Source organism: Cryptomeria japonica, chromosome 6, assembly GCF_030272615.1.
Source record: "Cryptomeria japonica chromosome 6, Sugi_1.0, whole genome shotgun sequence".
Taxonomy (NCBI): Eukaryota; Viridiplantae; Streptophyta; class Pinopsida; order Cupressales; family Cupressaceae; genus Cryptomeria; species Cryptomeria japonica.
Genome location: NC_081410.1, coordinates 525579548 through 525651636, shown reverse-complemented (window position 1 = coordinate 525651636; position 72089 = coordinate 525579548). Strand labels below are relative to the sequence as shown.

General features: G+C 35.8%; 1 protein-coding gene across 1 annotated transcript; it reads right to left on the bottom strand.

The window, feature by feature from the left end:
• Positions 1 to 33282: 33282 nt before the first annotated feature.
• Positions 33283 to 41106, bottom strand: LOC131067969 (small ribosomal subunit protein eS12). The gene is made up of 4 exons (XM_058003150.2): positions 40909 to 41106; positions 34010 to 34292; positions 33866 to 33931; positions 33283 to 33733 (listed from the first exon to the last, which is right to left on the bottom strand). Exons 1-4 carry the CDS (start codon positions 40917 to 40919, stop codon positions 33674 to 33676), a joined length of 420 nt encoding a protein of 139 aa, XP_057859133.1. The 5' UTR covers positions 40920 to 41106; the 3' UTR covers positions 33283 to 33673.
• Between the last annotated feature and the right edge of the window lie 30983 nt (positions 41107 to 72089).

The following is a 72089-nucleotide window of genomic DNA, read 5'->3' as shown; positions in this document are numbered from 1 at the left end:
TGTGATTCGGTGCAGCGGGATATATCTTGTCTTCCAGCTTCAGTTCATTGCGATGACTACTTGATAGACATTGTAGGTTTGTTTGTGGAGTCCTACATTGCATATTTGGGAGACATCATTGATGATATTCATCTTCTCTTTGATGAAGATGATCCTTCTTTGATTGTTGTGAGGGAACACTCTAACCCTCTTGTTCATTCTCTACATGATCATTCTTTCGAGGTTGACATGATTGTGGATTCTTATGTACAGCAGTTGGAGGAGGTCTCTTTATCTTTAGAGGAGACATGTGAGTCTTTGGGACATGTTCTACATTCATCTCCACTAGATCTTGGAGTACCTTTTTCAGCAATGTGGAGCAGTTCACCACCTTTGGAGGGGGTAACTTTCAACATCGACATGGGGACACTTGAGCAGTTTTCAGAGACTTCATTCATCATGAGTTTTTTTCCTACATCTTCCCTTCATGATTGGGGAGACTTCATGGATACACCTTTGGTTTTGTTTCTTCCCAAGGGGAGGAACGTTGTTCAACATTCATGGAGCAGTTTCTTCATTCAGTTTTGAGCTTCTACCGTTGGTGCAGATTCTACATTGAGGGGGGCTACTTGGTCTCTCTTCTTCTCTCATATGGGGGGACTTTTTCCTCACATGGGGTTTAGTCCTTCACATACTTCTTTGAGAGTTCTTTGTATAGTTTCCATCTCTCTTTTGAGGGAGGGTTTTTTCCAATTGGGTTTTTCTCTCTTTCTCCACTTTATGGGAGATTACATTTGCATTTGTACATGGGTACCTAACATGGCCTTGTAGTTGGGACCCATCTTGCATTGCTTAGTTTCCTTGTAGACTTAAGTGCATTCCCCTAAGTTTCACTTAAGGGGGGGTGTTGGTGTAATTATTTATTCATCTTGGATATAATTACACTTTACTTAAGTTTACTTAGGTACATGCATTACATTGTAGTTTGCATAGAGACACTTAGGGAGATGTGCATACATTGGGCGTGTGTATGTAGGAGAATTTTCACCTTTTATGGTGTGATATTGTTGTTACATTCCACCTTCAGTGGGTGATCCACCTCATGTGGAATATTTTATTATTTCTCCTACCTACCCTTGCATCTCATTGATCCACATGTCATCATTGTGTGCTCTCTTGTCTCTCAGCCTTGCCTTTATAAGAAGGCTCATCTACATTGTATGTAGTAATTAATGATGATCCAATTGATCTCTTTTGCATCTTGATAGGAATATAGTTTATTCTTGTCATATTTTATCTCCCTTGTCATTGTGCTATCAATTGGTCTCTTTGATCTTGGTTGCTTGAAGCATAATCTCATAAAAATAATTACATGTGAATTATTTGGTAAAATGCCTCTAGATTTTGTATTCCTTGAAAGATTTAAATCCACAAGGTATTGAAATATGGATGTCCAATGATAAGAGTGTGATACAAAGAGTAGATATAGGACATCAAAGAAGAATCATATATTAAATACAAATGCAAGAGAATGTGAGGACTAAATGACCATAGGCAATTTATTTGAGAAAATACCTAACCATTTGTAGAGGATATAGGGAGATTTTGTGAGTCAAAATGCATGATGTAAATCATGTTTCCACTTTCAAGTCAAAAGGAAATTTCCTTACGTTAATTTTTTTACTTACAAGGTGAAAATGCACTAGGAAGATATTTTTAACATGAGTAAGAGTTTAGCAAGAAATAAAAGTGAAATTGCGAAAATCACTTCCAAGTTAGAAATGGTGGTGAAAGAGAAGAAGAGACTTAAAGATGCTATGGCATATTATTTAATGCCTAATTCAAATGTTAATCAAGGGGCCAAATTTTTGCCAAGTGTCATTGTTGGATTCAATCCAATGTTTCTCTTTTCAAATAATGTTTTCTTTTTAAATTTCATTTTGGAGGTCAAAAAATAAGGGATGTAAAGAGCCATTTATATGTCTTAGGAGGAGAATAGTTGTAGTGTTTGTGCAAATATTTTGTAATTGCATTGTTGTTTTTAATTGAGATCGAATGAATACATGTTGATTTGTGTAAGTGTCTCCACTCTACAATATAAAAAAAAAATTGAATAATATAATCAAGGGTTTTGGTATTTTTCTTTTTTTTGATCGATAAAAGGCCGAAGCCAAAAATTGATTTCTTTTATAAAATTATTACATCTTCATTCAGTGTGGGCACCGGTAGGAAAGAGGGTTTTGGTATTTTTCATTACTCATTTGCAATATTGAATTATTTTCTATGTTGGTGTCTATTTAAATAATAATGTAATATCTTTCATTGAAATGATCATTAGAAAATGTTAAGTGTTAGGAAAAATATTGTATAAAACTATAACTTTGAAATCTCTAATAAGCATCAATCTATCTTTGTGCATCCTCTCAACCCAAAAATAATCTAATAATGGAAAATCTCAAGCTATTTATAACTTATTATTAATTATTTACTTCCTTTGTATGAAAGTCTCATAATTACAAGGAATGAATTATTCATGTGTGTAAAATTACAAATTCTTGTTAATATGTATAAAGTTCCATAGTTACTAGGAATTAGGTTTTAATTTTGTCATATATTTGCAATTAGTGTCATGAAGGGGGACCCACCTTCGTCTTGAAAATCCTAAAGTGCAAGGGGGAACACTATAACACTATGAAATCTATCTCTCTCTTTTTGGTCAATCTTTTAGTGTCTTTCAATATAAGGTCTAGAAAATCTTCATAAGTTATTAGAAATATAGGTTAGGGAACCAATCAGCTAAAAGATATAGGACTACCATGAGCTACATGGGGGATAGTGACCTGATGTAGTGGTGGACATAAGTAAGGTGTATCACGTAAATGAACATAGCTAATGGTAGAAAAATTAAAATCATCATAAATCTTACCACTAAAGTGATCATAATAGATAGATGACCCTAAGGAGAATGCATCGCTAGGAGGATCATTAAGAGGGTACCCATATAAACATTACAATGGTTAGGAAAAAGCGCATCAATATCCCTAGTCTCCTCATAAGATAAAACATAAAAATCACATAAATATAGGGATATGAAACTATTATGAGATGTAGGAAGAATATCACCACTTCATCAGTAGACACATAAATATGTCCACTAATTAAATAAATATTTAATACACTAATATTATTCTATTAATTAAATTCATATTTAATTAATTCATTTCAACCTATTCTTCTAATCTAATTAAATAAATTTCATAAATTTATCTAATTACTAACTATAGCCTAAATTTTAAATAAGTCAATAAATTTATTTAAATCCCCTTTCCACTCATTTAAAATAAATTAAACATTTATTTATAAACCCCTAACCAAATCCCTATTTTAAATAAATATGTATTTATTTAAAAGCCCCATCCACTTGCATTCTCCTACAAATGCAAGTTGCATCAACTATTTTAATTCAATAAATCAAAAAGCCTATTTATCCTTGCCCACTTGCCAAGCCCATTTGCTCATTAACCCCCTTCTAGATTCTTCTAAGCCCTTCTAAATTAGCCTAAACCCCCTTCTAATCACTTGCACAATCCTAATCCTAAAATTCCCCCACTTGCATTCTCCTACAAATCCACTTGCCCACTAATCCCTTATTCTAGAATATTCTAATCCATTCTAATTAGCCTAATTCCCTCCTAAACATTTGCACATTCCTTAAGAAGGGGTCACTTCTCAAAATCATGCAAAGTCTTCATAAAGCATTAAAGGCTTTATTTCTTCAACAAGTTAACGTCCAAAGTCTTCCAAAACATGTAAGAGTCTTACGTAACCATTTATGATTAACTCACCTTTGGCCCTTAGTTAGAGACTATATCTCTAACTTAACCACATGGGTCTCTTCAAGCATGCATTGCTTTGACCATGGTTATCCCTTTAAACCTTGCACAAGAGTTTATCCTTTGGATAAAAGCTTTATCCATTAACTTAACCCTAACCAAACCCCCTAGGGTAACCATCATGTCTTCTCGGGCATTTAATGAATCTTCCCTTTCCTCTCAAGCCCTCTCATGTTGTCATTTGTCACCATTGCATTGGTGGAATTTGCAAACATGGATTGAGGATCATGCCTCTCTCATGCAATCCTAGTCCTCCATAAGGCAATTCAATCTTGACCCTCCAATTCACTATTTTGCATATAAAAGGAACCTCATCCTCAAGCAAAAGAGGAGAGCACATTTAAGCATTGTTATTTTGTTGGCATACACACTTAATCTTTTTCATAGTAGTTCTATTCTAGCATTTGCATAGCAATAGGATTTCATATTCAACCGTTTCAATCCTCCATTTGGCATCCATGGCTACATGCTAAAGCTGAGAGCTACACTCACTCATTTGGATCTTGGAGAGGAGAAGAACAAGGAAGAGCAACATCACCAAGCATAGGAGGTATTAGAGTTATCTAGTTATTTTTCTTTGTTATTAATCTTTCTTGATATGCTTTGAATGGATTTATCTTCATGTGATGCTTGTGGTTGAAATTTTACTAACATGATTTCATTGTGATTGTCACTAATCCCCATTTTCATTGCATCATCATAAATTTGAAAAATGGTCATGTACAAAAACCTCCCTATATATACCACATGAATAGAGGTCTATATCATAAAATATAATGAAATAATTATAAAATGTAGCTACATTGGAAAAAGAGAATCCATAATTAATAAACATAGAAAAGCAAGTGTATATAAGGATGTATCTAAACCCTAACCAATGGAATTTTAGATTTGAAATGAAAGATGAAATAGCTAGAAATATCAAATATAAAACATCAAGGTAGAAGGCTTAAACTCTAAGGTAAAACTTTAGGAGTGTAGAAAATGTCTCACATTTAATTCATGACAAGTTCACCAAGATGAAGAAAAATGGCACGTTTAAAAATATCTAGTTTATCTAAAAATTAAACTAATGCAATCAAATGAACTCAACATAGATAATTAGATTTAATCTTATATATATAGTTGATTTTGAGCTAACATATAAATGAAATGACTAAAATACATATGTACCTTGATATTCAAGAAAAGAAGATTGATCTAATTTTGACAAAGCTCTAATATTTAGAATTTGAGATTAGATCAAGAAATAGATTATAAAGATTGTACACTATAGATCTGGCATTATGTCAAGATTGTGATCAAGATCAAAGGTGTACCTTGACCCTAAAAAATGCAACCATGAACCTTCTAGGTGGTTCTAAGATGTCTGTTATTTTGATTATAACTTTTGAACTATGGCTTAGAATTACTTAAAATTTGATTCACGATGACAAAATTTGAGTTAGGTTATTCTCACAATTTATGTAAGGTCAACACCATATTGCAAGCTTGATCCTAATATTTGTTTCCCTAAACCTTTGTGTGGTCCTAATCCAAAAATGACAACCTCGACCTTTGTCAAATTAGGATTTTGATACCTACAATAAATAATTGTTCATTGTGGTGCTAAGAAACACCGTGAAGATTTCTAAGCTAAGGTGTGGAAGTGTACAAACTTTCCCCTTGCATCTTGGTCAAGCCTATTGATTGAGTTAAAATTGAGATTGTAAAGTACATTGTGAAGTTGGATGTCAAGTGTTGATCTCATTAATGAAGGTTCTTATGAATTTATAAAATGTTAAAGACAAATATGTCAATACATCATCATCATTGCATACAATGTGATGTGATGTGTTCCTTGTCTAAAATCACCTACGCGCGCACGCACGCGCGCGCTAGACATAATTTAAGGTCTTTTATGACCCCTTTAAGAACATAAAATTGTATACACATTAGTTAATTCTAAAATAACCCCCTTAAAACATTATTGTGTCTAAATTAACTTATTCTAAAAAAACATCTCAAAATCATAAACTTGTGTCCAAAACATTATAATACACCTAGAAAAAAATGTTAAGAGTGTGCACTTTTTCACCTCTACAAAATATACATTGAGAGAAAGTTATTTCTTAAATGATGAACCAATGGAAACTTAAAAGTGGGCATTAAAGTAATAGAACTAATACTCTTATGATGTCTTTGACTTTATTTTAATAGAAATAAGTGGATTACATATATACCCTCTCTTTTTCTATAGTGGATTACAATAATATGAGAACATATATCTAAATGAAAAGTCATCCTTTAACAAAGCTACTATAAGAGAATGTGGCATATCAAAGTCACACAGTGGCTCAATTTGGTCAATCACGCTTTCAAAAAAAATTGAACCAAAATAAATGACGAATCAAAGAACCTACATCATCAACCATTCAACCACAACCCTTCAATCTTTGATATTTTCAAACTACACTACAAAAATATGATTGAACCACTGAGATTTTTTTTTTATGGTTTTTTTTTGGTTGGCCATAAATGATCCCTACCACTTTGAAGATGCATATAACACAATCCATTTGACCACTAAGGATTTTGTTGGCCATAAATGATCCCTACCACTTTGAAGATGCACATAACACTCTCCAATCCATTTGACCATATCTTGTTGTGAACAAGGCCAAACAATGTATCCCATTTTGCATGACTAGGGAAGCATTGGACGGCGCCGACTATAGCCAGCGGTCGGTCACCCTGGCCCCAACTACGTCGTATTTCAACAATGATCTGCCATTGTATTTTATTCGGACTCTCTCGTATGGGGCGTACTTACCACCGCCCATGCCGTCCTTCCATAGGACCCACCGCTCTCATTTCTTGGTGGAAAAAATATGAAACAAAAAAGGTGGACACTCTCATTATGTTACGCTCCATCAAACTTTAGGAAAGAGTGGCATGCTATTCAACCTTTTTTAATGACCATGCCTTAAATATTAAAGCTGATTCAAAAGAGAAACAAAAAGTAAATAACAAAATGATATATAAACTTTTAATATTGAAGAGTGACATGGTGAAAATTGTTTTTTTTCTACTTATTTTGATTAAAATATTATATATAATAATGAGTTTATAAGTGATATTATTGTGTGGATTGGGTTCAATGATATTATTTGATTTTAGTTTTATTATCTTATATTTAGTAGCAATCGCATCTTGGTATGCAATGGGTATGTCGAAGAGGTGTGGAAGCTCAATCAGAAGAAAAAAAAATTGGTCTATTTTTACATATGATAATTGTGCAGTACATGAGGTCAATTGGTAGGTAATTAGTTTTGGAACTAGGATCCAAACATGATCGAAACAAAACTTTGGAATCGAGAAGATAGTCAAGCTACATTAACAATAGGGTCACATTATGTTTGCAATAAGGAGAAGGGGAGGTAGAGGGGGAGATAGAGGGAGAGACGAGCATATAAAGAGGGATAGATAGAGGGGGGAAGAATGAGAGATAGATAGAGTGAAAATAGCGAGAGAGATAGGGTATAGAGATAGAGAGATAGAGATAGAGAAGGAGAAGGAGAAGGAGAGGGAGAGGGATATGGAGAGGAGAGGGAGAGATAAAGAGAGACAAATAGATACAGATGAAAGAAATAAATATATGTAGGGAGAAATAGAAAGATAAAGATAGAGATCGGAAGTGATATATGGAGGTAGAAAGGGGGAGATATATAGTGATAGAGAGATGGATAAATAATGAAATCGAGATAGAGGGGGAGAGAGAGGCAGGAGATGATGGAGAGAGAGAAAGATGTACCTATAGAGATGAATATCAAGGGAGAGATATAGACAAAAAGAGATAAGGAGATAGAGATGGAAATAGAGAGATATAGAGGAAGAGGGAGAGAGATGGATAGAGAGAGACAGGTGGTGAGATTATAAGGACATATAGAGAGAGGGAAAGCTAGAGAGAGATGGGGAGATAGAGAAGGAGAGGTAGAGAGGAAGAGATACAAAGAAATTAAAAAAATCTACATAGAATATACCTCTATGAATTCAATATTTCAAATTCAAATGTTTTTCATAAATGTCTTTAAAAATGCTAAAAACCTAGTCACATTTACAAATTCCAAAAATATTCTACTATAACACAAAAAAAAGTCATCCAATCCTATTGTAGATAAATAATTTCTACAATTTATTAAGTTACAAAATATACATCTTAAATCTATAAAAATCAAATTTATTTTTGCAAAAAAAAATATTATTTTTAATTGGTTTATCAAGCACTAGCTAATTAAGTTAGAAAATATAGAAGATATTGTAGAGAATATAACCTAAGACAAGTACTAATAACATTAAAATTATATTATGTGTAGAATGATTAAATTTTTTGATAGAGGAAAAGTTTAGGGGGCTGTGATTTTGTCGATGCTCTGCTGACAATTGACTTGCCACTATTTTTCTTGTTCTGTACCTGGGTCAGCCCCCTTGTTTTGGCTGCTTTTAATATCAAAAACATTAAAATTATATTATAGGTTTTGAAAATGTTCCCCCCTGTTTCTCCCGCTCATTCCCCGATGGCTTGGATATGGTCGTTGTAAATGTTGGTTGGGCAGGTCCCTCCTGGGCGTCGGTGGTTGTTGGGGGCCCTCGACCCAGTGTTGCTAGGGTTTCACAGGTTTCGTTTTCTAATTTTCACAGAGGGGATGGAAGAGGATTTATCCCTGTCTCTTGTGCTGCCTCTGTCAATGTGAATAAGGATTTCGATCGGGAAATAGAGAACAATGTGAAGGTTTTTTCAGAGCATAGTGCTATCTGTAGATTCAAGGGAATTTGGCCCAGCCTCCTAGAGCTGCATAAATGGATCTCTCATCACTGGAATCCTCTCATTTCTAGTATAGTTCACATATACCCTATGGCTATAGGTTTCTTTGTTGCTAAATTTGAGAACGCTAACGATAGAAGAAAAATTATGTGTGAAAGCTTTTTCTATAAGAAAGATATTATGTCGCTTTTGGCCAAACCTTGGCACTTTGATTTTAACCCCCTCTTTGAGAAGTTCAACAAAATTATGGTTTGGGTTCAGCTTCCTTACCTTCCTCTCCATTTGTGGGTTGATTCTCTCTTTGAGGAAATAGGTGATGCTATTGGGAGTTTCATTTTGGTGAATAATGAATCCTTTGAGCTTTATCGTACCACTTTTGTTCACATTTTGGTGGAGCTAGATGTGTCTAAGGGACTACCAGCTGAGATTGCCATTAATTCCTGTAGCGTCCTAAAATTGCGACACTTGCAATTTCGACTGCATTTGGGTCTTCACGATGGCGATGCAACACGGAACCTGAATGGAGACCCCGAAACTTGTTCATGACATCAAAAACTGCATTTTTTCAGCACCCTGGCCTAATCCTCCTTGCACCCCGTTGTCCCTGGAGGTGGGACCATGGCGCCCAGCGCCCTGGTCCTTCAGGACTAGGGCCCCCAGCACCCTGGTCCCCTAGGACCATGGCGCCCAGCGCCCTGGTCCCTGGCCCTATTTTGGGCCCGGTCTCTTTTGGGGCTTCGGGTCTTTAAGTTTGCAAATTGGAAAATAATGTTTCCTGGTCGGCCTAAGGTCGGGAAAATCAGTCTATCAGCCCTAATTGATAAGTATATAAACTACATTTCCTCTCTCAAAAAGGAAAGGAGGATATATGTGAGCAAGGCGCGAAAGCGATATTCAAACATTCAAGCATTCAAGCATTCCTTCAAGCAATTGAGCATTCTAAGTCTCCATTCAAGGCTAAGTGTTGCATTCAAGACAAGGATTCAACCATTGAAGAGGAGATCACTTACAACACATTACATACTACATACATTACACCTTCGCATGTAAGAATACAAACATTCTTACAACAAGGTATCAGTACTTGTTTACATTACAAACATTTACATTTACAGCATTCTCATTTCTTGGTTAATTTCAAAACCGGGGTTTGACCTAAAGGCAAACCCCTCATCCCTAACCTCCCAATCGTCCTCTCTTTTCTGTGTGTAGGTTGCAGGTACGCGGCTGTAATTGAAGATTTGGGATCCTTGTGCAGAGACGAACAGATCCCCCTTCGTTTCGCGGATTTTTCGGAGGACCGTGTGCACGTCGGGCGCCATCGTCCCGTCAACTTTCGCTCAAATTTGCAGAATAGCACCGTCTTGACATTTTACTGCTAATTCCAGGTCTGCAGCTTCATCCCGTATCCCTATCTCTGTTTATAAGTGAATCTTTCCTACTTTACATGCATTCCTAGTTCAATCATTCTATCTACATTTCTTTACAAAAGAGGGTATCCTTGATGTCTTAACCCTTGAAACTCATTTAGAATCCAATCTTGCATTGCATGGGATTGGATCTTGTGGGTTTCAACCCCTCTTTTGAATGTAAAGTCTCCCCTAAGTGAAAACCATCAACCCTAGTGACTCTCCCTTCTCTCTCCTTGGAGTTGGGGAGGGGAGAACAACTAGGGTTCGATTTTTCCGCTTTACAATTCCTCTTTTGGCAGCTAGGTCCAAACTTTGGATTACAAAGGTATTCCTTTCAGGTGTCGTAGATGCTTAAAAACCGGCCATGCGACTGGGAATTGTTGGCTTGAGAAGAAAAATATTGTGGCCTCATGGTGGTCGGGGGCATCATACCAACACTACACGGTAAATAAATCTTTGGACTCTTCTAAAGAGTCATTAAATGTTGGGGTTTCTACTATGGCTGGTTCGGCTTCCTTAATGGCAAATAAAGATTCTTCGGATGCCACTAAGGATGTTTATGTGATTAAAGATGTTGTGATACAGGATGTTGTTGTCTCTTCTGTTGAAAATGGTTTGTTGTCTCTTACACCGTGAGTTGCTTCACCGTGTGTTGACACAACTTTTGCCCCATTTGCTGGATGAGGTCCTATGTCCATGATGGTTGTTGCTCCCTCTATTGATGCTCTTTCTTTCAATCTGGATAGATCGATATTGGGCTCTTCGGATTGGTCTATTGCGGCAGCTAAAGTTGAAGAAGGATGGATTACTGTTAAGGGGAAGCTTTCAAGGACTTCCAAGCCTTCTTTTGATATGATTCTTCGTTCCCACAAGGCCAGTTGTAAATCTTGAGGGCCCTTGTAGTTGGTTGTTTGGGTTGGTTTTTCTAGCCCTATCTTTGGTTGGGTTGCCTATTGTCTTTTGGGGCAGACTCTTTTTTTTTTTTGTTGTGGATCTCTCCTCTTTGTTGAGCGGTCAAGTTCTATCACTTGTTTGATTTGTAAAGGGTTTCGGGTCCCTTCAAAACCTATTTTTCACATAATCAAAAACATTAAAATTATATTCATAATAATTATTACACGCACATTACAATAGATAAAATAAATATAATTATAAGATTATCTTAAAAATAAATTTATAGTATGAAATATAATTTATTATTAACTATAAATATAATATGTTGTATATTTAATATTATGTATATTTATTATAATCTTTTTGTAAAACTAACTACGTGTGGCTTTATTAAATTTAATGAACTACTTTTGGCGTTGCATGATGAAACATAATATTGCTTAATAAAAGATATTAAGAGTCAAATTTGGGACATTTCTTATCATAAGAAGAGGTAGGGAGGTAGTGCATGAGAAGATTTTTCTTATTTTTGTAATGTATTGTGTCATGCCAAGGAACAAAAAGTAGTGAATACAAAAATAACGGTGATGACAACAAAACAAGCGAAAAGTGATTTGGACAAATCTAACAGTGAAAAATCTCTTGATCATCTTGCATGCTTCTCCACTACTATGAATTGTCAATCTGGGAACTCGGCTCATCCATTTCAAATGAGATAACACCTTCAACATAATTAAAAATAATTTTGGTCTCTAAATCTCTTATTTGTCGTTTGGATTATATATGTCTCTATGAAATTGATCTAGATCATTTCTGTTATTATAGATTGAACCCTGTAACTTTTAATTTAAATTGTACAATTAAAAGTGGCAACTCTCTCCTCTTTGTCATTGTGAACTAGGTGCATGTTTTTGTGGATTAATGTGATATGTTGCAACATTTAAGAAATCATCATTTGGTTTGAAATGGTTGAAGGATCACTAAAGAGTATTTTCATAATAATTTAAAAGAGCGCTATAATAGTATTACTAAAGTATACTTCAAGATTCATCATCTTGGCATCCTTGTATGCTAGCGTATTGTCTTCAATAATTGTTCTAAATTTGGTAAATTGATTTGTCTTGGGGCTTAATTAAAGGAGAATAACCACTTGTCTAGCAAGTTCCTAAATGGTATCTATATACACTATCCTACCTTAGACACATGTACACCAAGGTAAGGCAAGCGATTTCTAGTCATTAGATTTCAATTCCACAAGTATGAATATCAACCAAAACATAACATAGTCAATTTACATATTCTAAGACAATCATTTGGACAAGGCCCTAATTTTCATCACACTAGGGAATCAATTCCTAGCATTTTTGACAACATATTCCATTGTCAAGGTTCAAGCTAAGTACCTCATTTCATTTATTTAAAATTTAGATTTAATTTCAATATTAATCTTAGTTATTGTAATAGATGGAAAATTAGGGTTTCACTAATTATGCTTCGTAAACTAAGAAATGACCTAACTTTCACACGGATCACATTAAAAGGAGGATGAACACAATATATCCAACCTCAATTCTATTAGGAAGAGGGTTGAATGTTTATTGCAGTTTTATCCCCTTTTGTTTGAGTTGAAAATGTAATTGAAAAGATGTAAATTGAATGCCAAATCTAAGGTAAGAAGGTACATGCATGAACTAGCGACTTGGATTGATTATGCTAATTGATAATGAAACAAAAACTTCACAACAAGTGCAGAAATGGATAGGGAATCTGACTGTGCCCCTATGACTGAAATCTATTGTTGATCTAGCAGGACTAGGGCACCCAACACCTTGGTTTTTTGAGCTACTATCACAAAATTTGGAATTTGAAGTTGTATGGGATCTGTCTGCAAAATATGATGAAAAATATTGAGGACAAGGGCACCCAGTACCTTGTTCCAAATAGAGGCGCCCCCTAGCACCCTAGTCCTAGAAAATCGAGTCCAAATTTTGGGAACAGGTCTGTGTCGGGCTCCTAATGTTGTCTATGGTCTTTTGTATTTGTCGGGTGCCTATAGTTGCACACAAGAGGAAAGAAAGGGAGTTGTGGATAGGGGTTTTCCTTAGGTAAAATTAACCCTAATTGAAATAGAAATTGAATTGAAAGTGTGTCTTTTGAGGGCAGAGGCAAGACTTTGAATTTAAATGATTGAATCTAAATTATTATACCTTCAATAGGTGATGTAATGCTCTTAGGACAAGTCCTCCATGTGTTGATGCAATAACATGATAAACCACATAAAATACATTATGAAATCATACATAAAACATAAGTTGAAGATGCATTGGTGTAGTTTGTTGCTCCATGAACCATATTTTCTCTTGAGGAAGAAGAATTGCTCTTGAATTGATGATAATGCTAGCATAAGATTAAATTATGAAAATGAAATGAGAAGGATGTCTTATATAGAGATTTCATAATTAAAATCACCATTAGGCCGACTTAGAATTGATATATTTTGACATGGACCGGGATTTGAATTAGAAAAGACCGCCAAATTATCCTCCTAAAATTCGGGGGAAAAAGTGTGGGACCAGGTAGTAGGAATTCACCCTAGTCTCAGCAATATTTTTTTGACTTTTGGGGAATGAAAGATAACAGGGATCTAATGTTGAATCTAGCTCGGTGGCTCAAACCATAATGCATAGGTATGCAAAATATACTTTGAGAGTTGAAATTGGGGTAGGATTAAGGATTAAATCAGGATGAAATGATAAAGGCATACCTAGATTTAAGGACCCAAATAATAGTGAGATGATGTAATAAAGTGGAATAAGACCCATAATATTAATTTAAACCAATAATGTATAGAGGAAAGGGAAATAGTAAAATAGGTACTAGGAGAGTGTGAAATTGGATGCACTAATAAAGGTGTACAATTTACAACGCTACAACTATTAAATCTAGGCTAATGTATTCAACTAATTTATTTATTCAATTAACCTAGATTATTTTGTGAAGTGATATACCCCGCCACATTTTTGGTGAACTTAATATTCTTATATGAGTTAGTGTTTTGACCTTAAAGTTTATCTTTCTCTTATTTAGGATTATCACATTCAATTTCTTGTTTGCATATTTTATCTTATACAATTTCAACTCCCCTTTTGGTTGTCCTTTATTGTTATAACCCATTTAGGGTTTAATGCTTCATCTTGTGATTTTTTCATCCTACCCTAGGCACCCTTATTTTTACTTGTAGGATTTCAATTGATGAGTTACTTTCAAATTTGGTTGCTTGTGGATTTTTTTAATTTTGTATCAAATTGTACATACTTTTTTTTATTATATAGCCATTAAAGTTTTATGATTTCTTTGCACGCCAAGGCATCATCCACATCTTCATTTTCCTTAAGGAGAAGACCTTGTATGAATCCTCAAATGGTCTAATCTAGTAATAAATGTATTTTGATAACATTCGCATAAGTATTCAATTTTCATCTGCAAAGTGGTTTTAGCTATCTAATATGGGAGACGGGAGCAAGACTTGATCCCTTATGATGTTGAAGTCCTACACTCAACAAGACTTGATCCTTGGTGGGCTCATTAAGAACCTTTCAACTTCACCAATATACCAAAGTCCCATTAATGGCATTCTCATGAGTGTTGGGAACATCCTTCATTTCCTAGAATGCCTACCTAACTTCTTTTGGAATGGGATCAAAGCATAAAATATGTAGCTTTTTCTTCTATAATAAGTTTGATAAGGTATAAATATTTTATATTTTTTTTCTAATGGAATTAGTTTTTATACCTTAGTCTACTATATTTTTTTTAATAATCAAATTTATTTATTTGTTAATTTTATTTAATCCCCCTTATTGTAGCTCTAGAAACTACCTTTAACAAATATTATTTTAAAACTTATTCAAACTTATTTACTTTTTAGATGTTCTAAGGTAATGGGTTATGACATCCTCCCCTTATATTGTGCATCATCTTAATGCACATATAGGTACATAATAGAACTTGAATAAAATTAGCATTCAACCTGTAGTGTCATAAATTGTGTCCCACTATAGTTTCACTCTCATTTTGGGCTCACTTTGGTGGTTGTGTCTCATGCCCATGATCCATGCCTGATTGTTCTAAGTTTATGGTACAATCCTTTACTCGGTGACCTTTGTTTCAACCTAAAATACTAGGACCAGGGTGCATATCACCCTTATCCTCCTAGACTAGAGCACCTAGCACCCCTGTCTACCATTTTGGCCTCAAATTTAAAATTCAAAAGGTCAACTTTTCAAACAGTGAAAAAGTGCTCCCTAATGTCATCCTTAAAATATTAAACTCAAAAAGGTGAAAGTGGTGTATAAATGCAACTCCCTCTCTTTTTTGAACATTAGCTTAAAATCATATTGAGTCCAGAATCACTCCAATTGAGCATTCAATCAAGCATCTGCAATGTGATTGAGAAAAAGAAGTATTCAAGCATTCAAGTTTAGCAGCCATGATCAAGTTATGTGTTCCTCCACAATGAAGGCATGCTTTATCATATATCAAGAAACATCAAGCTTTGTGTTAGGCTTCAAGGAAAGGGGTTTCACATCAAAGATATCATTTATCATTTCAAGCATTTTCATTAAGTTTTTCAGCCTCTATCATACCAAGGGAAAGCTCTCTTTCATCCAACATTGTTCCAATGAAAATAGAAACACCAACATAGGATTTGACTTAGGCAAGCCCCTATACAACACAACATTCTCCCCTCTTCTATATGTTTATGTTATAGATCAAGAACCTAAAGTATCAGTTTACAAAAAGACCCTCAGGATTAAGGTGCTTATCTCATTGGTATGATACTTTTAGATCTTGATTTTATTTACAATTTTTTCTCTATCTTATAATTAAAATCATATCCAATCATATCAAATCAAAAAGGGGAACAACTAATCATAGTGTCCAACTCTCCTTGAGGACTAAAGCTAGACCTAATTGATTGTTCCTTCAATGAAATGATCGTAATTGGAAACATTATCAATTTTGGGTGAAAGCATTGGTTACTAAATAATTTCTATTCAGCATTTTTTATATTGCTAAAACCAAATGTTTATTAATTAACACACTTAAAATTCCTTACATACAGGTCATATGAATATTAATTAAGTACATGTGATGAATTAGTGATTATTGTAAATGCACTCATGATATATTATGTACATTTTATACATGGGTTGTTAAATATAACTTAGGGAAATTTTTAAGGTATTTTAATGAGTATTTAATGACTAATAAGAGATTTCATTACATTTTATCCTTAGATGTAGCTACACCCTCTCTACAATATCATAATTGGCTTCTCTATGAAATTAGTTTAATCATGATCCAGGGTAAAGTTTAACTTAGTGATAACATCCTATATGTTGTGAATATACAACTTATATCGTTGATTATTCTAGTTGTAGGTTTCAGTTAGGGCTAATATGGATCTTGACTATTACTTTTGTGGAGAATTGAGTAATATGCATTATTATTATTTTATCACATAGGGAATGGTTGTTGTTTATATTAAGTTCTAGTGTCCCCTATTTGTTATTTTTATAGTGTCCCTACATATTTTTGGGTGGTTGAGAAAAGGACCCTAAAAAAATCTATTCAATTAATTGGAAATCTCGCAGAACTATTTTTTATGTTTTCAAATATTTTGCTCTACATTTTTGGGCATCTGATGAATCATTTCCTACATTCCTACTCTTTGAGGGTAATACATTTTAAAACATCTAAAACCATTTTATAAATCATGATATGATCTATTAATCTCTATGTCTTTCTATCACTTTACCATGCCAAATTTTTGTTACACAACTTTTACAGTAAATCTACTAGTTTCATTATACATTTTTTATTTCCTTGTCAATACTCTACTTTAACTAGTCTAGATCATTCCTCTTATACACTAATCATTTTATGATCAAAGAGTTGTTATTTATCCTTCCATAGGGTCATTATTACCTTTCAACCTTATTCTATCATAAATGTTTTAAATTGTAATATTTTGTCAATGTTACTAATCTCCCATTGGGACTTTGGATTCTTTAAATTGTAACAAAAATGGGTGAATATTTTGTCAATGTTACTAATATTGGTATGGATTTCCTTATTTCTATATTGTTTGGATTATTAGGGTTTTTTATACTTATTATGTCCATCTATATATTTTTAAATATAGTTATGGATTTATGAGACCCTATCTCTAATATATAAATCTATACAACTATCATATCAACAAACTACACTAGAACCAAATTCTTATTACAACTATACTACATAATAACATCAACATTTTAAAAAAAAAACTATAATAGATCAATGAACTAATTGGCTATTACTCAAACCCGCACCACCTTGTAGATGTATAAAGTGTTAGTGCTCATAAACTTTGTTGTGTACACTTAGGTTAGACACTGGGATTTATTCTAGACTTTTATAGAAACCAAATTGTTCACCCATTTTTGTTAATGAATGATTATTTGGAAGCAAATGGCTAACAAAATCCTCATTGTTATGTATGTGTAATATTCTTCGTGTTGGGTGTCATTCAAATGTGGATATGAGGAATTAAACAAAATAATTTGTAAATTCTTGTGGTCCAAATGGGATGGTAGTGTTGGTTTATTTGCCTCTTCATGGGCTCATTGCATTCAGCCGAGAGCTAAAGGTGCCTTGGGTTTATAGATTTCAAAACCCAAGGAACATATCTTGCTACTAAATGGATTACTAGAGCTGCTAATGGAGATGAATCTTGGAAAATCTTAGTCCATCACCGAACTATGGAGGCTTCAGTTAGGAATAAGTGGCAAGATGTCAATTGGTTAGATAAATTACTTTTGTATCCATCCTTTAAAATTAGGGTCTCATTTCCTTTACAATCTATATGGCAACTTGGCAAAAAAATTGTAAGAATGGTTTTTCTTTACAATATGGTTTTAGTTTTGCTTCAACATCAATATGGTGGAACAAACTAATCACATATCATAATCAACCACTTTCTATTAGTTTTCCAAAACATTCTTTTTATTCATACAGAAAAGGAGTCCAAAATTTTAAAGATTAATGGGATTTTAATGCTTTTAATTGGGCCTCATGGGAGGTTATCAAAGAAAATTATGGGTTGAAAAATAAGTATAAGCAATTTGTGTCCTTGTTTAAATAAATAAAGTTCCCTTACATCAAACCGTATTCACACATTACAACATGAACCAACGTGAAAAAATCTCTAGTGCCTCTTGAACTGTCTATGAAGTTATGCACTCCAAGGATTGTAATTTTTTTAAGGATTGGTGATGACTATCCTTTACCCATGTCAATCACATTCCCTTGAAGAGTGTGTATACTTGTGTTCTTCCTAGTTGGTCCCCCACTCCTCGGATAAATTGTAAATGGAAATGCAGATTTAATTCCAAGTTTTGGAACAAGTTGAGTGCTCGAGTTTGGAAATCTAAAACCAATTTCAATACTCAAGTGATGACCTAGAAAATAATTCATTGCAAACTACCTATTGGAATGTATTATTGTTTAATGAACAAACTACTCATTGCCAAGGTATTGAAAGTATAAGACATATTTTGGGATTGTTCATATACTAGAAAATAATAGTTTATTGTGTTCAAGAATTTTTTTGCAATATTTAATCATGATTTGAATTGGAAAGAAGTCATTTTGGGTTTTGGAATGCATAACAACTTGATTGTTGATTGTATTAGATAAATAATTCTTAAGCATATTTGGCATAACAGATGTAATGTTGTGTTTTCTAGTAATTAGTGTCATGGAATTGATGTTCCAAGGCTTTACTCTAACATACTCCTTCAAGTGGATTTTCTTTTTTCGTAGTCCTATAAGTTTTGCAAGAAGAACGCTAAGTTTTCAGAGCAACTTCAACATATCAAGAAATAGGTTTTGTAGTTTTAGCATGAGCATAGGTCTATTCAATGTACTCTTTCTATACAATGCATGTGTACTCCTATCAATGTATATTACCTTTGCTACTAGCATCGATATTGTACTTGAAGAAGTTGAGAAATACAACTTCAGAGATCCCAAGAACACCTGCAACAAAAAATACCTGTCACAAGAGCAGAATGGAGGCAAAAAAGCAATAATGGTTCCGAAGAAAAAATATTATCATTCAGAGAGGGAATAAATAAAAAATTACAATACAATCCTTATAAAAGGAGATTAGCAACCCTAAAGAAACCCTAGAGGGATAATGTGTATTTAATAATTAGAATATTATTAAATACCTACAATATTATTAAATGCCTAAGTTTAGCTTAAGTGTAGAGGATAATAGAGTAATAATTAAATAAATAGTTATTATCTAATACATGATAACTCTAACACCCCCCCTTAAGATGAACTTAGGGAGTAGCTAAAAACAACTAAAGATTAAAAATGCATGTAAACAAAATGCATGAAAGTAACAATGGGTCTTGGCAACTAGGCCTGATGAGGTACCCAAGTACAAAAGAACTCTGTAAAGTGGAGAAATACAGAAAACCTCATGGGAAAAAACTCTACTCCAAAAAGAGATGAAGGCTAGTGAAGGACTGAAGAAGCCTCCAAACTAGAGAATGTTCCAAAAAATAGGAACAAAGGATGAACATGAAGAACACCACTGAAGCATGAAGCTGTAAACACTATCAAGAATAATTGTCGATCTGAAGAACCTCCAATGAAATAGAAGATGATCAGGTAGAGAAGACAGTAATCTGCATGAGTGCCCTCAAAAAACACTCCTCGAATCAGATGGCAAACAAAGACAAACACTGAACCCGAAGATACAGATGGCAAAAACACCAAAGTCTGAAGAGTTGATCAATTGAAGATGGAAGGTTGCCTCCAAAAATAGGAATGAAAGAGTGTCCATATGGTAAATGATCCATCTCACCAAAATGCATAGGTAACCAGCCACTTCATTCGCCTAGTACATAGGAACAAATATTGAATAAATAGCTCACTCCAATGAACCAAGGAAGCATTAGAACCAACAACCAACAGGAGAAACCCCCCCCATAATGCTAACAAGGGAGAGGTGATACGTACACTGAAACTGAATGCCAAGAAAAACTGCATGACGAAGAACCAGGAACATCGAGAGTGCAGCAGAAAGTACAAACACATATAAAGGCTAGTGTCATGGAAGGAACACTCACTTGACACACATCATGAGGCTAATATCGTGGAAGGAACACTCATGTGACAAAGGTAGATGGAAAACAAAGGAAAGCATAAAATCCCTCATGGCACTTTATAATGGAGTGAGAGTACAATAAGGCACAAGATGTGCAAGATCCCAAGCATGCAAAGCATAGTGGCACTTTATCTCAATGTGTTTGCAGAAAGGAAAATGCTTACAAAAAGATGTATACAATGCTCAAAGAAGACAAAAGGATAGAAATATATGAAGAACAACCAAAAACAAGTCATTCCACGCAAACAAGAAGCTTCACGATCTCATATGTCTAAGTAATTCACCAGAGTGTGAAAACACAAAAAATAGAATAAAATGTACCTGGAGTAAAATATAGAAAAAGTGCATAGATGGTTGTGAAGAGCTCTGAAACACCGTCCCAATGCCACTGAAATCCCGAAAAAACAGAGAAATTGGCGAAAAGATATGAGCTCGGGACTGAAAACAACACCTCTGACTTCAAATGGTTGTAGAATGTACCAAAAATAAAAATAGGTGATGAAACCTACAAATCTAGAAAGTAGAGGAAACCAGCTTTCCAATGATATCTTGTTTGCCAAAAAACAATATCATATGCCCAAGTTATGGCCAAAACAAAAAAAAAACCCTCTTTTAGGGCACAAAGAGGGTCACAAGGGCCATGCAAGTTGTCTATGATGCTGACATCAGCATGACATCATGCTGGCGTCAGTAAAATATTCCCTTCTTCCAGAAAAAAATTGGTTGCTAGAAAAAACCCTTGCCGAAAAAGAGCCCTGGCCGGAAAAAAAATTCAATGGGCTAGGGGCTTGGGTGGTAGCAGCTGGAAGGCGATGGTCAAGTGCGGCGATTGGACGGTGGCGGTGGCTGAAAGGCGATGACCGGGTGCAACGGCCAGTCTGGAGGCAGTCGAAAGGCGGCAAGTGGCACAGGGGCCAGAGGGCGACAACATGGAGGCTGGAGGGCAAGCCCTGTTGTGGGTCATACGGACTTGAAGAGGCCTTTGGCCCCCCCACATGTGCCTTTAAAAACAAAATTACAAGTTTTTCATTTCAGCTTGGGTATGCCATAAAACTGCCCCTAAATAAATTTTTGTTTTTCTCAAAATTTGTGCCCAAAAAAAGGCCAAAAACCAAAAAAAATCCCATAGCCAAAGTTGTCCAAACTGAACAAATTTTATATGAAAATGGGGGTTTTGGGGTGTTCTAAGCTCAACAGTGAGGTTTGTTTGAGCCCAAAATGCCCAAAAACAAAGAAGAGCCCCAGATGCACATAAAAACTCTGAAAAACTTGACCTAGCCTCCAAAAAATCTTTTGAAAAATCAGGAACAAGTAGCAACAGATGCCATCCCACGCAAACGAGAAGCTTCCACGATCTCATATGTCCAAGTAATTCACTAGAGTGTGAAAACACAAATAACTTGTCACAACAATGGAAGATTCACAAAACACAAAGATTGCTTTGAAAACCTAGAGCAAAACAATGCAATAATGATAATCAGATTGTTTAAGGATTACAAAGGGATCAATTCTTATATAAGGAGATCAAACCTAAAAAGGGAAAACCCTAAAAGCAATTAATAATTAATAATAAATTAATTATTAATATTCCTAAGTTTAGCTTCCTAAATTTAGCTTAAGTGAAATAGAGAAAAAGTGACTTAATTATTAAATCAATATGATTTAATTAATTAGGTAAACTAATACCTTTTACTCTAACACCCCCCCTTAAGATGAAGTTAGGGAGAAGCTAAAAAAACTAAGGACTAGATGCTAGAAAGCTAAAATGGGTCCCTACAACAAGGCCTGATGAGGTACCCAAGTACAATGAAATCTCTGTAAAGTGGAGAAAAAGGAGAAAACCCAGTGGGAACAAAACTCCTCTCCAAGAAGAGATGAAAGCTCAAGTGAAGGACTAAGAAGCCTCCAAACAAGAATGTTCCAAAAGATAGGAACAAAAGACAAGCATGAAGAATCACTGAAGCATGAAGAAGTTGCAAACTTTGTCGTAGAATGACTGCTAAGATGCTGAAATAAGAACCTCCTTTGAAACAAAAGATGGGAAGGATCAAGAAGACATGAATCTACATGAGTGCCTACAATGACACTACTTGAATCTGAGTCAGATGGAAAACACAGGCAAAACATCTAGAACCCGAAGATACAGATGGCACAAGTACCAACAGTCTGAAGAACTAATCAAATGAAAAATGGAAGGTCGCCTCCAGAAAATAAGAATGCAAGAGTGTCCATATGGTAAGTATTTCATCTCACCGAAATGCATGGGTAACCAGCCACTACATCCGCCTAGTACATAGGAACAAATAGTGAATACATAGCTCACTCCAACGCGAAACCAAGGAAGCATTAGCACCAACAGTAGAAACCCCCCCATAATGTTGACAATGGAGAGGTATGACAGGTACACTGAATCTGAAAGCCATAATGTAGTGCATGAAGAAGAACCAAGAACATCTGACCATGCAGACATGAAAGTACAAGCAAATACAAAGGGTGTGTAAACCAAGGCACACACGTATGAGAAAGGTATGAAGGCAAACAAAGGCAAACATCAAACCCCCATGGTACTTTATATCATCGTGCGAGTACAATAAGGCACAAAAATGATGTGCAAGATCCCATAATACATGTGCAATACAAAGGCACTTTATCTCAGTCCAATTACAAAATTATAAGTGCTTACAATGAAACATCATAATATCAAAAAAAGGCATAATACTGGAAAGACATGAAGAATAGCCAAAAATAACTCATCCCACGCAAACGAGAAGTTTCCACGACATCATATGTCCAAGTAATTCACCAGAGTGTGAAAACACAAAAAAATGAATAAAATGTACCTAGAGTAAATCTGGAAAAAGTGCATGGATGACTGTGAAGAGCTCTAAAACACCATCCCAACACCACTGGAATTGCGAAAATCGGAGAAACTGGCAAAAAGTTATGAGCTTGGGACTGAAAAATAACACCTCTGACTTCAAATGGTTGTAGAATACACCAGTAAAAAAACTAGGTGATGAAGCCCACATATGTGGAAAGTAGACGAAACCATCTTTCCGATAAATCTCGTTTGCCAAAAAATGATATTGTATGCCCAAGTTGTGGCCAAAAAAAAAAAACCCTCGTTTAGGGCACAAAGAGGGTCACAGGGGTCATGCATGTTGTTCGTACTGCCGATTGTACCACTGATGTTAGCATGATTTCATACTGACGTCAACGCTAATGCAATGTACTTTTGTTGTAAAGGGTTGATTTATTTGTTTTTTAAGTAAAAATAAATCTTTTAACAACATGCACCAACTTGATTTTTTTTTTTAACAAAAATGATTAAAAACCCAGCAATCAAAATTTATTTTGTTTTACCAGCCAGATGATTTTATTTTTTAAATATTTCTGACGCAAGTGCAGGTACGGTCATATAGATTTTCGTGTCTTAAAAAATGTGCCAATAAAAAATCATGTCCCAGATGCCCCTGTCACCGAAAAAAGGCAAATTATATATCAAAATTCATGGAATCGGCCTTCTGAATGCAACCATGAGGTCCTTTTGGGCCCAAATTTCTCTAAAAAATAGGTGTCCCCTGGATCACAAAAAAAAATGCTGAGTCTTCAAACCCTCACAGATCTAGCCCCGTGAATCAAAAATTGACAAACAAAAGGTCAATCTTGACTATTCCCCACATGCCGGATTCAATGGTGAGGTTCAAATCAACCCAAATTGCAGAGAAGACCTGCTCTGGTAGAATCTCCCAATCAGAATAATAGGAAAGCCTCAGGTCTGGAGCTTTGATACCATGAAGAAGTTGAGAAATACAACTTCAGAGATTCCAAGATCACCTGCAAGCAAAAATACCTATCACAAGAGAAGAATGGAGGCAAAAAAGCAATAATGGCTCTGAAGGAAAATATTATCATTCAGAGAGGGAATAAATAAAAAAGTACAATACAATCCTTATAAAAGGAGATTAGCAACCCTAAAGGTGTGCAACCCTAAAGAAACCCTAAAGGGATAATGTTTATTTAATAATTAGAATAATTATTAAATACCTACAATATTATTAAATGCCTAAGTTTAGCTTAAGTGTAGAGGATAATAGACTAATAATTAAATAAGTAATATTTAGCTAATAAATGATAACTCTAACAGTACTTATGTTAGCAGATTTGTATTTGCTCTTATAATCATATTTGTGACTAATAAGTGTTTTATTCATTCTTTTTTGTAACCTGTTGGTTGCCTTACATTATGTAATTATTTTTTGCTCGGTTTAAATATAAAAGAAATCAATGATTATTTAGAAAATATACAATGGAGTCTTTGTGTATTTCTCTTGAGAAAAGGTCATGCTCCACATAGGCCATCATGTACTCATTGACTATTTTAAGTGCTTTGTTATGCATATAAATGGTCATATTATGCATATATTGTTGGCCAATATCTTCATTTGAATCCTATAGTTTCATATCTAACCTTAGCCATTACACCTAATATTTTATTTTGTCTTCTTCCATCTTAGTTTTTTCTTGATTTATATTTCTCTTTAATCGATACCTTGCTTGCATTATCTCTTGATGTTGTGAATCATCTAGGATCAATGACACCAAGAGATTGTCTTTGAGCTCCATGGCTTTAACCATTTCCTTCATATTTACTTTAAATGCTACCATAATCATAATCTTGGAATACAACAATCATATATCTACAAATTCCTTTAGCTATACAATAGCTTTGACAATTTGAGAAATAAACTAACAAGTAACTGAAGATGTTTCACAACCTGGTATTTGACATTGAACCCCTTCATAATGGGTCATGATCTTTGTAATTACTTGCCATTGATAAGCATAAACTAATGGCAACCTATAGATTTATTCAAACCTTAGCTTTCATATGAAATATTCTAATAAGATCACCAATAGAAGAAAACCTCCCATTTTCATCATTTATACCTTAAATCTTAAGAGCTTTGTGTGCAAGCCTTTCTTTATTATTATGATGTTGTTTTCAACAACCTTAAAGAAACACATACATAACAAAACAAAACAAAACAAACAAACGAACAAACAAACAAAAAACTTATGATGAACACTCCTTATTTATAATGTCATTTAGATGTTCCTAATCATTTATATATGAGCTTACTAATGAAGAGAATAGCTTTGAGTGGTGCTACTATTAGATAATAGAATTGTTACTCTATTTGTCTATTAGTTATCAATTAAAGAATACTCTTTTGTTTACTACAATCTCCCTTTATTTCACCTATTTGTAACTAAATTTAAATATGGTTTGTAAACCTATCAATAGAGTAGATCATTATATATAATTATTTGTTCATTTATCTAAAAATTGAGACCCTCCAATTAAGAATTTGTCATGTCTTTATCTATCCATAAACCCTACCCCAACTAAACTTGGATTACATTTTTAGGTTCGACAAAAGTTTAGTTTTAATCTTTTACTCAGTTTTTTGCCATTTATTGTCTTAATATATATGGCTCCATCAATCAACCCTTGAAGAGGAGGTGTTCCCGTGTATTTTGGATTATATCTAAGTTTTTTATTTTTATATTACATCCATTGCACACTCATTCAAGAATTAAAAAATTAAAAAATTACGTTTTGTAATTTAACCCATCTGCTTTAAAAGGTAAAAAATGTAAAATATTAATTAAATTACCTTACATCAAAACTTAATTAATATATATTATATTGCATCTATGTTTTTATATTTATTATTTGCATATAACATTCATCCTTCATATTGTGCTTGACTAGGACCTACACTTATCTAAATCTTATATTTATGTTGTTATTGATCTATTATTATCATAATTCTTATTTTCTTATCTCTATTTTTTTTTTTATGAAAAATACTTTATTAATTTGTAATAACTAAAAGGAAAATAATACACTATTCAAAAAAAAGTGGAAGGTAAAGGGCACATTCTTAAGGTCTATGCAGGGCTAAGAGAAAAAGACAAAAACAAATCTAAACAAAACCAAATTCAAATATAATAAATATAAATATTTGCTAAACGAAAAAAACAACATACCCTAATTTTGAAACCCTTCTTAATCTACTATTTTAACTGTTAATTTATTACTAAAAATTTTGTTGAATCCCAAAAACAACTCATTAAAATAAAAAATTGTGGTCAATCTAATTAATCTATCCCCTAGTAGTCAAGGAAGAAGAATGTTGTCCCCATAATTGAATCCTAGAGGTGCCTTTCAAACAAACCAAATGAAAAAACACAAATGCTAGAAAATAAAAGGTGAGTATTCCACACCACATAAATTAAGCCCCACTAGGCAGATCAAATTTCAACATCCAATTACCTTTTATTAGAAAACTTTAGTATTTTATTTTATTCTTTTCATTTAATAGAATGCACTGTAAAGTTAATGTGGAAGAATCGACCTATCTTCCACCGGCCATGATGTTCTACATGTGGGACCCACCAGACGAATACGTATCTTTTCCACCGACACGTGGCTCTAAATTTTGAGACACCAAAATTGACCTCTCTTTCGTAAATACAATATTTTCATCGATCAAAAGGTGCCTCTATTTTTAAAAAGTGTAATTTAGATCAAATGATGAGTTTGAGAAATAAATTGTTTTTATTTTTAAAAGTAATTAGTCAATAGATTTCAATAGAGTTCTCTTATTTTATGAGAAAAAATTTCTCCCTTTTTTAGTTTCACAAAAATATTTTTAATATTATTTATTGATAAATCTATTATACTTTTTTATGTGGAGAGGTTAACATTTGTTTAATATAAGTAATAAATAGTATGATTAATTTTAAGTGATTATTTCATTAAACAAGTTAAAGTTAAATTTTTTAGTAAATTTGATGGAAGATATGTAAACTCACTTTTAAATTATGTGATTGAGAAAATATAACATTTAATAATGAGTGTGATGTATTTTAATGTATAAGTATAAATATTCTTAACTTTGATGGAAGATTGAAGGGTTGGATAATATATTACAATTAATTTTGAGAGTGGTATATCTGAATTTATATGTTGGATATAAGTCTTGAATGTACTTAAGGAAAGAGACGTTACTTAATTGTGACATTTTATTCATCTATGTAACATCTAATTGTAAAGTTGAGGAAAACACTATGTAAGTGTCATTGTTTAAATTAAAGAAAATAGAATGCTACAATTAATTTTCAATACATTACAATTAAAAATAAATATAAATTCATTAGAGAAAGTATTTCTTGAAAAAATATTTAACTATAATGAAAATTAAGATTAAAAAAAGGGAATGAGTTGTTAGAAGATTTGATGCGTTATTGAATTTAAACTATTGTGGCACAACAATTAATAGATCTTTGGTTAGTCTAATAAAATTTTAGCTTAGGTTTTAGAACTCTTTGAGGTATACAATTAACTATGTAATGCTTTATTCTATTTGAATTTTTAATTATAATAAACTTTTCTAGTTCTTATTTTTTCAATACTTGAAGATGTCAATAAGATCCCTTTTGGTCAATAGAAAGGTATATAATTAGTTTTTCATATCATTTATATATCAAATTATATGTGAATTCACATTAATAAATTAAAGTCAAAAAACATTTGGTTTATTAGTTAAGTTGAATGGTTTACAAAATTATTTCAAATATCAAGTTTGTTTTAATGTAAAGGCCTAAATCTCTAAAGGGATAAAACTAGGATCACGCTCTCCTATAGATAAGTACAAAAGGAGATCAACACAATCTGTTCCAAATTTTATTTACAAAATTATCAAAAAGAGAGAATGAACTATTAGAACATTTTACACCTTAGATTTAAGTTGTTAACTTGCCAAGTAAGCTGCTATAAAAATATGAGCTTCATTAAAAATCATTAGATATGAGTTTGAGAGGTGCAAAGCTAGGTGCATAACCATTAGGTTTTCTTATCATCCTTTCATGTTTTATATAATAGTTACTTCATGAATAATTGAAATTATGACAAATCGACTATAATGTTATTATCATTCTAATAAATTTGTGGTATGTAATTTTTGGACTGTGACACAATTTGGTTTATGCATTTGAAAGTTGTGTCTAATCATATTCTATTGTGTTTAGTTTAAAATAATACAATAACAAACACGTATATTAAAAAAACAAGACCCACCATTTTGGGATAGCTTAGGAATAATTATCAAGATATTTGATAAATTTAGAAATTTCACTTCTTTATGCTAAAGAGAGCTGAATTTCCCTTTGACAAAGAATTTATTATCATTGGATTTTGATGTCTTGCTAAGTGTGGATTGTCTCTCTTAATGACATGATAAGCATAGTTCATTCTTCCATGAGTATTCTATTCATTTGAAAGTTTCTTTCATGTTAATTTGTGTTACAAGCTTATTCGTGTGATGTAATTTTATATTTTGCATTTGAGATGTTTTGTTATATTAATTTTGTGCATATGTAGAGGGAACCGTTAGAGGTGGTTAAGTGCACTTAAAAGAAAGTTTTATGTGTCATCCTAAAACTATAAGTTGATGTATTGGAATGCAATATAGTTTTGTCAAGTTTTTGTATCTATAGATAAAGTGTCATTTATTTGATCTGGACCTCCAAAAGGTTGACAATAACCTAGATGAGCTTAGAAGCTCTTTAAATGATTTAAAACAAACAAAAATCCACACAAACTACTTCACAAAATAATCCAATATTAAATTTAAATTAATCCAAACAAAATTAACACTTTAATCTAATGCAAGCATCACACAATAATAAATATTAACTTATTCACATTGTTTTTATTAGTAGGAAAACAAGGTTTAAAGGGCTGAAAACCCTTTACAACAAGAGACATCCAACACACAATTGGAGAACGAAAAAAAGTAGCCAAAAAAGATAGGCTACCATGAAACAACAACCAATTTGTCTCACACCAAGCATAGCCAACAACACATATAAATTTGAACCCAAATTGCTAACAAAACAAATGAGGATTGCCAACTATGCTACCCTAGACCCTTCCTAACACCCTGAGCACCCAAATCCTAGGTGTGGGAGGCACAACATGTTTGGGATTACCATGTTTTCTTCTATGGGCAATCTTCCACTGAATATCATCCTCCAAATACTCAAATTGAGGGGAGAGGGGAGGGCTATCCTTTGTTGCCTTCATAAGGTGATAAGACGTGAACTGTCAGCTTTATTGAAGCATCCAAAGACATATGATCCCCAAGTTTGACCCTTGGCATTGAAGAGTCTGAAGGTGGAATGACCAAAGGGCCCATGGAAGATAACCCATCAAGAATCATAGAAGATATTGTGGACCCTAGGGCCAAGTCATCCTCCAACACCTCAAAATCTAAAAAATCTCCAACCATCAAATGCTCACTATGGACATTTTTCCACCAAGCCGACTCACCTTTCTTGTGGCAAGAGCTAAGCAAATTGAAGCCAAGTGTCGTACAACAAAGCATCTCCTACAATGAAAGAGGAGACCCTCATATTTGAGTGTTTTGAGTCCACGTCCTATCCCCAATAAGGACAATATCCCCAAGCAAATTCTTAGAGGTGTCAATGTCCACAAGAATGTGGGCATAAGTAGTATGGCCATAGTTTATCAGTGTAGCATCTACCTTTAAAAAACAACAAAGACCATCGCCCATATATTCAAACCAAGACACTTCCCAAAATTGGAGAGGAAAATCAAAATCTATAACCCAAATAATAAAAATACTTGAGGATTTTGTAAGTGGATTGAAGGCAAGAAACCAAGCTTTAAGAAAGAGGCAATGTTTTCGCCACATCCAAACCCCACCATCTAGCACATGCATCCTATCATTACCCAATTGGAAGGACGCCACAAAAAAACCTCTACCATAAAGATATAATTCAATCATGTCTTCTCCCTTAGTGAGGAGCCTCCAAGTCTCTAAAGCCCATTTGTTTATATCAAGAAAGGAAGGCCAAAAAGAATTAAATGTGTAGTTGAGAATCACATTTAAAATGTTCTTCATTATCTAACACCTCCTACCCACAGACGACGACTAAGGAAGGAGAGCAAGACAAGTGTTTACCCCACTGGAAGGGGCAATTAGAAATGTTCTTCATTATCTAACACCTCCTACCCACATATGACAACTAAGGAAGGAGAGCAAGACAAGTGTTTACCCCACTGGAAGGGGCAAGTAGAAGCTAATAGAAGGCAAAAATCACCATTAGGGAAACCACATTGTGTAGCTTTAATATAAGAAACCTTCGCAACACCAATGCCAATGACAAATGAATTTGCCACACAAACCTAAGGAACAAAGAGGTCACTAACACCAATCGATGAATCAATTATGACACCAAAGGAAGCGAAAGCTACAACAAGAATAGCATGCAAGTTGTTGCCATAAAGAGAAATAGGCATAAGCAAAGACATGTCTTTTGAAACCCCCAAAAACACAAACAAAAGGGGTCCCTAGATGCAATGTGAAAGAGCCATTTGAACAGGAAAGGGTTCACGAGGAAGACAGAAGCAACGTCTTCCTATAATTGAGTCCTAAGAAGATATTCTCACTATATCACAATCCTCCAACACCTAGTGCTTAGACACTCCAATCTATGGATAATACTCAAGGAGGAGTGATCTAGGTTACAAATGAAATCTGCATAGAGACTAAAGAAACAATTCAAGCTCATGAATATTGCTTCAATAGCTTACAAAGAGTTGCAAAGCTTGTTTTTTCCTTTAATTCTTGCTAAGACTTCAACCATGCGGCTCAAGGACTTCAACTATGTAAAAGAGGCACATGAGCCAAAAATAGGTCACTACAAGATGGATCACTACAAGTGCATGATAATCAAAGATTAAATCTTACACTTTCCTTGTTAATTTTTAAAAAACTAATTCATATAATATTTCTAACTCTAACTCATATCAAATTTAGGTTATTCGTTCATCTTTGTTTATTGCATTTACTTTACTTAAAAATTAAATATATTTTCTTTTCAATACCATCATACTAAAATCTTGGTTTCTAATAACATTCCTCTAAAATGATATCAATAAGTTCCATTCATATCCTTTTCCACTTCTTGTGTTGAAATCCCTTTTTAACATCAAAGCTTATCAGTCGAAGTTAAAATCATTGGATGCATGTTATTCAGAGCTAAAATCTTGCATTTTGCTTGTCAATTTAAGGGGGAAAAAAAACGAATTTATATAATATTATCAAACTCAGCTCAATATCAAATTTAAGTTAGCTGCTCATTTTTGTCTATTCCATTTACTTATCCTAATTTTAATTTAACTTTTTTATACCAAATCTACTTGAATACTTTCAAACATTTAAGTAAACTGCACCTATTGAAACCTCTTTTTAACAACAATGTTTATTTAATAATTTATATTTTCTCATAACTATTCTCCACATTGTGATTAAAACCTATCTTTATATAGGAGAAAGGACCCAAAAGTTGAGCACCCTCCAATGCTTGTGATAGAAGTTGTTGATTTAATACCCCAATACTTGCTGATTTATGTCCAACCTTTGTATAACATTGCACCAATAGTTGTATGAAATATACCATTTGTTGTGAAAAGTAACCAATCACGTGATGCCACATCAGCTGCACAAGTATTGGGGCCTTTTTGCACACCTATTGGTCTCACTTTTTTGAGGGGCTGTTTTGGACACCTTGGCAAAAAACATGCTGATGTGGCATCATGTTTGATGGTGTGGCCCTGAAACCTTAGTTATAAGCAAGGGACTTGCCAAGTAAGCTGCTGTAAAAAAATCAGAGTGATTTGAAATTTCCACGTAAGATTTTGAGAAGCATGAAGTTAGGGTACACAACTACTGGGTCCTTTCCCCTAGTATCACAAACTTTCGAAAAATATCATTCAACTTAACTACGTAACTTTTATAAATAACCTTCCTCTAAAATGATGTCATAGTTACGCCTTCGTATCTTTTCCACCTATCATCATGTTCAAATCCCTTTCAAAAAAACAAAGCACTTAATAATTCATATTTTCTCAAAGCTATTCTCCACATTATGATTAAAACTTATCTTTATAAAATATCACTAACTTTAGAAAATGTATCATTCGACTTAAACTACATAACTTTATTAAAAATGGCTAAGCTTCACCAATCGAAAAATTAGTGAGAAGCGTTTAACGAGCTATGCTTATAAAAATAAAATCCTTTCAGTTTTGACATTGACAGAGCTCGTATGAGTTGCCCTAAAATATTTCCTCTGAGTTGCTCTGATCACCTTATTCTTTGAATATTTCCCAAGAATAAAATAAATTTAGATGCAGTTAGCAGACTAAGAAAGTTGAGTATTGCTGAAGCTTGTATGGAAATCAAACCTTCCCGATATATTGAATCCTATAGTATTACGACGACCTACATACTTTTCATACCATCCATTGTGAATTTATTTTTGCTAAATACCATATCAATAACAATTAATGCTATATTTAGCCTGCGACGGTAGGAGAGTTGGCTTGGCAGTGGATTTGGTTTCAAGTGACTCTACGAACCTGGCGTTTATACAATGTAATGTAGGGACCTTTACCCACATCCCAAAGGATTAGTCTTGCGTCGCGCACATACCCTCAACACCAAAAATAAACAATTAATGCCATATTTGTAAAATGAACATGCATAAACACTAAATTTTATGGGCAAGTCTAGATGCTCGGATATTGAAATAATTGTGTTGCAGTACCAAACTTACAGAATCCTGCAACTACCAGAACCGACAAGCAGCACGGCCCTATGTAATAGCTATAGCCCAATGTTCATTTAGTCAGATCAAATACTTCATATGCGTTTCATCCATCAATTAACAACTATAGCCCAATGTTCATTTAGCTCAGATCAATTAGATTCATACATAACCAACCAAATTGTTCACAATGTCGCCCTGTTTGAATGACCCATCATCTGGAAAAAACAGTCTTACGTTATATTAAATTTTGTATCACGCAACAGCAATTCTGTGTCACGTAGAATATCTGTTCAATAGATTAAACTTCCAACATTTATAAGATTAATAAAAGCAAATCACAACCAGCCTAAGACAAGATTGATAGCCAACAGCAGTTTTTTCTTAATTGTAAATAAAATAACATTTCAGCATTTGAATTCCATTTGTGCCAAAGTCTGAAACCTGATAGGCACAGAATACCATTTGAATTGTAAAACCACAATTCATTGGCTGTTCAACAATATCAAGGAAAAGGATCTAGCTTACAATTTTTTTACCTGATACTACATTTGATTAAATCCGAATTTCACCATTAACTCATGCTTTAAAACAAATCTAAACATTTTAAAAAGGACAGGGATAGAAATAAAGTTAAGATGTCCATCCCAGATCCCTACAATTGAATCCGCATATATCAGCCAAATAAGAGGCAAGCAAAACTCCAAAATCATTTAGTTGAGATGAAGCAACTGAATCGTAACCTCACAGCTTAATGTCGTTTTACATATTCTTGAATAACATTCAAGCCTTCGGTCTCTTCACCATAATCCTGTTTGTTCATGATAAAAAATTGACAGGATCAGAGAATTAAGGGAGAACAAACATAAAGAAATCTTATTTCAAATGACAACTGTGTGTTTAGTTCAATTATATATTAATAATCAAAGTGACTCTATTTTACCTTAACAACAACACAAGAACATCCAACAACCTTCCGAGCTTTGCCCTCTGAGTCAATTTTGCAAAGCTGCACAAAACCCGAAACATGTTTGACAGGGATAGAGGTGGAGCACAATTAATAATTAAGAAACTGGGAAACACTTACCCCTGCCCATTCACCCAACTTTTTTGCACTTGGCACAGAAATCAAATTTACATTGTGTTCAGCACACAGGGCTTGAACTAATTTTGTAAAATCTGGCTGGTTGCAATCTTCTGCAAGCACACAAAGCTGAGCAGCATGCTTCTCAATTGCTTTAGCACCCTCATGAAGACCACGAGCAAGACCATCATGAGCCAATGATTTTTTTAACACAAGCTGCAAAGCAGTTAAGATATCCATGGGTTCTCCCAATGCTGGAGCAGCAGGTTGAGCTTCAACATCTCCTCTGAAAATTCCAGGAAAGTATTCAGTTATATACCATAATCCGTTTTAACTCTTAAATCTAAACAAAACTAGGAACCAATTTTGATTGAATAACATGTAGAGCAGTTACTAAACGATATTATCAATCAGATTTATGGCAGAAAAACCGATTTATGGCAGAAGTACCACTCCAAACCCAAGCATTAGATATCTTCGGTATGTTAATCCAAATTCCAACAATAAAATGGTTTACAATCAGATCCTAAGTCAATATCAACGACACTTGCTTTTGACTCTGCACCTTGAAGGGCTTATATAAGTATATAAATATTAAAACTTCGATTTGTTTGTAGTCAATAGAACTTTAAAATAGAAGTATAATCTTGCATCATTATATATGAGACAAGCTCACAATATATTACACACCCTAATGATAATGAAACATATTAGCAGAAGCTCATCATAAGTGAAGACATAAAATAGGTCTTATGATTCCATCTTTGTTATGTCACCACTTGTGCTCCATAAGAAGCAGGAACTGTACCAGTGTAAATAATCCACAGAACGTGGGCTGGCAGACATTATATGGGGTTACAATGAGAGGTTTGTCCATTTAACACGAGAGCAATTACCCACGTGTGATATGTCCAATGGTGAACAGTGGTGGATTTCTCATGTTACGTTTGTTTCCTTTTCACATTGTAGTCATCTATACAGTTATACATTTCTAGTTTGTGGTTGAATGAGATATGCCCAATATGTAGGAAGTTGTGAAAAGAATTACTCCATTCATAGCAGGGGCATCAAAGTGGGGTTTGAATTGTTCTATATGAGCTAAGAGGTTCATTCAGAGCCGCCATTGAGTGCTATAAGTTATAGAAAAAAGATCAATTACAAATAAAAGTGAAAAAAAAAGTCCTTTTCAAGTTAGAATTATTTGTTGATTGCAACATGGGAAAGATGAAGAATCTGCTAAGGTCCAATATTATCCCAGAAAAGTTCTTGAATCTTCAATAGACTGTGATTATAGGGGTCAAAGGATAGAACATTTCATGTCCAGTAGCCAAACTTTTAGGTAAAAGAGCTATTACCGTTCATATGTGAAATCAAATATCTACTTTTGGGAGTTGTCCTTAACATGATGACAAATAAGATTGTTCATTATGCTTAATCTAACCATCAACGAGCATCTTAATTGTTGCTGGAAAAGGTTATACCAAAAACCTCAATGCGTAAGGGAAAAACAAGGGCACATTTCTTGAGTTGTCTTTGACAATATCACCTTCCAAGACTGACTGTTTTGCTTCAACATGCCATTTGGTTGCAGCAATGCAGGAGCTATACAAGACAGATCAGTCTGAGACTCTGAAAGAAAATTTTCAAATAACAAGGGTGTAATTCCAAGAGCTACCCTTGTTGGTGTAAAAGGCAAGTTCATTTGCTTTTTGAAATTCTAAGGATCCATCAAACAAGGCCACCAGGTTTGTACACCCAATGCCCTGGGCATATACACTGATAATTTCTAATTGAGTTATGAACTGTGATTTCAATATTCATTTTTCGTTTTTCTAGGTTACCAGATCACATTCAGGTTTGCATACAAAGATTCAGCAAAACAAAATTGGGGGATGAGTTCATTCATACAAAAAAATAAAAAATATTAATAAATATATATCTTCACCATTTACAAAGATCTAATGTCTCTCAGTTACATATATACTAGCTAAAGTCTAAAAATTATAAATTAAATAAGTTAATTAAATTAATCATATAATATATTAATTTAAGGATTAGAAAAACTGTAATATTAAAAAGTAGACACCCTTTCAAAGGGCTGGTGAGGTTAGTCCCATTTCAAATCCCAGGCAGGGAATAAAGTAGACCCCCCTTGTCAAAAACTGGTTCAAATTCATTTTTAACAGAGAATCACAAGGTAACCTGGGCCTATTAGGAACTGGTTGTGTAATCAAGGACAACAAAGGGAGGGTGATTGGAGGGGCATCAAAAAAACTTATAGAGATAATAGCACAGGCTTTCCTCCTAGGCCTCCAAATATGCGATCATTACTGAATTGGAAATTCAACAACATTCTAAGAATTAGTTGGCCCGTCATGGAATCTCTAACTATGTTCACATTCAAGCATGTTTATAGGTAGATCAATGGCACTGCAGCCAATTTGGCCAACTTGGCAATAGACTTAAAGCTAGATTGCATAGTGGGCAATTCCATGCTCACAAGGCAAAAACTGGTACCAAACATAATTTATAACACTCCTCACACAATTACTGAGGCAACATAATTAAAAGGCGGGGGACAATTCCCTGCTCATGTCGCAAAAACTGGTGCCAAACATAATTTATAACAACCCTCACACAATTAGTGAGGCAACAAAAATAGAAGGGGGGGCTGTGATAAGCACAAGAAAGGCCAGTATAAGGAGACCTGCCAAGAATGATTTGTCAAGCATACAAACCATGATGGTAAAAAGTACAAGCATCTCCCATTTGCAAACATCAAATGCATTGTGTTCTTTCCTTTCTACATGAGGTTGGGGAGATTATAGAATCAATACTACAGTGTGTCTAGTAGGCAGAAAAGGCAGGTAGTGTTCCCAGGGGAGATTTCTAACCCAGACTCCAAAAGATTTTCAAGGCGAATACAGTGATAATGCTAAATGCCATTAGGTTCACTGTTAACAAGCTTTTTCTCACAATGGCTCATAGATATAGGGTTAATACCAACATCTCTTCCATGTTTGTTGAATTTTGAAACTGGAGAAACAAAAAAATTTATTAAGGAGTGCCTCAGAATCCTTCATTAGGCCACAATTGTGACAAGGGCTTCGGGCTATTCTTGATGATGATGTGATGAACTAGGCTTTCACCCTAGCATGTGAGTCTGGTCCATGGATACCATTTGTAGTTTCGACAGTTGGCCGAAATGAAACCCCATAAGCACCAAGCCAAATGGATCATTGAATTTCAAAAATCCACCACTAGGGCAGCCCTCTCACAGGGCATAGAATTGTTATTTGCATTCGAGGTTGGCAGCTTGGACAGCGGCATGGAGGAGGAGATTGAACCAAAAAAGCAAGCATGAGATAGCAAGATTCCTGATAATATGTAACGGGCAAACATATAAATCCAATTTAGTTAAGGAAAATATAGGAGATATACAGGCACCTTATGGGATCTTTGTAAACAGGACCTCCATGATGGAACAGGCAAAAAATGTTAAAAAATGTTATTACATTTTTTGAGTTAATCCAAAGATTATGGCAATATATATATATATTGAAACTTGAAGCTATTACAAACATAAAGTTCTTCAAATTACAAATATAATGTGAGTGGATGAACGAAAGGTGCAGGATAGGTGAATTAAATATAAAGTGAACTTCAACCTATTATAAATAGGTAGTTCTTCAATTTATAAATGTAAATATGAATAAGAGGAAATGAAGGTACACGAACAGTTAATTAAATATAGTGTGCAAAACAGGAACAAACAAAATTAAAAATTGGTCAAAAACCAGAAGAGTAGACAGGCATTGACAGCAGTAAAATGATGAGTAGTCTCAGGTTAAAAAAGCTGTCCGCAAATATCCAAATGCAGGTGTCTGAATATTGAACATCATGCTATAGCCCCTAACCAAACAGAGAAATGGCGGCATTTTTTAATTTCTTCAGGCCCCTGGTCGGATCTAAACAGTACACAGATCTGAATTCAAATCCAATGCATACCAGACCCAGATCCAGGCTGCACGGGGGCCAAACAGGTAACATAGTTCTTTTATAATCTTTACAAATTATGTGAACAATCAATATCATGATGTGCTTGAACAATGAATAAAATATTTTGTGTTTGAAGTTTGAATAATGAAACTGTAATTTTGATATGCTCATTTTATTAATCAGTTCAATTTTTCTTTTTTTAATTTTCTATCCTTAATTTTCTTAAAGTTCCACATAATTTGTTTTTAAAGCAGGTTGCAATTCCTTGCACTAAATAGACACGAATCCATATTTCAAAGGCATCACACCTTGTGCCTGCACTTGCTCCAGACACACCACCACATCAAGAAAACCTGGTTACTTCTTCGCTACCAAAATCATAGTTATGCCATTGTGAGATTTGCATTAAAAATCTCAGAGTAGAATTGAAAAATCAACTATGCATGTACACCTAGGATCTGTCCTTGACAAAATAAAGGGGGGATTTGTAATTTTCTTTAAGAGGCTACAGACTTTTCATTACAGCATAGCAGGAGCTACACACATACTTAAGTTAAAACCATCAGAATCAAAAGGTAAAAGAAAGCACATGCTTCTGCGAGGTAACCTGACCTTTTTATTACACCATTTACCAGCATCAATTCTGCAAGAGTTTTACTAAAAAGCTTTTATAAAGGAAAAAACTCAGCCTATACTTCTTGGACTTCTTCCTCATAGCATTGTTTGTCTTCCTTGAACAGGCCACATTATCAAATGGATTCTCAGCCCTAGGATAGCAAGAAGTATACTAAGCACAGTATAATAGCAATACATTCAGTGGTCATATATCCTGCTGTATAAATTAGTTAAAACATGCAGAATAAATATAGGAAACCACCAAATTAACAAGCGCTCAGCAAAAAAATATAAAACCTTTCCAGTATTGTTTTACTTCAAGAACATAGGCAGTATGGATTGTACTCACAACTCTTTAATTTTAAGCTTTCCAAATAAATAGTCAATAGAAACTCTTATATTTCACATCTACTGTTTCACAATGTGACTTAAATTGCTGTCCCATGGACAGGCTTCAGGAACTACTAACTTTATGTAGCCAAGGATCTCATGAGACCAAAACAAAATGCAACAGGATTAGTTAGAATCTTTTCCTGACAAATAGGAGCCCCTACTTTTAGTTTGTAATTTCAAGCAGGTGTCTTTGGAGAGGGGCTATAAATTTCCCCTACAGGCTTAGAAAATTTTCTGCCACTTGACGATCATCTGGAGTTTCAAGATTCCTAACAATTATTTTTTTTTATCCTTCTGTACTAATATACTCTGTTAAATTGAATGTACAAAATAAGAAAGTTCACAAGCTTCCATAAATTTTGCAGATTAAACTTTTAAGCTCAAGTTGCACTACAGAATTCATGGGACCAACTGTTTTAAAACATTCCTGAAAAATTTCAGCAGCACCCACTGAATTTTTTTTGAAAGCTCCCTTCCATGCGATTGCAGCCTTAATCTACTAGTAAAGAGCAATGCTTCCCTTCAAAGTTCAAACTACCAACAAGGCAATCAAGTACCTAAATACTCTCTACCTTTAGAGCTTAACATTACTCCTCCAAGTAACGTATGAATAGGCATTGCAAGAAATCTAGCAATTCCAGCTCAAAGCCTAATCAATGCTAAAGACTGTTGAATCAGGTGCGACATCCCATTAGGCACTCTAAACTTATGCACATGTCAATAACATAAACAAGCTCTTACCCAGCTCATCATTCTGCTTTAAAAGCAACAGTGAGAGCCCCAGTGCAATGTTATTAGGGAAATGTGGCCAATACCAGGCAGACATCAACCAGTTTAGTATTTCAGGAGCACATCTATATTCTTTAATCATCCCTGTAAAATACACTTTTGATAAATGTATGGTTCAGCTCAAAGAATCAACTGAAAATATGGGGCATGGGGAAACAAGTTTAAAATATAGTCCGCAATATGGGAGAAATTATATGGTAACGAAGTTTTAAAAGAGGCCGTGCAATAAGGGCATAGTTTTAAAGCAGGTACACAACAAGAGGATTTAACTTTAATATTAGGTACACAATATGAGGACATAATTTTAAAATCAGGTACACATCATATATCTATATCACATTTTAATAAAGTCAGGAGGAGATGTGGATACAGTTCAGTGACTATACTTGCTTAAAAATAGGCCTATCTGAGATTTTGTGTCCCTTTAAGAAAAAAATACTCTAATTTGAGAATTCAGAAGTCAAATAATGCGATCTTATTAGTATTGCAGCAACACTCTTTAAGTCACAATAAGCATTATAATCATTCAGTATTTAATCATCTGCCCACATATGACATCAACCACTCTGAACTACTATAACAGTATACGCTGGCTTATTATACACTCACTAGCTAATTAAGTTGCTCTCCTCCACAGGATGGCTGTATAAACGCGCACCCATTATATGCTTTAAGCCACAACTTAGGGCAATCATATAGATGCATCAAATCAAAATCCCTGCCACGTTATCTGGCTAATAGATCTATTTGAGCACTCTTTTAAGTTTTTCAGTCTATAGCATCCACATAAAAATTGAATTTTATGATTGACTAAATCATCCATTTTAATTTTTACGTAAAATCACAGTTTTGTGTAGGATTATTAGTTTTAGGGTTGATGAAAAACCCAAATCTTAGTTTCAGTTTAAGGATTCAATTTTTTTTTCAAAGGGTGGATCAGTTGCAGGATTTCTACTAAATCCGTTTATGAATGAGATATACAAAGACCCATAGCTCGCAATAAAATGCAGAAATTCTTACCATGTGCCCTTTAATTAAAGATTGACTTTTTACAATCATTTTACTGGAAAAACGAATTAAATAGGTTTAACAGAAAAGCAAGGTACCCGTCCGCCATGGCTACTCCTTCCCAGAAAACAGGTGCGAATAGGTGGGTTAATGCAGGCGAACTCACAGGACCAAAGAAATTGAGACAGTTAAAAAGATTGATGGAACGTATCGATGTAATATGTATGCTAGGGTTTATGTTTTAGGGTTAGGGCTTTGTGTGACGAGTATTGAGATTTGGTCACATGGTAAGGGATGCCCATGGGCTTTAATTGAACGAGGGGACTAAGTGGTGAACTTTTTTGGACATCTTGGCTCAATTGAATCGAGATTTTATGTTTGTTAAGGTTTTAATTTTCCTTCTTCAAAGAAACAAATGCATTTTTATTACATTAATCATAAGTCGGAATTTATATATCTATGTTATTTTTTTCTTTTTTGGTATTGTTAAAAAATGTAGATTATTCTTGTTGGTCATATTATTCTTGCAGTTTTTATCTATGTTATTTTTTAATTTAATTTTATGTTTGTTGTAGAGGAATGTCTAAATTATGGTTATATATTTACAAGTGTCATTTTTAAAGTTAAATTTAGCTCATGTCTTAATTCATATATATTTAACTTGACTACTATTTGTATTTATTTCTATACATTTGGCATTCACCTTTCTTTTGTTACATCTCATTCAATGCTCACTCTTATCTTCACTCCATGTCTCAAGATTATTGAAACACTACCTATGTTTATTTTTGTGTTGCTTGGGATCAATCCTACAACACATAGGAATGAACCTCAAAAGTTTTTTATTTTTCACTTCAAATTCTAACTTTCCCTCCCCTTTTCAATAGTCATTATAAGTTAACTTGATACAAATTTGTGCAATGTGTTATTATATTTTTGTATTTAAAGACATTTGATGTTTCATTCATTTATATTAGATTATCCAAAAATCACAAGATGAAACAAAGAAAAATCAATAGAACACACTTCAAATTCTAAAGGGACAAAAAAAAATTCACGTCATCTACAAATAAGCCACTTGCATGCTTGTGTATGTTGTCTTCAAACCTTTGCTCAAAGGTATAAAGTTGTTAAACCAAGGGTTTGATCTAGGAGAACTTGAACCTAGAGATGTGATAAACTCATCTAAGATATGTATAAACATTTAGTCTGTACAAGTGCATTGGATATCAAAAGTAGTGCAAACAAGTTTCACTAGTCTATGTTTTACCAAATAAAAAACACACATTAGTGTTCAAGTATATATCACTTGGGATTGACCTTCAAATTCTTTTATGCCTATTCAAATTTTGAGGCTATCATCAAATAGAAAACATATTTTTATGGTGGTGATGAATTGATTCTATACATCATCAATATTATCTCCACATCATTAATCCTATAGTTAAGTACATTACAAGGAGCAACATCTCCAAATAGTATCAAGAAGGATCGCCTATCAAAACATAGTGAGATGATTTACTTGTAATTACATATAATATGTATAGTATTCCAAGTTACTTAATAACCTATTAATCTCATACACCTATGACACTGTTGTTGCATTTTGCTTTGTCACGTTCATAAGTGCCAAGAGGGTGCACAATCAAATTAGGATCCACCTCTTTGAACCTAGGTTGGTATATAGTCTTCTCCTTGCTAGTATCATCATCTTGACTAGGTTTTGGAATCTTCTCCTCCATGAACTTCTTAAGGAGCTCCAGTTCTTGTTAGTTTAGATGGTTCCTTCCTTGTGGAAAAAAGTGAGCTAATTTTATCTCTATCCTATATACTATTGTGAGGCCCTCTTTTAGTCGTATCATGAATTGGTCCTTAGGGATTTTGAGAGTCATAAAAACCTGAAACATGATAGAAAGATAGGTGAGATCACAATGGAACTCAGTAAGATGTCTCCTTTTGTTTGGACTCTTGAAAGACTTCTTCTTCCAAATAAACTACAAATCTCATTCATGAAAACAAGCCAAAACTTATTAAATTAAATATTAAAAGCATCCACATAGTCAACTAGGAGTTCATGCCATGAAAAGTTGTTCTCAGTGCACTTCACAAGCAAGCCAAAAAAAAAGAGACTAGATAGCAAGTGCATATTTATAATCAAAGAAAAGGTGTTCAAATTTTTCAAGAACTGGACAGATGTCACAAATTCTAGTAGATGGGCCATAAGAATGTAAAACATGACCAACAACAATCTTTTTAAGAATAAACAGCCATTAAAAGCAAGCTTTTTTTGGTTCAACATAATTGTGCCAAATATATAAAAGCTTACTAGATAGCTAAGAATTAGAATAGTAAAGGTTCCAAGAAATATTGAGCCAATAGAAACCTCTCCCAAGCGAGTTGGCATCATGCAGAGTTTATTGACTAACATGTCATTAAATTTGGATCCATCTTTCCATCGAACTCTACTGAGAACCTTTGAGCCTCTTTAAACTTGTCGTGGAAACCATTCCCTCAATCCATTTTTAAGAGTCAAATATGTGTCTTATGTGCCATAGGTATATCAAAAGTGGTCCTCGTTTAGTCTCAAGACCTTAGTTTGTTATTAATCAAAATATCTTGAATCTTTTTAACCCCCAACGAGCTCCATACTGCTGCAGAACAACCTTGAGACAATGCCAAAGGTTTCCCATTAGAACCACATTCCACCAAATAGATCCATCTTGTACATAGAATGTAAGGGGACATGGAAAGTGTTGTCTCGTTCATAACCGGATGTCTAACCTTAGTCCATGCCTTCCAAAGAGTGGCAAACATGGTTGAGCCAAAAACCCTAACCTCAAATTGGCCAAATAGAATATCTTGTAAATGCATAGGGCCCCAATGCTTACCTTTCTTTGGTCTGGAGAGAGTTAAATTGTTTCGTATCAGTATTTTACAAGGTTCATCCCCACCTAGGGCCTTGAATATTCATTTTGTTGCAAGGGCAAGTCCTTGGATCCTAGGATCTATGAAACCAAGGCCTATCATTTGCATAGGAAAACAACACTACGCCCAATTCACACAATGCCTTTTCTTGTTACCCTTACCATATAACCATAGAAATACCATTGAAATCTTTAGAAATTTTTTAAACTAAATATTTGCAAATAGTCAAGCAAAAGAATGATAAATAGCATGAGAAGAAATGACTTTTTTAACTGCTTGCAATCTTTCTCCTAAAGAGAGAAAGTGTGTTTTCCATTTGATATGTTTTTTTTTCAATCTTCGGATATACCCATTCCCACATGCTTTTCAAAGAGGGGTATATGACAAAGGGTATACCGAAGTACCTTACAACCTTGCAAGGATAACGCACTGCCATCCCTTGTTACAAGCTAGTTAGGTGTCTTTTTAGTCCACCCAATTACTATTGATTTATGAGGAGAAATTTGTTACCCTGAGGTAAAACAAAAGATCTACAGTCTTTTAATCGTATTTTCAAAATTCCTATCTCTTAACCTAATAAACAAAGTAGCATCATCAACAAACTGGGCATTTAAAAGTTGATCCTGATTTAGAAGTCTGATGCCATTGACTAGAGGGGAGATGAGATGTGTTTTAAGGATATAATTGTAAAGCGGAAAAATCGAACCCTAGTTGTTCTCCCCTCCCCAACTCCAAGGAGAGAGAAGGGGGAGTCACTAGGGTTGATGGTTTTCACTTAGGGGAGACTTTACATTCAAAAGAGGGGTTGAAACCCACAAGATCCAATCCCACGCAATGCAAGATTGGATTCTATATGAGTTTCAAGGGTTAAGACATCAAGGATACCCTCTTTTGTAAAGAATGTAGATAGAAAGATTGAACTAGGAATGCATGTAAAGTAGGAAAGATTCGCTTATAAACAGAGATAGGGATATGGGATGAAGCTGCGGACCTGGAATTAGTAGTAAAATGTCGAGACGGTGCTGTTCTGCAAATTTGAGCGAAAGTTGATAGGACGATGGCGCCCGGCGTGCACACGGTCCTCCGAAAAATCCGCGAAACGAAGGGGGATTTGTTCGTCTCTGCACAAGGATTCCAGATCTTCAATTACAGCCGCGTACCTGCAACCTACACACAGAAAAGAGAGGACAATTGGGGGGTTAGGGATGAGGGGTTTGCCTTTAGGTCAAACCCCGGTTTTGGAATTAACCAAGAAATGAGAATGTTGTAAATGTAAATGTTTGTAATGTAAACAAGTACTTGATACCTTGTTGTAAGAATGTTTGTATTCTTACATGCGAAGGTGTAAATGTTGTTGTATGTTGTATGTTGTATGTGATCTCCTCTTCAATGGTTGAATCCTTGTCTTGAATGCAACACTTAGCCTTGAATGGAGACTTAGAATGCTCAATTGCTTGAAGGAATGCTTGAATGCTTGAATGTTTGAATGTTTGAATATTGCTTCCACGTCTTGTACACATCTATCCTTCCTCCTCAAAATGGGAGAGAAAATGCAGTTTTTATACTTGTCAATTAGGGTTGAAAGACTGATTTTCCCGACCTTAGGCCAACCAGGAAATATTATTTTCCAACTTGCAAACTTAAAGACCCGAAGCCCCAAAAGAGACCGGGCCCAAAATAGGGCCAGGGACCAGGGCGCTGGGCGCCAGGGACCAGGGCGCTGGGCGCCAGGGACCAGGGCGCTGGGCGCCATGGTCCCACCTCCAGGGACAGCAGGGTGCAAGGAGGATCAGGCCAGGGTGCTGAAAAATGCAGTTTTTGATGTCATGAACAAGTTTCGGGGTCTCCATTCAGGTTCCGTGTTGCATTGCCATCGTGAAGACCCAAATGCGGTCAAAATTGCAAGTGTCACAATTTTAGGACGCTACATTTAGCCCCCACTTTAGCGGGAGTATAAGCGTACGCTCATACTTCCGGTAAAGTACAAGGAAACAACATTGAAAGACTTTCACCACGTCAAGAAGGCAAGATATACCAAGCCCCCAGTGGACTAAGGATCTTACGACTTTGATTGACAAAGTAAAAGGGAAGATCACGAGGGAGAACCATGACTGTCAGTAGTAAGGTTCCCTGACTATGAGTCATGCAAGAAAGATATCAAAAAATTTCAAGGCAAAGCTAAATTTGTCAAGAAATTTTCAAGTATCTTGAAAAGATATGAACGGGATGTATGCCCCCCTACGTTAAAGCAATCGCACATGCCTCACCGGGGGTGATTGCTTTAAGGTAGTGATACATATAAGAAATGAGAAAGGAGCACGTTATCACAAGGATTTAGCCCCCAAGTGTGAGATAAGCCCAAGGATAATAGACACAAAACACAAAGCACGAGGTGACTTAGCTTTCCTTAGGGTCAATATGCTGTATGATAATTCATGTATATCATATGTATGTATGCATAATTGTTCTTCATTCCCCAATCAAGGAAGGTCACCTAGAAGAAGGGAACACATGTGTCTTTTGAGTCAACATGAGAGAGACCAAAAGAGATCTCAATGTTTTGCATCGTCCTCAAGTAGACAACATTAAGGACAACAAATAGAAGAATGGGAGTAACACATAGAAGAAGTAACAAAAGAGAGGAGGAGAGAGTCTGCTATGCAAATGAACTAGTCTAGCACGTCATCTACCCCCCGATCTTGTTGATCAATATTTCGGGAAGGCAGGAAACACGCTAGAGGAGGAACATCCAACATAGCAGATGGAGCTATCACAAGATCCAAACAAGGGCTATGTTCATATCCCAAGCCACGGTGTTCTTGTCTAGGAGCTAGGATAAGTGCTTTAGAAAATTCGTTAGATAAATGGTTATCAACATCAACATATTCATATTCACTATCAGAATGAGCAGGAGTATCATTTTCATCTATATCATCATCAAGATTTATAAAAATAGGATCTTTAACTCGCACAGGATCAAGACCATCATGCATCTTATGTTTAGGAGATTTCGGCTCAATCGTCGGCTGAGGAGAAAATGGAATAATACCGTCTGAAGGTGTTTTTGGGGATTGCAAAGTTTGAGAAGCAGCTGCCTGAGCTCTAAGATGATGCTTTCGTCGGCGTTCACGTGTAGAATGATTTCGTCTAGTCTTAGTAGGAAGTTGCGAAGATTGAGGAGGAGGAATGTTCTCATCCTTATCACTTGGGTGTTTAGGTTGTGGTCTCTTAGGTTGAATAATAGGAGAAGAGGAAGGTCTCTTCTCTCCATAAGAGGAAGGAGGAGGAACTGCTCCATATAAGGGAGGAATATTTGGTTTAGGAAGGAGACCAAGCCCCTCATGACGAGGAGGTATAGGTCTACTTTTAGGAAGTTTATTAGATATAGGCATAGTCACATTCATAGGGATGGGTTGGGAATCTTCTTGAGGAAAGACATTAGTTTTATCTTTCAAAGGAAGAACTTCCTTCTCAAGAACGATAGGAATGTCAAGTTTGGGTGTTCTAGGTTCACTTAGAGATAGGATCATATCTTTTTTCCACTTTTGATAAGATTTGAAAAGATGATCACTTCGCAGAGGAAGAGATTGGAATTGTTTAGGCCAAAAGTAATCAATAGGAATGCTAGAAGTTCTTTCAGCTAGTGTAAAGAGACTATGATTGACAGTAACAACTTCACCATTATGGGGAAATTTCAAACACTTGTGAATAGGAGAAGCAATAGCTTTCATGGAAGATAGCCAAGGATAGCCTAGCTTCACACGAAATTGTTCGGATGATGGAATAATAGCAAAGTCCACATCAAGGAATTTGTTATGGACCTCAATAGGTAATGTAATAGAACCAATTGCAGGAGAAGAAAATGCATCAAATAATTTCACAACCACATTTTTTTTGTCATAGATCACTTGATTCAATTGCAAAGTAAAAAGAAATTCTTCAGTAATGACATTAATCATACAAGAAGGATCAATAAGCACTCCACGGCAAGGTGTATTCTTGACTTTTGCAACTATATATAAAGGACCATCAGGTGCCCTGATAGTTTCACTGGAATCAAATGTGATGGAAGGTTCTTTAAGGATTTTCTGCTGCTCTACAAAGTTAATCACATTCGGAGTCATAGACATAAGATCATTAGGTGAGACAGAGGAATCAGTAGTATCAATCGCATTAGAGGTATGAGAAGGCAATGGATCAGTAAAAATCTGAAGATTTTGGTTAGGAGGAGCTACAGATGTATTGCCTTTATCATTCACACCAGAAACAGAGATAGTATTATTATCAATCAAATCTTGAATTTTACCCTTTAAAGAAAAACATTTTTCAGTATCATGCCCAGGATGATGATGAAATTGACAAAAAGATTTGTTATCAAAATAGGGTGAATTAATCTTTGCAGGATCTATTTGCCTTATAGGAGGAAGAGTAAGCACATTTTGTTCCAATAGCTTATTCATAATACTATGCAATGATTCATTCAAAGGAGTAAACTTTCTTTCTTTCTGGAAAAATTTAGAAATAGGAGGCACACCTGATGCCACATTCACATTGTTGTTGATGATGTTTTCATTGAATTTAACAAACTCTCTGTTCGGTTTAAACTTCCCAAATGGTTGTTGACTACTATCACCCTTGTCACTCGGAGCCATAGGATGTGATTGTTCCATTTGACTCACAGTCAGTTGATAATTGTGAAGAGTTGCGCACAACTGTTGGAAAGAAGGAAACTCAGAAAACAGGAGTTTTTCTCTAATGTCTTTTTGTAAATTAGAAATAAAGATTCTTTGAATATCATTGTCAGGCACTGGAAAAGAAATTTGAGCATACAAATGCTTATATCTACCAATGAAATCAGTTACTTTTTCTTTAACACCTTGTTTACAATGCATTAAATCAATCAAAGTAACTTTAGGACTTATATTGTTCTGAAATTGTTGAATGAAAGCATTTGCAAGTTGTTCGAAAGAAGTAATAGAATAAGAAGGCAACGAGCAATACCATTGTAGGGCTTTATCTCTTAATGTTCTAGTAAACAGTTTTGGAAGCAACCTTTGGTCATAAGCAAAATCAGTACATATTGTTTGAAAGGTCTTAACATGTGTTAGAGGATCACCCTTACCATTATAAAGCTCCAAATGCGGAATTTCAACATGTTTAGGGGGGATAGCTCGAACAATGTCAAGAGAAAGTGGGCTCGCCACATCAAATGTGGGCACACTAAACTTAGATTGATTCATAGAGGCAATTTGTTGCTGTAAATAAGAGACAGTTTGTGCAAGATTGTTAATGGTCGCTTCAGTCGAAGAGTTCATATTAGACATGTTAGATTGTGATGGAGGTGTTATGTTATTGAAAGAAGGTAGAGAGTAAGGTGGTGGGACACTATGATAGTTAGTCATAGGAGATGATTGGACAGGAGGAACACTACAAGGAGGAATGGAATGATTAAACGAATTGCCCCCTTGTGTCATGTTCATTTGTGGTGATATAATAGGGACACTCATTGAAGGAATGAATGAAGAAGTCGGATTGAATGAAGGAAGAGGGTTGATTGAAGAAGAAGGATTACCCCCATGACTAGTGATCATAGGAGGAATGTCTTGTGTTGAAGTAGTCATTATGTTTGATGTAAAAGTAGGTATACTAGCAATAGGAGTTGTCAAAGGAATAGAATGATTAACTTGAGTAGGAGGTTGTGTATAACCTAAGGTTTTGGCACAACTCTTCATAGGCATCACATTCGAATCCACAATGTGTGCAATACCACGCAAAATATCAATTCCATTCTTATCACTTTGAAGCATACATTTTAGACCCTCAATTAAAGGAAGAGCTTGACTATCAGGGTATTCTTGAGACATCCATTGTCGAAAATCATCCAATTGGTTATCCAATTTTGAAAGTTGTTCTACAGAAACCTCATGGAGAGCTTCTTCATCATTAAGAGGATTAGAGGAATTACCCATGTCCTTGTTAAAAAGGCCATTCAAATTAGGTTCCATCTCCTCGGTAATTACACCTTGGAAAGACTTAATTCTAAGGCTTCGTCTAACGGGAATAGTGTAAGTAGGACTTATTGTTGTAAAACTCATGCACTAAAGAAAGAGAGAAGATTTTGAATTTTAGAGGTAGCAAATTTCAATAAAATCAACCAATCTCCTAGATTTAAGCTGTTAAATGCAATCAGGACAATCTCCCGAAATTTCGGAAAAAATGTCCGGGACCGTGGCGAACGGAGTGCACACGGTCCTCGCAACTTTTTTCGAAATTTTCAGGGATGAAAGTTATGATGATTTTACAGCTAACCTGAAAAAATTGAGTGATTTTACGATATGTAGATAGGCCAAATTAAAGTTGCAATCTCGGAATTGAACCCTACCAAGATTGTCGAAAAATGCAAAATTTGAATTTTGAAAAAGAGAGGGAAACTGAAATTTTGAATTTTATGATTTTAGAGGGAATACTAAAAGCAATGCAGGTTTTGAATTTTAAAAGCTGACTCGATTTCATGCAAAATTCGAATTTGAAAGCAGAAATCAAAGTTGTTGCAATTAAACACCTAATTTCAAAAGTCACAAATTGCAAGAATTTGAATAAAGCACTGAAATTTTGAATGAATGCCAACACACTTTTCAGATTTAGGACTGTAAGAAACACAATTTTGATATGAATTTTAATTTCAACAATTTTTGAATGATTAGAAGCCTTAATCCAAGCAATCCCTAGACCAACTTTGATTTTAATTTTGAAGGTGTTAAAATTGATAAAATCAGCCAAAATTCTGGATTTTAGCAGAAAAATACAGTAAGATCTAGCTCCCGAAATTTTGAAAAAAATGTCGGGGACGATGGCGCTTGGGGTGCACATGGTCCTCGCAACTTTTTTCCAAATTTTCAGGGATGAAAGATATTGTGATTTTGTTGCGGAATCCAAAATTACAGCCGATTTGGAGGTGTTTTGATTAGTGAAATTATCAGTCAAAGGTTGAATCAAGAAGGTCTTAAAAATTAGGGTTTTGACATTTAACCACTTAATTTTCAGAATTAAAGCACAAATATGAATTGACAATTTGCAATAGAAGGGTAGATCTGAAACAAGCATTAACAATTAAACATTTCACAAGTTCAATTACTTAAAAGAAAATTTTAGGGTTTTTATGCAATCAACCTCTAAAATTTGCAAAAGATCAAACATGGAAATGTAATTAAGGAAACAAAATTTTCAGATCTAACCATGAATAATCAGAAAGGATGTTCACGTCGGGTTCACCAAAATGTAAAGCGGAAAAATCGAACCCTAGTTGTTCTCCCCTCCCCAACTCCAAGGAGAGAGAAGGGGGAGTCACTAGGGTTGATGGTTTTCACTTAGGGGAGACTTTACATTCAAAAGAGGGGTTGAAACCCACAAGATCCAATCCCACGCAATGCAAGATTGGATTCTATATGAGTTTCAAGGGTTAAGACATCAAGGATACCCTCTTTTGTAAAGAATGTAGATAGAAAGATTGAACTAGGAATGCATGTAAAGTAGGAAAGATTCGCTTATAAACAGAGATAGGGATATGGGATGAAGCTGCGGACCTGGAATTAGTAGTAAAATGTCGAGACGGTGCTGTTCTGCAAGTTTGAGCGAAAGTTGACAGGACGATGGCACCCGGCGTGCACACGGTCCTCTGAAAAATCTGCGAAACGAAGGGGGATCTGTTCGTCTCTGCACAAGGATTCCAGATCTTCAATTACAGCCGCGTACCTGCAACCTACACACAGAAAAGAGAGGACGATTGGGGGGTTAGGGATGAGGGGTTTGCCTTTAGGTCAAACCCCGGTTTTGGAATTAACCAAGAAATGAGAATGTTGTAAATGTAAATGTTTGTAATGTAAACAAATACTTGATACCTTGTTGTAAGAATGTTTGTATTCTTACATGCGAAGGTGTAAATGTTGTTGTATGTTGTATGTTGTATGTGATCTCCTCTTCAATGGTTGAATCCTTGTCTTGAATGCAACACTTAGCCTTGAATGGAGACTTAGAATGCTCAATTGCTTGAAGGAATGCTTGAATGCTTGAATGTTTGAATGTTTGAATATTGCTTCCGCGTCTTGTACACATCTATCCTTCCTCCTCAAAATGGGAGAGAAAATGCAGTTTTTATACTTGTCAATTAGGGTTGAAAGACTGATTTTCCCGACCTTAGGCCGACCAGGAAATATTATTTTCCAACTTGCAAACTTAAAGACCCGAAGCCCCAAAAGAGACCGGGCCCAAAATAGGGCCAGGGACCAGGGCGCTGGGCGCCATGGTCCTACCTCCAGGGACAACAGGGTGCAAGGAGGATCAGGCCAGGGTGCTAAAAAATGCAGTTTTTGATGTCATGAACAAGTTTCGGGGTCTCCATTCAGGTTCCGTGTTGCATCGCCATCGTGAAGACCCAAATGCGGTCAAAATTGCAAGTGTCACAATTTTAGGACGCTACAATAATGCAGGGCATTAGCAACAATAACAAATAAGGTAGGGCAATTGGGCATCCTTGTCTAATATAACTTTGGAGGATGATGGGCTTCGTAAGTTCTCCATTCACCTCAATCTAATCAGAGTAATCATTAAACATGATATTGATCCACTTGCAAAATTTAGGTGGAAAACCAAAGGCTTTTGATATATCAATCACAAAAGACCACGGTATCCTATCATAGGCCTTTTCAAAGTCTAGGAGGATCATTCCAACATTTTGATCATCATGTTTAGCCCAGTGCATCCCCTCCCAATTAGTGATCATTTTTTCCAATATTTACCTTCCTTTTATAAATCATGTTTATGTGATGGATAATATTCTGAACAAGATTCCTCCTAGTCTTCTAGGAAGAGTTTTAGCTAATATATTATGTGAAACATTTAGGAGAGTTTTGGGTCTCTAGTTCTCAATTAAAGTTTTATCTTCCTCTTTGGGAATTAGTTTAATGATTCCTCTATTCATATTAGGTCCCAAAGACTCAAGAATTGGTAGGAAACATTATAAACCTCCAAAAGCTCTGATCCTATCCAAATGATGTTGGCCTTTTAAAACTCAATAGTAAGTCCATCGACACTAGGTGGTTTTGTATTTACTAATGACTTGATGGTTTCTTCAATCTTTGCAACATTAATTTCTTTGTCAAATTTATAAACATCATACTTTTTTGGAATCATTTTAATGCAAATCTTCTAGCCTCTAAGGCATTGTCATTCATTTCAGAAGATAATAGCTTCTTAAAGAAGGAATGAAAGGCTTCTTTCATAAAAATTGGGATCCTTAGATACAACCCCATTATCTACAATCGACCTAATCTCTTCCATGCTTTGTTTGTGTCAGATCAAATTGAAGAAATACTCGAACACTTTATCTCCCTCATGTAGCCAATCAATCTAGGCTCTAAATTTTTAACCCCAAAATTTATAGTTTGAAGTTTGCTAAGAAGGGATTTAGTCCTAATAAGACAGGCTTCCAACTAGGAATTAGGATAATTGTCTTGGAGTTGGGATTAATATAATAGGATATTTTGATGCAAAAGGTTTCCAACTTATTCTTGTCTGAATATTTCTTTCTCCCAATCACTTAAAACAAATTCCTCCAAACAATTGCCAAATAATCCCATTTTTTAATAGGGCAAGATTCTTGTTCAAGGTTTTGGACAGAGAAGTAGAAACTCTAAGGCTACCTAGGCAGTCGCGGTCATCAAGTAGGGAGATATTCTGCTTAGAGGAATAGGGTCAAGTCATGCTTTGTCTTGGACACGAGGAAACGAGACTAAAGGAAGCTTTAATGGGGAAATGATCTAACATGGAGGAAGGGTAGACAACAACAAGATCCTCATCAAAGTTTCTCCTAAATAAGATATGTTCTCTATTCCCACAAATCATATCCAACCTATAGTATATTCTTTTGGTGAGGGATTGAATATTGCACCGAGTGAACTATGTAGACTTAAATGTATATTTGTCTTGCTCCAAAACGTCTACCAAATTCAAAGTTCTTTTCATTTTTTACCAAAAGAAGAGTTCATCTCCTTTCAAAATCATTTCTTTACCACCTTTCTTATCCTGTTTATTCTCAATCGTATTAAAGTCCCCCATGAAAACCCAAGGGACTTTAGGTAGATTCTTGAACATCTAATTCCTAAGACCACACCTCTCTCTATAGCCAATCAAAGCATATAATGAGCACAAACCCAAGGATTTTGAACCAATGTTTAGGATAACCCATGTTAATCTATTGCAAGGGGAGGTTCCTAACTTAGAGACAACCTTGACCCATTTAGGATGAAGAAAGATGGTAGTTTCACCTTTTCCTTTTTCATATACTAAAATGAGAGCTAAAGCATTTTTCCAAATGAAATTCATAACACGCTCAACTTTAAAACCTATAGCTTTTACCTCTTGTAGGGACAATGTTGATCTTTAAAGTTGACACTTCATGGAAACAGTCCTTATGGGAAATCCTATGAATAGGGGACAAAGTGCACTTCATAGAACAACCTCTAGGATTTTAGAAGCCATCTCTTCATTTGAAAGGGGGGTTTGGGAAAGGAGAGGAAAATGAACATCCACACCAATGAACTTTGAGGAAAGGGGAAATTCAATAAATGTGGAGCTTTTATAGAGGACTTGAGGTACTCTGTAAGTAATATTTAACTGGGGGGTACCTACTTTGTGAATTGAGCACAATACGCCACACACCCTTAATTATTGGGAAGAGAATGAAATGAACTAAGTGACTTGGACATAAGTCATAACTTTCAAATCCTCCCATGGGAAGCACCCTAGAGGCCAAAAAAAACGGTAACCCAACTACCCTGAATGAACAAATCCCTTTACATCTTGCGAAACAAATGCCAACCGAAGCCAATCTTCATAAAAATGAAAGAGTAAGTATGCATGGTCCATACTTCATGAACAAAGGAGCCAAGAATAAGACATCCATTAAGAAAAATAATCATACATTCATGAATAACATATAGTATCATTTATAGTGACAAAAAGGCGACAAAGGCACTATTTGTCAGTTTATAAATAATGTTAAGGCTCCAATTTAGATCACAATTCATACAAGAAAATAAAAGGGGGAAGCTTGTTATTTCTCTTCTAAAGTTGTTGCATTCATATGAATTATTGAAACCACTTTCTTTGAGTCAAAAGAGATCTACTAATAACATTCAAAATGCTTTAGATATCTTGTAATTGAGAATTTGAGAGGTTTTTTAATCTTCAAATCTCTAAAATTCTTAAGATCCTTTTACATCTACCCTTTATGGCTTTTATAATCTCTCTTGCAATAATATTGCTGCTCAGTGCGAAAACCTTGTGAGGGTGAGGCTAGGATGGCGCTACTAGCTACTTTTGTGTTAGTGAATTTTGAGCCATAGATTCATCCTTGATCTTCGATATGGAAAACAACTGTGCTTTGGTCATAATTACCGGGCTAGCTGCTTTTGTTATTCTCATGATTCTCTTGATTTCAAAACACCTCAAAAGATTTTTGATTCATGCATGCACATCTTTTACTTAGCTATTTCCATCGTTCATTCTCCATGACCATCGTAATCCTAACGACCAAGAATCATTACCCGCTGAGGTGGAGATATGGTCAACATACATGGACAGTCTATGGGTTCTTTGTGGACTTCTAGGCCCTTTTAGTGAAGCCTTCCCGCGGATGTGACATGTGGCAAACGGGTAGGGATTCTTAAAAGGGGACCCACAACATAGCTTGAATTATTCACAGATGTGACACGTGGTGAATGGGTGAGAACTCGGTTGAAATGAGTCTGAACTCCAAATAAATATAATCGTCTATTGAGTGTTAATGGGGCCCACTTTGCCTGAAAAGGGAAAGGATGTCGACTGCTTACAAATTTTTGCCAAGAGGTCGGAAGACCGATTGCTGTAGAGGGATCTACAAATAAGAAGTCAAGATAAGGTATATTATTGTAGTATACCCTTGCCACATATTTTCTATCTAGTGATTCTAGACCCCTCACATTCAACTATATATGTTCAGCTTCATTTACGGTCACGCAAGGGGGGCATTTTTTTACTCTTATATAGTTCATCAAATCACTTTGGGATCTTATATTCTTTACCTTTCTTGACCATTTTATTTTCAGTGCTAGAGTTTGAATTCCTAGATCTATCATTCAAATTTCTATAATGCCTCTCCCGTTTGATCTCCTGCATTGCATAATTCTTGTTGAGGATTTGGAATTGTGCCTATGTATTTACCATTTACAACTTGATGATGTGAATCTTTGTGATGATTTGACCTTTTTATGGATGCCTTGTTGTTGCATTTTGCTCTTGGATTCTTATTTTATGCTCTTCTTCTAAATGTGTTATGTTCTTGTTATGGCCCAGCAATGTGTTGGATTGATGGTGATTATGATTATGTTGTTGCATTGAGATGTGTGCTTACCTTCTTGTGCCTAGGTGTGAGAGCTTATGTATTGTGTTTGATTGTATGCATTAGGAGGATGTGATGTGATATTTCACATAATAATGATATTGGATCTATTGAGGTTATTATTTCAGTTAAATGTGGATTAATTGTGATGTTGACATTGAAATACATAACACGATAGATTAATGATTGTGATTGAAAATATCATGTTTTTGATTAATGAAAAAGCAGGTTTTGAAGGGGCCCCGAAACCCTTTACAAGCAAGACTTACACAACAAAGCCACGAGAAACAGAGAGGAACAAAACCAAAAAGAAAAAACCAACGGAAAATCGAAGAAAACCCACAAAAGCCCCAAAAAGCCAGCAGGCCTTCCAGGAATCAAATTTTTTCCAAGGCTTTAGCCAGGGTGTTGCTAATTTCTTGCAGCTCTTTGATGTTGTCTTTGAAGTTGGGTGGATCCTTAGCAGCAACAGCCACAACTTTCTTGATACTAGCCCTGGTTCTCTTCGCAATCCCGCCCACCGGGGTAGCATCACCACTTCCAGTCTGGATGGTCTCCTCCTCCAGGTCAAGATCCACAACCAGTTTAGGAGTATGGTCAAAGACCTTGGCGATGTCCTCCAGGTTTTTGGTGACAACAGAGAGGATACTTGGGATAACTCCCATCAGATTTTTCATCGCTTCTTTTCCCTCTTCCAACGATTTTACCTTGTTCTCCATTTCTTGCTTCCAATTAATATGCTCTCTATTTTCATCCTCCCTCTTTTTATCCGAATTTATCCATTTCTTTTCCAGGTTTTTCAGGGTTTCGTAGGTCCGTCTGTCGAAATCCATTCTGGCCTCTGAGAGCTTCTTGAGATTATCTAGGATAAGCCCCTCACCAACACTTTCCTTGTCCTTGCTATCCCTGTCCTTAGTCAGGTCCTTCTCAGAGTCTTTGTTTATTTCCTTCTCAGAATTAACTTTGGTTTCCTCATTATCCTTGGGAGTCGTTTCTTCCATCATATGGCTATTGTCCTTACCAGGGTGATCGCTTAGAATAGGGCTATCTTAACCAGGCTCAAAATCTCCACTTTCTTCCTCATTGCCCAGCTGTCTTCACCATTAGATTCGTCCGTCTCCATACCACTGCTTTCCTTAACAATGTCCTCTGTTTCCAACCCGGGGGCACTTTTCCTTTTCTTGTTGGATGACACCTTCTCCTTGCTAGTTTCTCCCTCTTCCATCTTTCTTTTACCCGAGGAAGCGGAAATCTGCTTATTTTCCTGCAGAGCGAGGGTTTTGCAATGCTCATAGATGAGCAGCATGAGCCCGCAATGGAGAATTGGGCTAGAAGGGTTAGTCCTGTGTTTGTTGAGGGACCTGGAAAGGGACCGAAAAAGGTAGTAGGGCAGAGACACCTTTTTGTCATGTCTGAAATGGTTTAAGAGCACGAAGTGGTAGGTGTGGGCCCTAGAGAAACACCCTTCAACCGTGATATACTCCATGATTGCGTTCAAGACCCAGCCCCACAACTTCTTGATGTTTGCAGCTTCATAGTAGCCCCCGGTAGCCTTGCCTATTTTAGCCCGCTCTTTCTCTTTCCGCGGGAACAAGTTAACCACATTGTTGGAGACCTTGAGGTCTCGAAAGAAGTTAAGCCCAGTGTGGGGCATTCCAGTCATAGTTGAAATAAGCCCAGCGTCCAGCTTAAATTTAACTCCATAAAGTTTAAAAGAGTCATTAGACCAGTTTTTGGAAATCTTGGAAACGGCTAAGTTAACCCTACCTTTGTCATAGTCCTCAAGCTTTTCCATGAAGCTGGTAAGAGAGCCCTTCTCCAGTTTCACCCAGACTTTTGGCATTACTTTCCAGGTCGATGTGTTGTCAGGTTCTTCACGTCTTAGGTCTCCTCCCATTTTCAGTTGCGGGCTATCTACTCTGTTTCTCTGCAAATTGAGACCTTCTTTCTCGATGCTGCTCAAGTTTTCGCACTGAGTAACCCACAAAGCGTGTGGCAATATATTGGAGATAGTGGGAGATTTGCCGCAATGCCAGGTGATGATGGCCTTTCCAGCAAGGCGTAAATGATGCTTTTTACTTTTCATGATTTAATTGTCCTTCTCTCCCCATATAAAGGTCCTTTATGAGGATCTCTTTAATATTTAAATTGAGGTCATCCTCGTGCCAAATCATTTGAGAGTCAAAGTTAACTCCAGTATTCGGTAAACAGTTAGCAACACTGTTTTGCTCTCTGAAGGCATGTTGTATAATAATTTATTTGAAACTGGCGATGATCTTTCTAGCTTTCATGATGATATTCTCGATAGACCAAGAAGGCTCTGATTCCCCCTTTAAGCACTTAATAATATTAAGTGAATCCCCCTCAAGCCATATTTTATCATAATTAAGATTTTTGGCTATAATTAAGGTATTCAAGGCAGCAGAGGCTTCAACAAAATAGCTAGTTTGATTCCCCAGAGGACCAGCCACCGCCTTAAGACAACTTCCAACAAAATTCCTGACAATGCCCCCATATCCAGCTTTACCCAGATTCCCTTTAGAAGCCCCATCAAAGTTAGCCTTAATCCATCCCTGCGGGGGAAAACACCAGACAAGACCTTCTCTGCCTTTCTCCTTGCTAGTAGTAGTAGTAGAAAGGTTCCACCTGTCTTTGAAATCATCTTTAGTAGCAAGTCCTTGATCAGTACAATAGAGGCATTCAAAAATACTCCTAAAGATTTTATCTGCAACCACTTCAGGAATAGCCCTTTTATCTCTGAAAATCCTATTGTTGCACTCTTTCCATATATTCCAAATAACAATAGGCAGAGTAAGTCTCCAGGTCTCCACAATTTTAGGATTAGAGTTAGGACAATGCCATTGAAGTCAAGTGTCACCAAGAGAGTTTGGGAAGACCCAGCTCAGGTTCCACCTGGAAAGGATGATTTTCTAGATATCCTGGCTAAAAGAGCATTGATTGAGAATATGGCAAGCAGTCTCTTCTTCCCTACAACAAAGAGAACACCTATTAGGAAAAATAATGTCTCTTTTATGAAGATTATCCAGGGTTAATATCTTATTTTGGATGAAAATCCAAAAGAAGATGTTGACTTTGGGAACTAATTTTTTATTCCAAACTTTAGCCCAGATGGGAATATCTTCCACCGAGACATTGTGAATAGCCACAACAGAGGAAACAGAGTATTTCCCATCCAGAGTTTCCCCCCATATCAGTATGTCATCTTTGTTGTCTCTAGGGATTTTAGCAGAGAGAGCAATCTGAAGGAACTTGAGATCCGGACACTGTTGGCTAAAGTCAATCCAGTCCCCATTTCTCTAGTAATCCCTTACCATTTCACCATACCTACGTTTGAAACTATCTTTCCAATCTTTGAGGATAGGAATTACCTCCAGAGGTTTATCCAGGATCCATCTATCTTCCAAAAATCTTATTTTCCTCCCATCCCCAAGGTTCCAGGTTCTGCCAGCAGCAGCCCAGCCTTTAGTAGATTGCACGACATTCCAAATGGCAGATCCATCAATAGAGAAAGAGTTGTCTAAGAATTCTTCCTCAGAAGGTTGCATATAGAGATATTTGTTTTTCCAAATAGAGTTCCATTCTTTTTCCTCCCCTTTGAATCTCCATATTTGCTTGGCTAATAAAGCTTTATTCATAGAACCAATGTTCCTTAAGCCCAACCCACCTGAGGCCTTAGGGGAACAAATGTTATTCCAGGCAATAAGGAGGATTCTGTTTTTAACTTCCACACCCGACCAAAGGAACTTTTTTTGGATTCTTTCAATAGCTTCTGCAAACTTTGAGGGGATTTTGAACAAGCTAAGAGCATACATAGGAAGATTTTAGAGAGTGGCTTTGAGCAGAGTGACTTTACCAGCTTGACTAAGGATAGCCCCTTTCTAGCCAGCGAGTTTCAAGTTAAGTCTATCTATTAACTTGTTCTAGAAGGAATCCTCAGGCTTGAGACATAGAGGAAGCCCCAAATAGGTGGAAGGAAACTCAGATATGTGCAGCCAAGAATCCTACCAATCCTTATTTGCCTTTGGGCTGGGGTGTTGATGAAAAACAGAGAGCTTTTATCCCAGTTGATTTTTTGACCTGAGGCAGATTCATAGGTATTCAAAATAATCTTCATATTTTTGGCTTCCAAGATGGTGGCTTCCTCCATGGTGATAGAGTCATCAACGAATTGTTCATGGGAGAAGATAGCATTGGACGAAGAAGGTTTCAGACCCTTAAGATTGCCTTCTTCCACATTTTTAAGGATGAATCTACCCAGGCATTCAACAAGAATGGTGAACATGATAGGGGAGATGGGGTCTCCCTGTCTAAGACCTCTGGAGCTTTTGAAGAAACTAGATGGGGAGCCATTAACAATAACAACAGAGGAGGAAGTTTCCATGAGTTGAGAACAAAGCTGGATAACTTTGTCAACAAAACCAAACGATTTCATGATCCTAAGGAGAAACTGCCAATTCATTCTATCAAAAGCTTTAGCCATGTCTAACTTAAGGAAGAATCCCTAGTTATTCGCCACTTTCAGGGAGTGGATATTTTGATGAACAGAGATAATAAAGTCCAAAATCTGTCTTCCGGGGACAAAGCCATTCTATTGGACAGAGATAATCCTTGGGAGAACATCCAGCAACCTGGAAATCAAAACCTTGGAAAGGATCTTGTAGACAGAGTTACACAAACTGATGGGTCTAAACTTGTTAAGAGAATCAGCTCCGGGGTTCTTTGGGATTAGGACAATGAAGGTGGCGTTTAGTTCCTTAAGAAGTCTTCTGGAGCCAAAGAATTCCTTAACACCATTGCATATGTTAGCCTCCATAATGTGCTAGAAGTTTTGGAAGAAAAACATGAGGAAGCCGTCCGGACTAGGGGATTTATCACCCTGAAAGGAGAACACCGCCTTTCTGATTTCTGGATTAGAAGGAATACGGGATAAGAGGTGATTGTCAGCTTCTGACAGGATAGAAGGGATAGCTTGTAAAAGGGTATTTTGCTTGTTGTTATCCAGGTTATCCACTTCACCCAACAAGGTACTAAAATGATTGAGAGCTTCCTTCCCGATGTCGCAATCCTCTGTTAGGACACCTTTATTGCAAGTTAGTCTGGATATTCTATTGGCTACCCTGTGCTTAAGAGTGGTTAAGTGAAAGAAGCAGGTGTTTTTATCTCCTTCCTTCAGGAACAAGGCTCTGGATCTTTGTCTCCAGAAAGTCTCTTCATTAGAAATGATGGAGTGGTATTTAGAGAAAAGATCATTTTCAGCCATCCTAAGATCTTCGGTCAACCCCACCTCTTGGATTCTATCCTGTACATATTTTAATTCAGCTTTGACTTGAGTTTTGTTCTTGAATATGTCCCCAAAAATCTCTTTGTTCCAGGTTTTAATTTTGGCTTTTATGATGTTGAGCTTTTTAGCAATTCTAAAAAGAACCTTGCCCTCCACTTCAGAGTTCCACCATTCAGCAATGCAGGCTTCCAGAGAAGGATGGGAGAGCCAAGCTTTTTCAAATCTGAAAGGGAAGTTTCTCTTTGCCGAAAAAGAGTTGGCAGAAAAGGAGATGGGGACATGGTCTGAACCAATTTTGATAACAGAACCAAGGGAGCAACTATACTTAGAAAGCCAGTCAGGAGAAATTAAAGATCTATCAAGCCTAACTTGAATCAGATCAGCTCTGGTTCTTCTATTGGTCCAGGTGTAATTGATGCCCTGGAGATCTACATTAATGAGAGCTTGGTCATTAATGAAATCCATAAGGTCTTGTTTTCCATCAAGATGTAAAGGGATACCTCCCATCTTTTCTTCATCTTTGAGTGGGGTATTGAAGTCTCCCATAATAATCCAGCTTTGATCAGCAAACTGGAGTCTGTCAGTGGCAAGGCTTTTCCAATATTTAGCTCTCTCGATTTTGGTATTAGGAGCGTAGACATTAGATAACACCCAAACAAAGTTGTCCTTAATATGAAGCGGAGATGATTTTCTTTCCTATTATGGTTTTTTTGTTCCAAAAAATCATAGTTCCTCCAGAAGCACCCTCCGAGTTAGATCCTATGACTCCGTTTTCCTTGAAAATTCTGATCCTTTCAACTTTTTCTTTAGACATCTTGGTTTCCTGAACAAGGACCACATCCAGTTTATGATCTCTGATGATGTTTCGTAACACATCCTGCTTATGGGGGCATTTAGCCCTCTGATATTCCAGGATATAATCTTCATGCGTTAACTGGGGATAGGGCTGACTCAATGGAACACTGTGTTCCATCAACACGGTTCTTCCAGCTTTCCTGTTCCCTTTGATGTTTTAGGGATGACCTTCCCTGCTTTTTATTTTGACTTCCAACATCTGCCTTTTTCTTAATCTTGCTTCTAGTTGAGATTCCTCCATTGAGTTCCTCCTTGTTCGATTTTCCTTCTCTCAACCTGGGTATCCAGAGAATCTCATCCAGCATATGCACACTTTGGGTAGGGGTTTTACAGAGGAGAGGCTTTGGGCTTCCATTAGTTAAAAGCAGTAAGGGCTCAGTATCAGAAGGGTCTTGGGCTTCATTAAAGTTTACCTCGACCGATTTAGAGAGTGAAGAGGCTGGATAGGATTCTTCCTTCTCCTGGCTAGCTGATCCATCCTCCTGGTCCAGAATGGTTTCTTCCTTCTCCTAACTAACAGATTCGTTCTCCTGAGCTTCTGGGTTTTTTTTATTGATCAACTCAGTTCCTGGCTCTGCTTCTTTAGAGCTCTCTGGTGGGTCATTGGAGCAAACACAATCCTATTTATCATTGCTGCTACTCCCAATCCTCTTAACTTCATTCATAAGTTTCGTTGCATCCTTTTTTTGGTTACACTCGGATGTTGATGAATCTGCTTTTTTGTTTGTCATTTGCTAGATCTTTTTGTTCTTAGTGTTACTACTAGTCTTGAATTCCTTGCCTTTCTTGAGCGGACATGATTTTGCCCAATGCCCCGATTTTTTGTAGTGGAAACAGGCAAACGGTAGAGATTCAAATTCAATAGCCTGGGACCATTTTCCTAGTTTAGATATGATATCTATGGATTGAGGCATATCTGTCATTTGGTTAACATTTACGTAGATGCGAGCAAAGACTAACCTTGATTTAGCCGCCATCATCAGGTCGATCGACAAGAGTTCTCCAAAGGATTTCACAATGCCCTTGAAAACTTCCTCGTTCCAGTATTCCAGCAGAAGACCTGGGAGGCATGTCCAGACTGGCGCAGAAACGAAGAAGGATTCATCCAGGACGAGATTCGGGGCCCATTTCTGGAGAGCCAGGGAAGACTTGCCAAACATCCAGGGGCCTTCGCAAAGAGCTTTGTTCATGTCTTCTTCAGAGTTGAAAGCGAAGGTAAAAAACCCTCTAGGCAACACTTCCACTTGTCCTTTTACAATCCAACTTCTCCTTATGAAATTCCTAACATCATCGATGTTAGGACTAAAGCCAAAGAATCGTCCCACTAATGTCATAGATAGGCCAGCTACAGTCATATAAACCACTTTGTCCGGAATGGAAATAGCGACCAGACCAGAGGCGGGACCTGAAATGTTTGTTACTTCCGGAAGCCCAGATTTAACCAACGACTTCACTCCAAAGAGTGAAGACCATTTTTTCCTTTTTCCTATGTCGTGTGGGTCCCCGGGGATCAAATATTTTTCTTCTCCTAGTTTTGCTTTTTCCTGGTCCTCTTTTGACCCTTGAGATGTCTGACCTCCTACATGCTTGCCAGATCCGATCCCAGAGGAACAACAGTTTCCCTGGAAATCTGCCTTCCCCAGGAATTCCGCCATTGCCCAATTTGAAAATATCATGTTTTAACATATTGATTTTAGTGGTAAATTGTAATGATAATCAAATTAATTCTCAAAATGGAGAAAGTGATATTTTATGTTATTTTATTATGTTTAAAGATTTTAATTTTTTGTCAATGCAATTGATGATATACATGTTTGATTATATAGTTTATCATGTTCAGTTTGACATGATTATATGATGATGTACTAACCACGTTATTATGTTGATCTTGATTGGGACATATCTATATATTTATTATACATACTTGGGTTATGATGAACATGCAAAGGTACTTGTAATATTGTTTGACTGATGCGAGTATAGGGCATTGACTCCACTTGACTCCATAAGTTTGAGCATGTTGATTTCCCTAATTGTGGTTAATAGGAGATAGCGCACTGGCCAAAATAACCTTGAGCCAAAACTTGTCAATTCTTGATAAGGATGATTTCCTTGTACTTTTATATTTGAGACCCGACTACTAAAGTTAGTAGTGTTTAGGAAACCCCAACCATCATGTGTTGTCAACCTGTAAAGATTGTTTGTTCATTTGGGCTTAATTGCAATTTTTTGTTGCATGTTAATATTTTAATGATGTTTTATTTATTTATTTGGTCGGTAATCAATTTTGACTGGAGCTTTGAACCAGTAGGGCCACAATGGGGGACCCCATCCCCATGATTTTTTCCTCCTCCTACCCTGGAGTCACTTACCTCTACTTTGTCTCCTCCCTTGCCTCCTCTCTTTTGTCACCTCATCTCCTCCTCCAATCTGTCTTTTATTCTCTATTGTCACCTCCTTCTCTCAGTCACCCCATCTCCTCCACTCTACTTTGCCTCCTCTTCTTCCATCTCTCCTCCTTTCCTTGTCATCTCTCCTTCTTCACCCTGCCTCATTCCACTCTATTCTACCTCCACTCCTGCTGCCTCTCCTCCACTCCACTTTGGCTCCTCTTTGTCTTCTTTTTTTTCCACCTCTCCTTTGTTCTACTCTATCTTCTCTCTATTTTTTTCCTCCTTCTATTTCCCTTCCCCCTTCTTGAATTCATCCTCCAAACTCTTCTTTCTTTTGTCCATCTCCATCTATTGACCTCCATCTACTTTCTTCCTTGTATCCCATAGCACACCTAGGCACTTTTATGGGTCACCTTTCATTGAGATTTAAACTCTCCCTCCATGCATCAAAACACATCTACCATCCACCATGATAGCTTGCAAGGTATCATGATTTGTCTTCCATTGATCAACCTCAGACCTCTTCATCATTGGTCCTCACATCTACTTGCATCGCATAGAGATAACAATAGCACAACTATCATCGTCAATCAAGGTAGACCTCCTTTGACTCCAAATCGTACTCCTTCAGTAGACCACACCTAGATGGGAATCAAACCTAAGACCATAGTATAAACACTAATTGCAACTCACTGTTGCACTACGAGGTCAACCCCACTTTAATGATGTTTTATTTTTTGTTTTTTGTTTTTTGATCGGTAAGGGGCACTTTTTAAGGCATTGAACATTATTATTGTTCAAATCTACAAGCCTGCCAACCAAGTGAAAGCACAAAGCCTATGAGCATGGCTTCCCAATGGAGATTTAAACCTTGGTAGTGGTTTCACCAAGCAAGTGTTTTAACCACTGCATTACATGGGTCACCCCATTTTAATGATATTTTATTATTATCATGACAATTTAATAATTAAACGTTTACCATGCCTTATGTGTATTTAATATGAAAGCAATTACCTAATTCGAGTATTTGGGCTATTTTGGGGATTTTAATATTGGTTTCTAAGTGATGGTTAAATTTTTTATTATTATTTTATTTCTTTTGAAATGGGCATTTGTATTATGTAATTGGAGCATTTTTTTGACACTTGGTCTTTTAATTGTAATTTTCTCTTAAAACCCACACTACACTTGGATTTTGGATTGATTGGAATGAAAGAATTTTGTGGGCAATGGCTTGTTGGATTGCTCTTGGGGAGATCTTTGTGTTGTCCAAAGAATTCTTTCAACCATTGAGTATGGCCCTTTTCTTCAAGTTTCAAATTTGCTTATGTTGAGATAGGATTTTATTGATTGCTCCCAATTTACTCCTTTATTGATTAAAATTAGTTTTGTTTGGTAAGTAATTGGCTTCAGAATAATTTTCATGTATATACCAAATGGATTCATGTCTAGTATCATTTGCATTGATTGAAAACCCACTATGATGCCCTAGGTTGGGTTATGTCATTAATTTTTTTGTAGAATGTTGGGAATCCTAATTTTATGATTGGAATGTGTTGTTGTTAATATTTGAACCAATGGTTATTGATCATGTTTTAGATTCTTGAACTTTGATTTTTGAAGCTTTCTTGAGGTCTTTAATGGTGGAAAAGTCATGGGCCTAATTTTATGTCAATTTTGAGATATGATTAAAAAGAGGATTTTGATGGATATTATGTGATATTATTATGTGAAATGATATAATTATATACGTAATGTTTGATTTGGGATTGAATCAGATCCATTGTCTTCATGTTTTTGGCCAATTGGGTAAATGTGATATATGTGGAAACGATGGTATATCTAGGCAATATTGCCTTGAATTGGAAATGGAAATGTATGTGATATTCAATGTGAATTGGATTTGATTTATTTTTTCATTCATTGTGGATGGGATGAACCTTAGGACTACGTAATAGAGTGGGTCATGGGGGTGACTCTCATTAGGGGTCAAGGCCAAAAGTGGCTGCCAGGGTAACCCAATAGAGAGGGAGAGTAAGACAAGTGATAACTTAAGTAAAACTTGGGATGGAATAAAAAATTAATAATAAGATAATTGGATGCTCCTTGCATGTCTTGAGAATAGTACAAGGCTAAGGATGTATTGGGAAGGGGTGACCATCTATGGGGTGCTGGTCTAGCATGACTAAGTCTCCTGGTTCATATGAGAAGACTACTTTGTTCCATGTGGTAACATCCCTTCATGCACAGATGATGAAACTTCCTACACCCAACAATCTAGTATCTAGTTTCCAGTAGTTGAGTAGCACCTGAGAGATTTATTGTTTCTTGCTTGTTTTAGTTATTGCATTGTGACATTGTGCCATATGAAAAATTCAGTGTTGCTCATTGATGGTGCCTCCTTGTCCTTAGTGTTGTTATTTGAGGATTTTCTTCCTCTCCTTTTGGTGATTGCTTATTGTTACTAGAGTGTTACTACTTATCAAGTTGCCATTAGTTTTTATATTCAAAGTCATACTATATACTCTAGTCGGTTAACACTACCGAATCATGCAGTCGGTATACACAGAGAAGTCGGTATGCATAGTCTAGTTGGTTACATAAGAAAGCAGTCACAGAACGTAGTATACACCGAGCTGTCTACCGAGTATATTTTTATGTCTACTGAGCAACAAAGATGACACACCGAGTTGATATACACCGAGTGTAACATATTACCAGATACATTGAACCTGGACATGCGTATGAAAACATGTTACAAGATCGAGGCACATCTAACCGTTATTACATTGGAAATTGCACTAGAAGATTGTGTATGATTTCAAGATCAGTCTAACCAATGAAGTATTTTGTTTAGTTATTCATTCGAGGAATCTTGTTTGTAAGATCGAAGCAATGAATTGGATCACTATCTTAAGAGATATATTTATACAGCATGAGTTAAGGGTGTATAAATGAGTGTAAGAAGACTGTTACAGAGACACAAAGGTCACCGAGAAGGTTTTCAGAGAACAGTCGAAGAACAAAGTAAACAAAAGGGTTTACCAAGTTACTATATGGGTTGCCGAGGTATGCTATAAGCAAGGTAATCTATTATGAGCACATAGAATCTGCTATAACATTCTAGATGTAAAGTTGCAGATATTTGTAATGATTTTATTGTAATATTGTGAAGTTGTAAGAGAAACCTTTAATAGGGTAAAAGACTCTAATCAAGTCTATAAATTGTAAAGCCTCTAACCAGGTGTAGCATTCAAAATAAATGTTGTAAAATCCTTTAGCAAGGTAGATCTAACAGATCTTGTTACTCCTAACAGGGCAAGCTATCAGAAATAGCTAAAATGTAGCTCTAACCGAGCACTCTTTATTATTGCAGTAGTGAAGTTGTGGGTGCCATCCCCACCGCAGTTTTTCTCTCTAACCAAGAGTTTCTGCGTGACCAAAATATATGTGTTATGGAGTGAATCACGTGTGATTGTTATCTATTTGTTTTAACTTTATTTTATGTTACTGCACTATTCTGTTTATGCATAATAGTAAAGTTATTATTCAAGAAAAGTTTTGGAGTACTGATTCACCCCTCCCCTCTCAGTACATTAGCTTTCCATATTAGGCCTAACAATTGGTATCAGAGCTATAATCTTGGAAAAGGGTTTAACTACCTAAAGAGAAAGATCTTATCAATGGAAGGCTACAAACAATCTCGGAGGATTGTGTATCTGCAAGAAGAGCTGGATCATGCTAATCAAGTGATTGCAGACATGCAAAGGCAAATGCAAAAATCTCTGAAAGTAAGAAGAAGATTATCTGATGATTTGTAGGACTCTCAAGAGTTAGTGGAACAAATTGAGACATCATCTGAGAACAGTATATCTGAAGAGACTGAAGAAATGATTGGAGTATTGAAAGAAAAGAACAAAGCACTGGCTGATCAACTAAAAGCAATGAAAAGAGAACATGAACATTTCAGCACACAGATGACTGAAAATCTAGATGCATTAAGAACAGCTAAGGATAAAGAAAGAGATCTAGAAAGAGAGAAACAACAACTTGAAGTCTTAGAATCTAATAAAAATGATGAAATCATAAGGTTGACTGGGATTCAACAAAATATGACAGATCAACTAGGTTATGCACATCATGAAGCAATTCTGAAGAATGATGAAAATCAAGCATTGAAACTTGAAGTATCAAGGTTGACCGATGAACTTGAAACAAAGAAGAAATCCAAAGAAGCACTGAAGAAGAGTTATGAAGCATCAAAGATGTTGGATGAGCAATTGAATACAAGGAGACCCAACAGAGATACAGGACTCGGTTACAAAGGAAAAGACTCTACCGAGAAAGAAATTCATACTACCGAGAGAGGAGAATCATCAAAGCAAGCTGGAAACAGGAATAACATCAAAAGAAAGAAACCTATTTGCTACTACTATGGAAATCAAGGTCATACTGCCAACATGTGCCAAATCAAAAAAGGTAAGCAACCGAATGTCACTAAGTCCAATGATTATTGTTACAATTGCAATAAATATGGTCACACATTTAACCAATGTAGGACAAAGTCTGTTAACAATTATCAGAAGGCAAAATTCAAAGGGTTTTGTAGAAACTGCAATAGATATGGACATAGTACTGAGAAGTGTTGGCTTAAGCAAAAGAACTACATGTGGTCTACACACCGAGCAAACACTAGAGGTTACCGAACTCACACAGATCCTTACCGATTATATGCAGCAGTACCATGGGATTACAATACAAGGATATGGTGTGAATGTTGTGGAAGATATGGACATATTAGTACAAACTGTTTTATAAGGTTTGGAGTGAACAACCGAAGATCATGGAGAAATCCTGGTATGACATGTTTTCATTGTCACAAAGTTGGACACTTAGTTGGAGATTGCAGAGATCAACCTAGAAAAGACACTGAAGAAATAAAAGGCAAATTACAGATGATTTGGAAAAAGAAGGAAATTGTGTCAAATGAAGAAAGCACCTTACCTACCGAGTTAGGTGCACCTATTCCAAATTAATCAGTAAAGGCATTAAGGGACTGCATTCTCTGAAGGTTAAAATCATAACAGTTCCTATTCTACTATGTACTAAATTCAAAATCTGCATAGTTAAGATGTATTAGTAAGTTTGAAATTCTATCAAAAGTACTTTACAGGAAACCTATCAAGTCGGTGAATACATGAAGCCTGTCAAGTCAGTAATTGAAGGAAATTTGGTTACTCAGTTAAAATGAAAGTAAATCGGTTAAAGGTGAATTGAGTGCATTTAATGTTTTTGACCTAACCCGCACGGAGCCCGATAAGGTATTTTGTGTACTTAAAAGTATTTTCGCGGTCATTTACACTTACCAAGTTTTTGAAAGAGCAGAGCAGAGTGATTCCAAGGTGATCAAACCTCATTCAAAGTGAATTCAAGGTATTTACATCAAATCTCATCACACTATTAAGCTCGTTTACCGATCTTATCTTGTTGATTTATCTGTTGAGTGTGAAGTGTCTGTCGTTTGTAAACCGTCAAACCCTAAGGATAGTTTACTAAGTTTTTACCTGAAATTTTAAATGGTGCCCAAGATCCAAGATCCCATTGTTGTTAAGAATGTAGAGAAGCCCTCACTGAAATACTCTTTGACTCCTAAAGTCGCCTTCAAACCGGATGACGAAATTGCCTTTTCACTCATCCCGGATCGAGTCTTGTTAGTCGAAGATGTGAGATTCTTCACCAAATGTCATGTTGAAGAACTCAATCATGTTGAAATAAGAGACACCTATGATGAACTATGTACCGATGGTGTATTAAACAACAAATATGAACACATCAAAATCAAAGGATTGACTGAAGCCCTAACCTATCCTTGTGTGTTCAAGCCCCAATGGGTCAAGTTTGTTTTGAGCAGAGTTCATGATGATTTCATGTGGCTAGAAGAGCAACCATTTAAAATCACCAAGGAAATCATTCATGTGATCACCGGTTATCCTATCTATGATCATGCACGAGCTCAAAAGATGATATCACAGAAGGAATTGATCAGTTTAACCGGAGTAGAATCTGATTACAGAGGACTGAAACTGAACAATGTCACTAATGCAGAACTTAAGTTTGCCATTAGAGTAAGTGGTTACTGTTTCTTCCAATCAGCAAGGGAAAACAGTGTACCCTGTGCAGCAGTTGACATAGCTTATAAAATTGTGAAAAAGGGGATGAAAATTGACTTATGTGAAGTGTTACTGAAGAACCTATTTGAGAATCTGAACACAATAAGGAAACCGAAGAAGAAAAACTCAACAAATACACTAAATTTTGGTTCACTTCTTGTATGCATGTTTTTCTACTTTGAAAAATTCTTTCCATCAGTCGGTAAAGTAGTTTGGGAGCTACACCGACCAATCACCCATCAAATTAATGACTTTATCAAGAAGCTAGGTGATAACTTCAATGATATAATGGATGATTACTTTAGTAAATTTCAAGAGAAAATGCACAACAGGTACCGAATTCCACCCCAGCTAGTGGAGAAATATAAAGATGACATATGCTTTGAGGTAGACACTGATTACTGTTATGTGAATGTTGTGGAACCAAGAACTCATCTTTGCCACCTATGGGTTATGAGATTGACTTTGATATGACACAACAACAAATTGATGCGTATCTTACATTACCAAGGCATGCTACCGAGCTGAGGTATGGAACCTATGAAGAAGTGAAGGGAAAAGTAAAAATGAGCATTGTAGTACCCAAAGCTACAAGGAAAGCAACAAAGATGATAAAGGTTTTAACGGAGAAATTCAGAGAAGATTCTTCCTCCACACCTATCAAAGGCACTCTTGCCATCACCGAAGAGGAATATGAAGCTCAAGAGGCAGCTATAACACTGAGCACCGAACTGCCTAAGGATAAAGTGTTAAAAAGAAAGAAACATGACATTTCAAAGGCTCTACTAACTCCAACAAAGAGACCTAATACAAGAGCATCAACTGCATCACCGAGTAAGAAACAAAAGAGTGTTACTACTCCCAAGGTAACCAAGACATACAAGAAATCTACTCGGAGACTCATTTTGGCAAAAGAGTCTAGTGATACAGAATCTGAGGATGCAAACAAATTTTAGATTGTCAAGAGCAAGAAGGTAAATATACATAGTGTTGAAAACTTCTGTGCCAATCTGAAAGAATATGGCGGATTTGGTTCATTTAGATATGTCAAGTATGAAACTAGAAATAATGATGAGAAGAGACAAATTGAAGAAGCTGTCATCTGCACCCTTCTAAAGTTCCGGTTAGCTCCATTGGAAGTAGTAAAGTCACTTCCAAATGAACTTTACTTGCATATTGATAATAGGTGGAAATATGC

What these genes read in the sequence shown, in the direction of transcription:
- LOC131067969 (XM_058003150.2), bottom strand. An exon ending in AGTTGGGTGAATGGGCAGGG is followed by an intron (nt 33,932 to 34,009) that starts GTAAGTGTTTCC and finishes GGTTTTGTGCAG; the next exon opens with CTTTGCAAAATTGACTCAGA. An exon ending in GTTCTTGTGTTGTTGTTAAG is followed by an intron (nt 33,734 to 33,865) that starts GTAAAATAGAGT and finishes ATGAACAAACAG; the next exon opens with GATTATGGTGAAGAGACCGA.